The sequence below is a fragment of the Cavia porcellus genome, unplaced genomic scaffold (assembly GCF_034190915.1).
Source record: "Cavia porcellus strain 051 isolate PalLab524CR breed Dunkin Hartley unplaced genomic scaffold, mCavPor4.1 scaffold_3, whole genome shotgun sequence".
Classification (NCBI taxonomy): domain Eukaryota; kingdom Metazoa; phylum Chordata; class Mammalia; order Rodentia; family Caviidae; genus Cavia; species Cavia porcellus.
Genome location: NW_026947486.1, coordinates 118,466,038 through 118,538,126, shown reverse-complemented (window position 1 = coordinate 118,538,126; position 72,089 = coordinate 118,466,038). Strand labels below are relative to the sequence as shown.

At 44.5% G+C, this 72,089-nt stretch overlaps 1 protein-coding gene across 1 annotated transcript; it reads left to right on the top strand.

The window, feature by feature from the left end:
• The first annotated feature begins 49,743 nt into the window (after positions 1-49,743).
• On the top strand, positions 49,744-67,355 carry Gabre (gamma-aminobutyric acid type A receptor subunit epsilon). Its single transcript, XM_003461384.4, has 9 exons — positions 49,744-49,879; positions 53,456-53,889; positions 54,277-54,344; positions 58,466-58,686; positions 59,395-59,477; positions 60,801-60,938; positions 64,621-64,773; positions 64,916-65,115; positions 65,357-67,355. The coding sequence occupies exons 1-9, from the start codon at positions 49,824-49,826 to the stop codon at positions 65,711-65,713; spliced, it is 1,710 nt and encodes a 569-aa protein (XP_003461432.1). The 5' UTR covers positions 49,744-49,823; the 3' UTR covers positions 65,714-67,355.
• Positions 67,356-72,089: the final 4,734 nt, after the last annotated feature.

Here is a 72,089-nt window from a genome sequence, read left to right as displayed (position 1 = left end):
CCTAAATAGCTATAAATGTACTTGGGAAGGGGAAAAGGGAGAATAATACCACTATGATAATCTTAATAGATGCAGCAAAATGGTTGACAAAATCTATATCAATTTTCAGCAAATTAAAAATTAATGGGAGCTTATTCCATTCAAAGCTGCATATATGAAAGTTCTATAGTTATCTTTATGTATAATATGAAAGCCATTGTTTCCTCTCAAAGATTAAGGATAAAACAGAAATATGTACTCTTACCATTCTTATTTAACATAATTTTAATTGTGATAGCCAGTATAGTGAAGAAATATTATAAAGGATACAAATTTGAAAGAATGGAATAAAACTAAATGTAGTGACAATAGAAAGTAAAGTTACTAGAACTAATAAATGAATTTAGAAAACCTGGAGTATGCAATTTCATTGCACATAAATAAACAGCATTTTCATTTATTGTTAATGAATCATTGGACACTGAAATTGCAAAAAAAGCATTTAAAATAGGAACAAATTATGTAAAGTATTTAGGGATAAATTTAACAACATAAGAAATGTCTGTATGCTAAGGAAAAAACCATGAAGCACCAAGATGAGTAATTGAAATTGACCAAAGTAATTGGGAAGCTGTATCAAGTTCACATATTTGAGACTCAGTGTTGGTAAGATGTCAGTTCTCTCAAATTTATTCCTATTTGTTACACAATTCAAAAAAAGAGCAACAGGGTTTGCATTTTTTAAACAGAAAACTACAAGCTGGTTTTAGGAAAGAAACAAAGAAAAACAAACACCAACAAGAAAAGCCAAAATAATTTTGGAAAAGAAGGACACAGTTAGATGATTCACCCACTTGATTTCAAGACTTAATTTAAAATAATATAATTAACATACCGTGGTAGATCTTTTAAATTCTGAGAAACTTTTTGAAGAAGTAACAGTTATGCATTTATTGTGTTTCCGAGGACTTTGGACTACTCTCCCATTATAAATAAAAATTATGTAACTATCTTCAAAGTCCATAGTAGATGTCCAAATATTACAGAAAAATTAAACAAAAACTAAATAATTCACTCCTTCAAGTTCAGAAATAACTTGGAAAATCAAATATGAATCCTCTAAGTAAAATTGAAACCAGATCTAAACCACACGCTTCTTTCATAATACAAATTTTATCGGCTGTGCTGAGGATTGGGGTACACACATTTCACTTTGTACACAATTCTGAACACACGGGCTGAAAAATGTGAGAAGTCTTTTGTGTTTCTTTTTTGGACAGTCATTCTGGGACCTTCCAGTTCCAAATTTGGAAGCAAATTTTCCTGAAGAGATCAAAAATAAATGTCTTCAAATGCTGATAAACTTTTCCTAAGTCCCATCAATGCATAATTTAATGTCATATAAACTGCACACTGAAATTTTCAAACTTTCTTAGGACATTAACAAAATTATTAGGAAAACAAGACTACCATGACCAAAGATTCTACAGAATGACCTCTCTTCTGAAAGAGTGACAAGCATGCAGAGGTTTTCTTTAGGAAACAATTCTACTAACAATGGGGTGGGGGGATATGTTAAAATATTCAAGGCATATTAAGGACATGACCGTGACTCCAAATTACCATTTGGTGTGCTTTGCATTGTAGGATATGGAACTAACCCTATCTATGGAATCTTTTACTTCAGTTTAATTTTATTAGTAAATGCTTGCCACACATAATAATTACATTCACCTTGGGGAACAGGTACACATGCATACAGTGCCTGAGCCATAATTCAATATTCCACTATATTTTTTTGTCATACCAGAAAATAAGCAGCCAGCGAATGATTCGAAGTTTTAATAAATCATTTACAATTTTAAAATGAGATGAGGTGGGAGTCCCTGCTTTTTATAATGTTTCTAATGCTATTATGAAAAGTGCATTTACAAAGCTGCAGATGGAAAGAAGCCTCTGGCTGGAGCCCAAGGAGGAGAGGGAGCATGGAGGAGCCTCGCTGTGTGAGTCATCAAGGGCAGGGCTTCTGCTGCTGCTGTAGGAGCCTGCACCCTCCACTTCCCTTCCTCTGTTCTCTCTAGCTTTCTTGGGCAGCCGGTTCCAGTTCGGGCTGTTTTCCCATTTCTTTGCACTTTTTCGTCTAAAAACATGTATTCTTTCCTGCTCCCCCTTTTTGTTTCTTTGTGTTTTCACTGTGGCAAGACCAAGTTTATAAAGCAACAGTCTGGCCCATTTTTGGGGGCTCCTGCATTGTCGCTGACCTTTCCTTGGGCCACTGCACAGGTCACAGCCACTCCCCCAGCCTCCAATTTAGAAATTCATTCATGAGTATCTAGTAGCAGATTAGAAATAAATGAAAAAGAATAATCTGAAAGAGTCTGGAATAAATAGCTACATTAATGTGGGAAGCATGATGGGATTTACAGAAAGGAGCATAAGAGACATAGGAAAAACATGTCTTCAATTATGTCACAGTGGGTTCCAGCAGAACAAATATGGCATTGGGGCAAAAAGAAGCATAAAACCCGGCTCATTCCATTTCCTACAGCTGCCATTACAAATTAGCGCTAATAGAGTGTTTTACAACAACACATTTATTTTCTTGTGTTTCTGGAAGTCAGAAGTTAGAAATAAATCTTAAAGAAATAAAAATCAAGGTGATATCAGAACTGCTTCTTTCTGGAGATTTCAAGGGGAAAATATCTTCTTTAGTAAATATACATGTATACAGAGATTATCTATCTATCTATCTATCTATGGAATTGGTATATCAAGTGCCCTTTAATGTGCACGTATTATCAAGTTTTCCAGTTTTTTACTTAGATTACCCTGGCTTCATTGCTACCTGAGATTCAAAACCCCTCAAGGGGAGTTGATATCAGGAACTCACCTTTATGCATGACCATAGTCCTTTAGTGGTCCCTGGTTTTGTTTGTAGAGGGATCTTTTTAGGATTTTACTTTATTCAGACTCTGGGATTTGGTTCCCATTATTTTCACTCCAAGATATAATAGACTTGAAATTATACCACAAAGCTATTGTGATAAAATCAGCATGGTACTGGTACAAAAAAAAACAAACAAAAAAAAAAAAACAGACCTGAGGATCAGTGGACTAGATTAGAAGATGCAGACACAACTAAAGACACTCAGTTACCTTTTCTTTGACAAAGGGGCCAAACATGTTCACTAGAAGAAAGACAGCCTCTTTAATAAGTGATGCTGGAAAACTTGGATTTCCATATGCCAAAGACTAAAGCAAAGACCCATGCCTTTCACCATGCACTAAACTAAAGTAAAAAATGGATCAAAAATCAAAATATTAAAACAGAAACACTAAATCTATTAGAAGATTAATTAGGTAGAAATCTTGAAGACATAGAGGTAGAGAGAGAGTTCATGAACAAAACACAGACTGTATGGGAAATACTCGAAGAATCAACATACAGAATCTTATCATATTAAAAAATGTTTTACACATCAAAATAAATCACTATCAGAATGGGAAAAATAAACTTTGACTATCCCTCAGACAAAGGATTTTTATCCAGAACATATAAAGAATTGAAATATGTCAGACCCCCAAATTCAAAGGCACATTTCAAACATTGGCATCTGTGATGAACATGCAGTTCTCAGATGAAGAAATACAAATGGCAAATAAATATATGAAGAAATGTTCAACATCACTAATTATTTGAGAATGTAAATTAAAATAACACTGAGATTCCATCTTACTCCAGAAAAAATGGTTAGGATCAAGAAATCAATAACAAATGCTGGAGGGGCATTGGGGGAAAAGGAACCCTTCTCCACTGTTGGGGGGGGAGTGTAGGCTGGTGCAACCACTGTGGGAATCAGTGTGGCAATTCCCCAAAAAACTAGGATTGGAGGTTCTAGTCATTCCCCTTTTGGGTATTTTCCCAGAAGAACTAGAAGCATCCTACCCATGTGTATGTGTATATGTGTACCCGTGTTTATAGCAGCACAATTTGTAATAGCTAAATCTTGGAAACAAATCAAATGTCCATCATCTATGGAATGGATAAAAAAGATGTGGATTTTTATACAGCAGAGTACTACTCAGCCACAAAGAAGAATAAACCGGAGACATCTATAGGTAAATGAACGCAACTAGAGACCATACTCATAAGTGAAATAAATCAAACTCACATGTGTAAATATGTAATTTAAAAAATGTAAATAAGACTCAAAATGTACAATAGATATTGTGAAAATGAAAGAGAAAGAAAGTGTTCAAAAGGCAACTGTGATAGGGGAAGGGAAAAAGAGAAAAGGTTATGAATATGTGTGTGTGTGTGTGTGTGTGTGTGTGTGTAAATATATACAAGAGAGATAACTATCCTACTAATCTACTAATCTCTGTTCACAGAAAAGAACAATTTGTGTTATCATTGTCTGATTCATTTTTTGCCCAAATCTTGTAATATGAACTACTTTCAAGACAACAATATGGAATATATTAACTAGTGTTAATTTTGTATGTTTTGAAATTCTGTATCATTTTATCCTGTTTTGTTTTTAAAAGAAAACAAAATCTGGCAAAACAAAGCTGTAAGTCAAAACCAAGGATAGACATAGCACATGATGTAGAACAGACTACAAGGTTATCAACAATGGTTATCAACGTTGTCTCTTGTTTCCTTAAAAGGAATTGTCTATCTCATTAGATATTATAAAGTTGGACAAAACAGTGGAGAACAAGACCAATAAAACTAAGGCATTGTGAACATTACAGGACTTCCAAAGGAGTCAATAGTCAAACCAGAATGGGCATCTTAGTGAATCTTATTGCCTTCAAATTACTTGCCTATACCCTCAGACTTGCTACTATCGCACAGAATGGAACAGAGTCTAATCAGTCAAAACAAGATCGTGGGAGTATTACAGGACTTCAAAACAAGTTAATAGGAGATCGAAAAGAGTTACTATTATATATCCTAATTTTTTTAATTTTTCCCTTAATTAAAATAAACATAAGAAATAGCTAAATAATTTTTTTAAAGAATAGTAGTAAAGTAATAAGAACTAAGGAGTAATAAAATCCAAAATGTGTAAATTTTGTTGTAAAAAAGAGAGGGAGGAAAAAAAAAGAGCTCTAACGGATATAACAGCAAGTGTGTTTAGGGGTGTTAAACAGCTGACTATATTAATGTTTTTGGATCATTGAACACAGCTGTTTGCAGTCTCTCTGTTTGAATGTCTACTTTGTATTCTTTGATACTGTGATTTGAGCAACTATTTCCAAGATGATAAAATGTAATCTATTAACAGGTGATTTCTTACTGTTATGTTTTTTTTTGTAGTTCTGTATTATGTGTAACCTTACACTGCTTTGTTTTGTTTTGTGTTTTTCTCTTTTTCCTCTTAAAAAAAATCTGAGAAGAATCACGAATGTGGGGACTTTAAATACATGTTGGTAAAGAAATATTTTCCTTTGTTGCTTAACTTCTTTTTTTTTTCTACTTAGACCTGCTAAATTCCACCCTATGTTATTAGTTATTTTGTTTACAGTAAGGTTTAATACTTTAAAACAAGGGAGATGATATCTAAATAGCCTAGCCTATTGTTACTGGAGGCCTGTAGCCTTCTTTTTCTAAAAAGAGCAAATACATTGTAAAACATTAATAAGATATTACTACTAACCAACTTATAATCTCTCAGGTGCCAGTCATCCACAATTTCAGAGCCTTTAGGGAAAACTCAGTCTGGGTAGCTAAAGCCCTGGCTCTGGGCACAGTGGCATCACAAAGGGGCTCAGCTTCAACCAATGGAGATCCAAAGGAGAAAGGGTGGGAAGGATAGGGAAGTGGTTCCTGGAAGGTAGGTTTTTCTGTAGGATGGGGCTGTGAGAGCCAGAGAGCCAGTGCCTTGAGGATATTTGAGAGGTACACAGGAGACAGGGCAGCACTCGCCACAAGCGCTTCCCTCTTTTGGCTGGGCAGCCCATATGCACTGAGGACGAACTTACACTAACACAGACTTGGTGGTTGAATGAAATGGAGTTCTATGAAGTCCAAGGCCAAGCTTTTTGGTTTGGCAGTTGAAGCCAATTGCTACAAACCTTGAGTACAGCATTTCATTTGTGCAAAGGTACTTTCAAGTCATACTGAAAACCTTGGATGACTTACAGTGTAGCAGAAATAGAGCTGCCTTTTGGGCAGCAGCTGGGGAAACATTCCAGGAAATGCCCAAGTAGCACAAGCCACGTGGCCTGCTGCTGCCCAGAGCCTGGCCTCTCATCCTCGCCCCCCTGCAGAGGCTAGGCACTGGGGCAGGAGCTTCCCAGAGTCACACAGGCAGTAAACAAGGGCTAAATGGCAGAATAGAACACAGGCCTCTTGCTTTCTGGTTGAGGGCCAATTCACCTACACATTATTGCTTCTGCAGTATGGATCAAAAAGCATCTGGGCAGGACGCCAGTGGAGAGGGAGCCAGGAGCAACAGGCACCCATGATGCAAGGGAGGTGAGATGGTGGCCTGGGCCGTGAGTATCACCCAGGGAGAAAAGTGGATGGATGTGAGCCAAGGTTCGGACGCTGGAGCAGCCGATCTATTTGATGGCTGAGGTGTGAGCAGTAAGGAGAAGCAAAGGGGACTTGCAGTTTCGGTCTGCATTCACTGAAGGAGGGCATCATATTTTAGAGCACAGAAAACACCATTTGTGTAACGTACTGGGGTAAACAGAAGGGACAAAGGGCAACCTACCCCGCAGGACATGAGGGACGAATGTGCTGCGGTCAGCTGCCCGAGAGCTGGAGGGAAACTGCTGCAAGATGAGAGGAGCCCGCCTGAGGGGACTCAGCTTGGTGCAGGCTGCTGGGCCAGCGGACAGAGGGACAGAATCCGCAGTGTGGTGTCGGACTTGTGAAGTCCACAAGCTTGTGAGACATCCAAAATATGCATTTAGAGGCAAGGAGTCTGGACCTGGAGGACATGTATGGCCTATTGTAAGCTGTTTGATCTTGAGAAAGCAATGCCCTCTCTCTGGGTCTCAAGAAGCAGCGTTTTGCAGCCTATCAAGAACAGAAACTGTCATATGCTGAGCCAAATCCTAAAGTTGCTGCCAGGTAGGGAAATCTACTCTTACCCAGCTACTGTTTCCCAAGTGAGGGCCACGGTTCGGGGTGAGTACCCACAAGCCAGTGGTAGAAAAATTCAGGAAAAGGAGCTTTCTGAGTCGATTTAGAACACTAGAGCAAATTCCTCAGCCCGGAATATATAAACAATGGAAATGTATTTTTCACAGTTCTGGAAGCTGGGAAATCTGAGCTCAAGGCGCCAACAGGTTTGGAATCTCAGTGGAAGCCCATTTCTCACATTTGGTGTCTTTTCAATGGGGCCTCACATGGAGGAGCACAAACCAACCTCCCTGGGCTTTAATTGTAAGGATAGGAATCCCAATCACTTCTCAAAGACTCCCAGTCTTAATACTACAGCATTGAGGATGGGGTTTCAGTATAGAGGGACTCAGACATTCCAAGCATACTAGGATCAAGACCCCAGGGAGGCTGCTCTATTCCTGTACAGAAACTCTCCGTGGAGCAGCAGACAGCTCCCTTCCTTGGGGAGCTGTCTGCGACCAAGTTGTAGAAGGATGTCAGCAGCCAGAGAGAAGAACATGTTCTCCTGAGTAGACGATGACAAGGGCCACCAGCAAGAGAGAGTGACAACAGAGGCGGTGAAGAAGACAGGGTACTCGACAGTGGACAGTGTGCACCTGGCAGCTGGAGGGGTGACATTTGAGCCAAGACTCGAGGCTCATGTGAAGTGCTGGAGGCTGAGTGGAATGAGCCACCCGGGCGTTGCAGAGATCTGGGGCAGCATGCAGGCGTCATTGTGCTGAGGGGTGACACTAATGGCCACTTTCCTCCCCTGCTCCTTCTCTCCTACAAGGGCACAGCCCCTCGCACCCCTCCTGTCCCCTTTCTCTGATCCCAGGACTTCCTTGCCTGGCCCCAGGACTCCCAGAAGCTTAGGGGCTGCTATGCACCAAGCAGAAAGGGGCCTGGGCCTCAGGAGAAACTCAAGAGCCAGCTGCACGGAGGGCGGAGGCTGGGCCAGGCCCCTCTGCAGACAGGGCGGGGCGTGCTGCCTGCCTGTCTTTGCCCAGGCCTCCCATCAGCTGGTACTTCCATCTCCAGCTTACACTCAAGACCCTGTGCTCCAGGCTCCCTAAGGTGAGGGAGGTGCTAGCATGGGGCCCCTGGCAGCCCAACTCCTAGCTCCTGCTATGATCTCGATTGTGGCCATGACATCCCTGGGACCCAGGGACAGCTATCTACTGGGCCTTTCCATCAGGCCCTGGCCTGCCCCTGGCCTGGCCCACTGAGCATTGGGCTCGAGCCTTGCTCAGTCCCCTGCCACTCCACCTGTAGCCCGTGGACTGCAAGGGACCCGTAGGGTCACCAGAGAGTGCGTGGGAAACATAGGACCTCAGGGTGGCCCTAGAACCCCTGAGCGAATCTGCGTTTTAGCAAGATCCCAGGGGACGCCCGGGCCTTTGCAATGTGAGGTGCACTGTAAATCTTCTCTTTCCCTCTCAAGAATTTGTCAACCTAAGCTGATTCATTCTGAAAACCCTGAAGCTACCTCAGCATTAATATTTGGGAGCAAAGTGCGGGAAAGGACAAACGCCTCAGGCGGCATTGGCCCCCAGAGCAGATTCAGCCTGCAGCACATGTGTCATATGTGGCCGCAGGCTAAGCTTAGGAACTGTTACACCATGATGGACTAAGGCACACATGTGTGGCTATGGGTGAAAGCAAGCTGGCTGTCCCCTGACTGAGTGGCCTCGTGGTGCCTTTCCTAGTCACCGACCTCTCTCCTCTCTGTGGGAAGCCTCCTGGGCCACTGTGCCCCAGAGCTTGCCTCTACAGCTTCTATCTCACATAAGTCACCCTCCAGGTCTGCAGGGCAGGCCGGTCCCCCAGGCCAACTGCCGTCATCAGAGCAGCCAGCAAGATTGGAAAAATCCAAACCGCGGGCATCCTGAATTCAGGAGCTGGGACCCTGTTGGATCCAGTCGCTATGAGCTAAGGAGTATTGTCTCAGATGTTTTACTGACGCATGAGGTAAGCTCTGCGAGCCTAAGATGTCATACTGGGCGTGTCAGCTGCTGGATTTGGAACCAGGTTCTTTGCTATCCACAGTATCTGCCTATTGGGCGCTACAAGTGTTAGCCTCAGAAGCCCCTCCATAATGAGCTTGACTTTTTGTGCTCCCTGAAATTACAGGAAGGGTCAGGACTGCAGTTGGACCTTTCTAAGAGGAAGGCCCAAGGGGTTCAGTGGCTCCCACACATGAGGTAGACCTGGTCTTCTTCGTCTATGTACTCTACTTCTGGTAGCTGCTACAAAGATAATGAAACGTAGGGCTTTTCAAAACTGCATCAGTCACAAGGAGGCTTTCAAAGTGTTTCTTTCTCTTGATATTATCCCCACCCCAAATCTAATCTTTCAAATGCATTCTCTGTATATGGAATCAAGGAGGCTGGGGGAAGGACTTCTTTCTCCTTTTAAGGTCACTGCTGTTTATCACCTGTTGCCTTGGTAATTGCAAATTGTCACCTTCACATCATGGGTGCCTTGCAGAGATTAAAAATCCATCCAAAAACTATTAATTGGCCTGATCTAATAATGACTTAGTAAACAAATAGATTGGGTGTCTTAGGCTGTGATTAACCCACTGTTAATTGGCCCCCTGGCCTGGCCAAGTACAAAAGTTCCAACCTGTCCTCAGAAAGCTGCCAACACTGCTTCCTTTGGGTTCAGGTGGCCAGGAGCCAGGACTTTATCACAGAAGGAAGCCACAGGCACCGTCTCAATTCCAGCTACTTCCAGTGGAGGCCTTGCCTACAAGCCAGCCAAGGCCTCACATTCTGGAGACAGAAAAATTAAGATACTGACAGGGGGAAGGCTAGTCAGAGCATATGACCCATCAAGATGTCACTTTTCAGGAGTCAGGCAGAGGAGTTAACAGCTCCCCAGTGCATTGTTGAGTGGCAAGATCGAGAGAGGAGAGGGTCAGAATTTATGCCACATAGTGGGCCTGGTCCCCAAACCTGAGGAACCGCAGGGGATGGATGTATATAAACCATTTAAGCAAATCTTGGGGGGCAAAAGGAAGCACACCCTCTCTCTTCACTCTCTCTAAATGAGCTCCACTGCACCGTCAGCCCATTACCCTTCAAGCCAGGATTTCCAAGTTCCTATGTTCAGCCTTGAGGGCTCAGTCCAAACTCAGCAAGGGGGAACATATGTGAAGCCCACTCCAAATTTCTAACCACCTAGTGACACACGCAGACTCACCTCTGCAGCTCTCTACTTGCTCTGAGCCGCCAAAGCTGAGCAGTCAATTCTGTACCAACTAGAGATCTGCAACCTGAGGATTCATAAACAGTGAATCCTCAGCAGAAGAGAAAAACACCCTCAGCTCTGAGGAGCCCACATCTTTAAGAATCTCCTGGTCCCTGTCCTGTAGATAGTCCTTAGGGAAGGATTTTCACACCCACTGGCCATAAGAACTGATCTGGTACACAGATGCCCGCTACTTCCAGAAACAAACTGCCAAGTAACCCTGACGTTAGCTGTCCTAACCTCCCTCCCTCTACCCGAGCTGCTTGCCCTCTAGGGAGTGAGGTTCCTGCAGGTAAGGGCACTTTACTATCTCTGAAACATTATGGAAACCCAAATTACAGTACCAATTTCTATGGCAGAAGAGGACAGTCCAAGGGGAATTAGGTCTGGTCCTTTGGGAGCTCAAGAATGAAGATAGGAAATTACAATAGATGGGAATCCTGGGAAGGGGTCTAGACATAGAGAATAAGCAAGTGACTTGTGGTGGCAAGGCCAAAGGAGTTGCTAATTCCTCCCAGGGGATTGAGACAGGAGAGCTAAGAAACTGATCTTGAAGCTGGCCTTTGAGCACTGAGACAGACTGGCAAGAGCAAAGCCGTGGTGGCACGACACCAAAGCCATGCTCTGAGAATAGCCAGTGTCTTAAATGTCAGCAGCACAGCACAGAACATGGGTGGGAGCTGTGTGGCAGGAGATGAGCCTCACAGCTGAATATTCGTCTCTCTTATGCCTGCATTCTGGTAGTGCTACTCAACAAATAACCTCAAGACCCAGCTCATTAAAACAGCGGCTCACCACACGAGGGGGTAGGGATTTGGGCAGACCTTGGAGTGTTCACCTGGCATATGAGTTGGTCTAGAGGGATCGGAATGCCAGACAGCCTCACTCCCATGGCTGGGTTGCGCTTGGCTGGGATGGCTGGAAGACTACACTGAGCTGGCCTGTTAGTCAGGGTACACACCTGTGGCCTTACCCAATGTGACCATCTTGGGATGGTTGAACTTCTTTATGGGCAGGTTAGGACTTCAAGAAATCGTGTTCAGAATCTCACCCTGTACTTTATTGGCTGAAGGAGCTGCAGGCCCACTGAGACCCATGCCCACCAAGATTCACTCCAAAAGAGAGGAGTACTGAAGAATTTGCCCTACTTTACTTCCTCCAGAAGCATCAGTCAGCTGTGAAAGGGTTCAAGATTTTCCAAATTACTGCCTGTCTGTGCGGATCAGAAGTCTGGTGAAGCTGCTTATGGTGGTAAACACCAGTAGTCTCAGATCTCTGGGAGGCTGAGCAGGAGCATCACAAGGTCAGGCTCATCCTGGGCAACTTAGCAAAAATGAAAAAGGGTTGGGGACGTATCTCAGTGTGAAGGCCCTGGGTGCAGCACTCAGTACCATGCAAAAAATAGTCAAACTAGCTGAGTCAGAAGTCCGTTCCTTCTAAGGAGCCCGCTTTTAGAGGAAAGACTGTGAATCAAATTGCTCCCCACCCCAATCATATCTCACAGCATCTGACTTCCTGTTAGCCAGGAAAATAAATTGAAAGTGGTGACTAATTTTTATGGCACTGTCCATGAACTACTGGAAATAATACAGAAGAGATGGCGTGGCCCACTACAGGAGAAATGTCTTGCCCTGGGAAACTGACATTGACTCTGTAAAAACTGAGGGTGAGTCTACTTACTTCCCCTGCAGGCTTTATCTGTTTAGCAGTGATGATTTCTAATGCAGTGCAGGAGCACCGAAGGGAAGCCGTGGTGTACTGCATGGGTGTGCAATACAGAGGCTCTGGCGCTGTGATGCTTGCTCCCGCTCCAAGTGCTCGGGATTGGCTGTGCTGTTCGCATCCTCACCACTAATGCTGCAACTTCCCTGCCTCTCCCCTGCTGTCTCTCCCTGTGGTGCTCACCATTATGCCCTTCTGGCTCGCCTCAGAAAATACCCCTTCCCTACAGCACTTTCTTTCTTCCTTCCTTCCTTTCTTTCTTTCTTTCTTTCTTTCTTTCTTTCTTTCTTTCTTTCTTTCTTTCTTTTTCTTTCTTTCTTTCTTTCTTTCTCTTTCTTTCTTCCTTCCTTCCTTTTCTTTTCTCTCTCTCTCTCTCTCTCTCTCTCTCTCTCTCTCTCTCTCTCTCTCTCTCTTTGTCTCTTTTTCTCTCTCCTTCTTTTGTTGAGACAAGGTCTCATTATATATAGCCCAGGCTGGCCCTGAACTCATAGCAATCCTCTTGCCTTAGCTTCCCGAGTGTTGGAATGACAGGCATGCACCACCACCCCCGGCTACTATGATACTGTTATGTGCAATCTGAGATCAGTTTCTCACATCTTATGGCTTCTGGGGTCTACAGATGGCAATGCTCCTGACTGTGACCCCTCCATCTTCTTCTAAAACAAAACTAAACAAAAAAAGGAAGAAATTTTACTGATACACGTTCTAGGCCATTTAGGTATATCTGTCCTAACTTTTCTAATCAGTAAAGCTTTTTCTGATCTCCCATACCCCTTAGTACAGTCTATGAAGCACTAGGCAGCCGACTCAGAGTACCCTTCTGCATCCTAAGCTCCACCATCTTCCTGGATGCCATCAGCACCCATGTACATGGTTAATTCCTCCAAACTCTAACTTCCAAGTCCCCCAAATTCCTAATTTCCAAGTATTCTCTTTTCATTTCGTTGTACCACCCACTCTTGCAGTCACATCACAGATCGTGTCATCTCCTGTCATCGTCCACCTCCAGAATCAGTGTTTTAAGTGCCCCACTCTTTGGCCACAAAATCTTCTCCCTCTGCATTGTTGCTTGTCTTCTTCTCCCTGATTACTCTTCATCATCGGGGCCCCTTGGAAACCCCGCTTTGTCCGCCTTCCACTTCCTCTACCTGACCCCTTATCCTAATTGGGGTGCATGACAAATCAGTTCACTCACTCTCTTGCTAATAACTTGACTAAACTCTCTTGTTTCTAATTTTTCTTACCTCAACTCTGCTTGATCTGAAATATCTGTTTTCTCTGTGTCTGAACGTCAGCAGGTGAATGGTTCTGGAGAAGTTGTACTTAAGGGAAGCTGATTGCATGCTACTTGCATGATTAGCAACTGCAAACAGTCCTCACATTTCTCTGTTCAACTTTCCCTCAGTTTACCACAACAAATATCTCAGACCTTGTCTGCCACCTGCAAACCTCTGACTCTTTCCCAAACCTCCCTCACTCTCAGCATTGGATCTCACTTCTGACTTGACCCATCATGAAATAGAAACATCAGAAGTTGGCCTATGTTACAGCCACTAAACCCCAAAGCCTACCTACACCACAGTCCATATTCACGTGATCTGTTTGTGTTAGTGGATCACACTTGACCCCAGCCTCTCGTAGACTTACCCTACCAAGTTAACCCTTCCTTTTCTTGTACATTTACCTCTGCCCTGGAATTGGAGTAGTGATGGAGCTGGGTCTCTGATGAACAAACAGGCTGCCGTTTGCAACTGACTTTTGCTGGAAATAAATTCAGTGGTCCTTCATGAGGGACCAGGGAGTGATTTGTTTCTTTGTTGTTGGATTTTGAAAATGAGATAGGAATTCACTTTCTTGATGTGGAGGGTAAAAGTTGATTCCTTGGCCCATCTCATGATGTAAATGCACATAGCAGACAGTCATGAGTCTTGTGTCACAGGAGAGCCACCCTCAGGAAAGGAGGGAGATGCAGTGTTGTAGCACCGAGGGCAAGGCCATCAGTACTGCACGTCAGTGTGCTGTGCAGTCGTGGGTGTTGAGTTAGAGTTTCACACCAGTTCCTTTTTATTGCAATTGTACTGATATATAATTCACATACAGTGAAATTCTTCCCCTTACAGCACACAGTTTAGTGGATTTTCTTATATTCACAGAGTTGTGCCACTGTCGCTTCTGTCCACCTCCATAGCTCCCATTTATAGTCATCTCACATTGCCCCTTATCCTTAAACAACTGCCCGGCATGGATTTGCCTCTCTGGACACTTCATGTAAACAACATCACATAACACATAGCCTGTCTTACTATTAGCATTGTGCTTTCAAGATTTGTTTATGTTTTAGCATAGGTCAGTATTTCATTCCTTTTCGCTGTTAAATAATTTTCTCTTTGATAAATATATCCCATTTTGCTTATCTATTCATCAGCTAATGTACATTTAGGTAGCACTGTTAAGATTACTGGTGGAAACATTTTTATGTAGACCTCTTTTTGCATTTCTCTTGGGTACATAGCTAGGAGTGGACGTGCTGGTCACATGCCAAATGATGTTTATCTCTTTAACTGTCCAACTGCTTTTCTAAAGCAGCCACAACATGTGAGAGTCCCACTTGCACTATTCTAGGGCTCAGTTTCTTTGTATCCTTGCCATTGCACAGCGTGCGAGACAATATTTGTAAGTTAAAGGGATCCTCAAGTTACTACTGCCCTGACATAGGACAACTTGGGCTATGACCAGAATTTTAGTTTTAATTTACAACCAGTCTTGAGTTATGACTGGAGTGCCAGCCACTTGTGCTTCCAGATGGGCTCAGATACACATTTAACCGTTAAAGAATTCTGGAAGGAACATTACATCTTTTCGTGTGTGGCGTCCATTGATAAATCCTGGGCCAATGTTTCTCTAAGGACACGGAGCTCTGCCTTTGTACTGGAGAGAGACTTTGAAAGCTGTGGAGAGGGGCCTGAGCCTTGGACTGACAACTTGACTTATAACCAACCCTGAATGAGTTGCATTCATAAGCCAAAAGTCCGCTATAAAGATATGGCTCTAGAATATAAAATGAACTGCTAGAACTTTAAAAAGACAACTCATTGAGCTAAAAACACCTGAGGAACCTGTTTAGAAATTTCTCTAAAGATAATTTTCAGGTGGTTATCAAAGCATTTGAAAAAGTGCACAATATCAGTAGTTATAGGGAAATGCATATCAAAACTAAAATAAGACACCATCCACACACACACCCAGTAGAAAGACCGAAATCAAAATGATGTGCAGTTTATCTCATGTCACCCTCAAAAAGCAGATAAGTGCCTTAAAAACTTTCCTGCAAAGAAACAGGATTGAAGCTAATACTAACAATTCAAGCATAAAGGAATGACAAGAAAATGGCACCACTAGCACATCAAAGTGTCTGGGAACAAGCCCTTTGTAAGTTACATGACAAGATAATCAGATGTGACAAAAAAAAACCCTGCAAAACTTGAAATCATTACGACAATATGAAATGTGATATTTCATCAGAAATATTCACAATGAACTCTGCATTAAAAGTAAATTATGCCTTGAGAAATTAGCAAAATTGCAGGGTAACTCTATCAGGATTTATAAAATATTTATAAGTTTTACTTGGCTCATCTTTAGGTGATACATATTTAGAATTCAAACCGTAACTATGCTATGCATTATGCTAATAACAGAAAAATCTGGTAGTGCACTCATACTGTCAGTATATATACATAGTCACAAATTTGGGCTGGATGATCAAGAAATTTAACTGCTGGGATAATCAAAATCAAAAAAGTGCGAAGGTTATTGTTTTACAGTGCAAACCTAAATTTGTGTCCTTCCTAAAATATCTACTAGCTGCTTGGCTTTGAACAAGTTAGTCAGCCATTCTGTACATAGTTACTCATCTGAAAAGCAAAACTATGACTAACACCTACTTCACAGAATTATTGCAAGGATTAAACAGTATAAAGCACACTAGACAGTGCAGTGACTGCATGCATGGTGTGCGGTGCTGCTGCAGCTGCTTCTTCCTTGCAGCGGAGCACAGGAAGGGGTTGGAGCATCGTGCATTAACAAGCAAATTAAACATGAGGCTGCACTGATCTCCGCCCAGCTCCGCCCAGCCTGGTGGTCTTTTTGTTTTCATCTTCTCTAAAGCTCTCCCACCTTCCCTGCACCCACTGGCTCTGCTTCTCATGGCCACATGGCACTAATCAGATGATTTTATAACCAAAAGATCTTATTTCTAATAGAATTCAGCTTTCCTCCAGGTCAACACGCGCAAATCACAGCAGCTCTTAAAGTAACAATTGTTTTCCTCCTGCCATAAATGAACAAATGAACAATTGAATGAGTGAGCCATCTTCTCTTCGGCTGAAAGACCTCAGGGCCTCCTTTCCAATCAAATAAGCAGCACACTGTGCCCTCTCAAGTCCCCTGGGAGCTGCCCTTCGGTTCTGTCACTGCAGGCTAATTTGACTTTCTTAAACTCTTCACGTCACTCAGGGAGTCGGTGCCAGCCAGATGCAAGGAGTCTCAGAGCTGGCAATTGGCCTTGTTTAGCTTCCAGAGGAGAAAGCAGCTGGACTTAGTGACTCAAGCTGTTTCTCAGGATGACAGACGCAATTCTTCATGAAGAAGAACTGCACTTCTCTGGACTTTAGTCTGCAAAATGAGCAGTGGAGAATGTTGCACACCTCAAAGGAGTGTGCATTGTAGCCCTTAGAACAAGAGGGAGAGGGATACAGCTAAACTGTGTTGAATTCGATTATCCGAGAATAAATCAGACACAGGGAGGCTCAGCCACTTAAAACTGGCCGCCCATGGTGGTTATCCCTGGATGGGGAGATTGGAGTAGTTGTTATTTCTGTCTTTTGCCTTTTCACATTTTTCAAAACCTACATAATTTGCATGTGCCGATTTTCTAAGTAGTCACCATTTAATGTCAAGTGAAAAACTCAGGATGCAACTCTATTCAGCCTGATCTCACTTTTGCAGTGACACTGGCATACACATAGAAGAAAGTGCCTGGAGGGAAAGGAGTCCAAAAAACCGGTGTTTCTCTCTATGTGGTAGCACGGTGGAGATTTTATTTATTTGGTCTATACTTTCTTTTCTGTGTTGTGAATCTTAGACAATATGTGCAACTTTTAACCAAGAAAAAGAAAACATTTAAAAATTAAATCTGAAAGCCTCTGTTTTGCTACCAAAATGACAGCAAAATGAACCCCAGCCCTGCCCCTTACTCCTTACTCAGCAATAAGCCCAGAGCCAATGTCTTCTGTGACATCTCACTCGAGTAGCTGTGTCCCTCACAGGTCAGAGACCAGTGGGGCCTACCAGACCTTCGCCACAGGGCAAAGCCCATGCGGCCACAAGAGTTGAGCCATTCTAGGCTGAGGGCCAGCCCCGAGACCACTACCAACCATCCAGGTGGGCTTCTCCCTGGCAAGGGGCTAGCCCTGCAAACCTTGCATAGCTGTATCCACCAAAGAGGCAAGATTTTGTCATGCATCAATTCTAGGTAGCCTGCCACTCTGCTTGTTCACAGCAGCCCCTCAGCCCACCACTGCACTTCCTAGTTAAATCACAAAAGTAGGAGTGATCAAGAGAAAATTTCAGCATACTGTCCTTCCACATCAACTTCTTACAACTAGCTGTACTTAAATACTCTTCATTGTGCTTAATACTCTAAACAGGCTCCCTCCCCTGTACTCCCTGAGTCTTGGGTATCAGGTCATTTTTCTGTCTTGGGTATCAATAATTCTTCATTCATTGTTCTTTCCTATTGATACACATGCGTGTGCTCGTTTTCTCCAGATCAACAAAATTTTCTCTTGACCCCATTCCCCTGCCAGGTACTACTCCATGTTTTTGCTGTCTCTAGTGTCGTCTGTAGCCCCTGTCTGTCTAAAGCATCTCACCTCAAATATTTTCTCGAATGTTCTCCAGTCACCAGTCCTTGTTCCCACACCATAACAACACACACACACACGCACACACACACACACACACACACACACACACACACATCCTGTTGGAAATGCTCTTGCCAAGATCAATAATGACCTCCATATCACTAAATCTATTGATTGAATCTTAGTGTTTATCTTACATGACTTAGCAGTGGCATTTGTCACTGTTAATCACTGCCTCATCCTTGATACACTTTCTAACTCAGCTTCCAAGTTCTCGTGCAACCTTAGTTGTCCTACTGCCCTACTGATGGCTCCATTTCCTTGGCTCATTTCTCACTCTTCAGCATGAACTGCTGAGAAAATGCAGAAACTGCTTCTCCCACAGCCACGTGCACTGTGTTTCAGTCTCTCGGCCTTATGCATCATCTGTTACCACTGATTCTCACACTTACATTTGCAGCTCACTTTCTTTTTCACACTGGACACCTGTGTGTATAGTCACCTATTGAACATCAACACCTCAAGCTTTAACTGATGTCTCAAACCCAAGGTGCCCGAAACCGATTAACTTCCACTGCTCTTGATTAACTCTCAGTGTGCTCTGTCCACAGCCTTTCTCTCTTTCTTTCACATTCCGTACATGATCCTTGAGGAAATGTTGCTGCACATAACTTTAAAACATACCCAGAGTGCTATTGATTCCTAAACAGCTATGTTGCTACTACTGCAGTCCAAGCCTCCATAACCTCTCGTGGTACTGATGCACTGTCCTCCTGCCGAATGTACCCCTCTGGGTCCACTCTACCCGTCTAAGGTCTCTGCTCATCATAATGGTCAGACTGGCATTTAAGAAACTAAGTGCTAGCTTTCAGCTGTGATCAGGTTACCTGGTATTAAACAAGCAATCCAGTTATCAACAACCACAGAACTACATAGGATATCTGAGACAACTGTTTTCAGGCTTCAGAAAACAGGAAACACAAGACTGATACCTTAGATAAAGAAAGCTCACATGGAAAGCATTGGACTCACAAAACCCTCCTGCCTATAGCAACTTTTCCCATCACAGTGAGCTAGGATCAGGACCAAGACAAAGGCTAGCACTTCCACAGTGTGAGCAGGCAGGACACAGACATTAAGGGGCTTGGACCTGGCTGAAATCTGTGGAACCAGGTACTAAAGAGGGGGCATTTGCAAAGAGTACAGTACCCTGGAAACTCACATGAAGGACTCTCTATTAGTCCTCAGCTAGAGGTCGGGTTGCATATAATCAGGAAATTTCCTGATGGTCAGCAAGAAAATTACCTAGAGATCAAAACTAGAATGAAGATATCAGAGTGTGAACATTCTATTGGGCATTAGAGTCCTGCTTAGTTAGAAATGTGAGATCTCATTAATGTCTTACTAACAGCCAGGTGTTAACACACATGAGTGTGTAAGGGAGATGCAAAAAGGTTATGTGTAATGAGTGTGAAAACTCACAGCCTTTGAGTGATACCCACTCTAGCTCCTCCTAAACCAAATCTCAAAATAATCTTTGATAAATTTTGCAGGATAGGAAATGTTTGAAGGCTGAGTCCCAAGTTACAGAGTCATTTTAAATATCTTTGGTTTCCACAGATCTTCCTAAACAAGGCATGCCTATAACAGAAAGCCAAACAAGTTCAGTGTGACCAGCCAGGCAACCGGAACAAAATTAACTGTCTTCAAATGAAAATAATGGATTTTAAAGACCCTGCAGTGCATTGATGTCTCTTATACAATTAAAACTGATTGGATATGCAAAGAAACCGGGACATGTGACCCAGAGTGCAGAACACAGCCAGAGATTATCAAATGACAAACACATTCAAAGAATTAGAGGAAATATAATTTTAAGCAGCAAACAAGTAGAAAATCTCACTATGCAGTATTACTGGGGAAAATGGAAAGAAACAAATATTCGAAAACCGAAGAGTAACCATGAAGACAAATCAATAGAAATTATCCAATATAAAGAAATGAGAAAAGAAAATTATTAAAGAAAAAGAGACTCAAGGATCTTAGAGGACAGTGAGAAATCGTCTAAAACATGTAAGTTTAGTTTCATTATAAGACAATTGCTGTGAGGCAAAAGACTTTTCTCAAATATGTTATAAATAAGTAGGCAATTTTTCAGGAATACATAACAAGTGGATAGGTGAGTACAGAGACAGATATAAATATGAATGAATACAGCTGGAGATGTAGCTCAGTAATAGATTATTTCCCTATTGTCTGGATTGTGAGGTCCTGCATTCCATCTCTAGTTCCACCACAGATAAAAAGAGAGAAAGAGAGACAGAAAGACAGACAGAGGTACACAAGCGCATGTGTGTATGTATATGTAACACAAAAATATCAATATTTTTATACATACATATATAAAGAGAAAAAGCAGAGAGAGTTATTAAAAACATATCAGCCAAATCTCAAGTTAAAGAAATAATAGATCTTATACCTAATTGAAGATTGTAAAGTTACTCCCTTGGTGACCAATGAAGCAAGCAGATAAAATTCAGTGAAGTCTTGAACAGCATTTAAAAGCATTATGATTCTCTATTGCAGGCTGTATATTGATATTTATTTATTTATTTATTTATTTATTTATTTATTGTCTTTTTGAGACAGGGTCTCCCTATGCAGTTCAGGCTGGCCTTGAGCTCACTTTGTAACCCATGCTGGATCAAACTCGCAAGGATTCTCCTGCCTCAGCCTCCTGAGTGGTGGGATTAGAGGTGTGCACCTCCACGCCCAGAGTAGACATGCTTTTAGACAGAGGAATGAAACAATAAGAGTGTTTAAAAAGTACATGTTTGTAAGGAAGATGAAAAATCGCCTTTATCACAAATATGTTGTCCACAAGTAACTTAACTGCATTCAAAACACATTCTAAAGCAGCTTGCTCATGCACCAACAAAATCTACTTGAATTCAAAACTGAATTTAACAAAATGTCAATATACATGGTTAATATGCGGAGATTATATTTCTATATAGTAACAGCAAGCAATTAGAAATAAATATTAAGTATCTTCATCAGTAACATAAAATTATGTATCATTTAGGGTTAAACAGAAATGATGGTAAACTTCCACACTAAAAATACTCCTGAAGGAGTTTAAGATTATATAAACAGAAAGAAATGCCATACACCTGGATTGAAAGGCAGCATTATAAAGATGTTCATTACTCTAAATGTATCTCCACATTTAATGCTACTCCAAAAATTTTTCCAGTAGATTCTCTTTTTAACCAAAATTGCTTAGTTGATTTCAAAAGCTTTAGAAACTCTGTAGAAAATATTCATAAACCTGAGACAGGCAAAGATTTCTATTCCAAGATAAAAAAAAATCACTACCCATAGAAGGAGAAAAACGGTAGATTGTGACTGATCAAAATTAAAATCTTTTCACAAAGAAAAACAAAAGTTTGAAGCCTACATTAGTCAAGGGTAGTCAAGGGAGTGTATAAATGTCACAAGGATTGACGACACAGAGATCAACGGAACAGAATTAAGAGTCCAGAAATAGATCTAGACTTAAAGCAGTCATTTGATTTTCATGAAGGTTTCAAAGCAACTAAGAGAACAATAAAAAAAAAAAAAAAAAAACTTTTGAACACACAGTGCTGGAACAATGGATATTTATATTGGAAAAACATACCTGTACTCCTACCACACGGTATAAACCAACATTAATTCAAGATGCAATTATATAAAAACGTAAAAGCTAAATCCCAAGGCTTTTAATGAAAAATAAAAAACGTCTTGAGAACTGGAGATCGGCAAAGGTTTCTTAGGCAACGGAAGGCAATGACATAAGTGAAAGAATAAAATAGACTTAAAAAATTAATCCTTGCTCATACTAACACAACTTTAATAGAGTGAATGGCAAGTCAGAAGTTGGAAAAAGAATGTTCCCAGTAGGTGTGTGTGGAAAAAGCCTGTTTTCAGGATAAATACCTACAGGTATTTATAGGAAAAAGAGAAAAAAACTCACATTAAACACAGATAAAATACTTAAACAATCCACACCAGAAAAACATACGAATGGCCAAAAAGCACATGCAAAAGTATTCGACATTATTAGTTATCAGGGAAATGCACAATTAAACCAAAGGGAGCTGCTACAAATCCATATCAGAAAGGCGAAAATGAGAAATGACCAGGGAAGCAACTGGTGCCATTATACATTATGGCTGGAATATGAAATGCTAAGAACACTGTGGAAAGGGTCTAGAAGTGTCAATAGTTGTGTTTATAGTTATAAAGATATTCTTACCATATGACCCACGTATTTTAAGATGTGTACAGGAATGTTCATAGTGGGGATTTTACTGGTACATGTTTGTGATCCATAATGAATATAACTAATACCTTGGTTCACAAACACTTCTGTTTGCAAACAATTTGGTTGGCAAACAAATGTGTTCCGCAAAATTTTGCTTCCATTTGCAAACTCCACGTAGTGTGACAAATGGATCACAATCATCTTCCTCACACAAACCCTAGCCAGCCATTTTCCCCAAAATTGTAAGACAAATTAAATTTGTAAACCAAGGCACTACTGTAGGTTTATTGAGGGGAGGTGGTAGGTGTACTGACACAGTTGACTTCTCTTTTCCATCCACTTCTCCTCCCCTCCTATCCCCACATTCACCTTTGGTCATCCTTCCATTTGCAAAAGAGCTCTCTCCCTGTTTCCTGTTATCTAATTTTTATTTTACTGTGTAATTTATTTATAGTTTGAGTTTGTCATGTAAGACAAGCCATATGATATTTAAGTTTGGGTGTCTGGTTTAACATAAAAGCTTTTTCATAATTCTCAAAAATGGGCAAAAAGGAGACTGTAAGTTGATAAACTGGAGAATGGATAATTAAAATGCACTCTATCCATATAACAGAAACCTGTTTACTAATAAAAAGACACTATTGACAGAAACAAAAACATGAATAAGTCTCAAAAATACAGTAAAACAAAGTAATGACAACTAAGTAAAAGCATACCACAAAAATAAGCTGTGATTACATTTATATGAAGCTCTTGATCAAGCCACAGAATTAATCAGGAAAGATGTTAGCACATGTGTGTCTGTGAATGGTTAACACAAATATAAAAAAGTGCTCAAAATTGTTATTCATCAGAAAACCTCAAATTAAAGTTGCAATAAAATACCTCTATACACTATAAGAATGGTAAAATTAGAACATAAAAGATTGATAATACCAACCAAAACTCTCCTACACTGCTTGCAGGGCTGGACAATGGTTCAATATAGAGTAGCATATGTGTTTATGCCACACAGCTAGTTTGAATACATGGTAGAAAACAATCCCACAACCAATGAAACACAGAACATTAAAATGCCCAGAAATGTTGAGTATTTATCTCAGTGGCACAGCACTCACCTGTCAAGACAAGGTCTTGAGTTCAATTCCCAGTACAAAACAAACCAAAACACCCAGAAATAAATTTAATGTGTATGAAGTTTTAAAACAGATATGGCATTCCAATAATAAATACAATTTTATATTTTTATGTATCAGTGAAAGAAAATTTAATATGTATCAATTTGTAAAACAGTTGACAATTCTTTATTCATGTTTTCCATGGCCTGTAGATAATAAATCTATTAACAAATACATGAATTAACACATTGTGATAAATCTGTATACTGAAGTACTACTAAGCAGTAAAAAGGGATGAACCACAGATAGTCACAACACAGATGGTTTTCTTGCACATGTTATTTGGTAAATGGGGGCAGTTATAAATGTGTTCATGCCTTATGACAGCACTTATGCAAATTCTAAAATAGACTAAGCTAATGCACTATAAGGAGGTTTTGTGGAGCAATATGGTGATCTATATCTTGACTGTGCCTGTGATTAAAATTGCATGCATTTAAAAAATCTCAGACAACCATGGGTCAGTTAAAGCAGCTGCACCTCATTGTGTGTAAAAAGCACCTAAAAATTCCTACACCAGAGCATGACACTCCTTTGTCAGACCGTGACTCACCATTTTCTCTGACTGTAAAAGCTAAAATCCCTCCAACGGCCTAAAAGTTCCTTCCACTGCATCGGCCTCTCTGACCTCAAACCTCGATCCACTTGGCCCCCCTCACTTCACTTTTGACACAGCTGGATCTGTGCTTTTCCTGGACTACATCAAGCACGTGATCCTTGTAAGGGCTTCACACTGACTCTCCCTCGGTGTGGACGCTCCCAACCTGACTCACCCTTGTCTCGTTGTAGTAGTGGTTGCTACTTCTTAGATGATGTCCTAGTTGATCACCTGGTCAAAATTTAATTTGCACACAGACACACACGCACATTCCCGTCATTCACAGCACGCCCTGCCACCTTCACTTCTTTGCCTTTTCACCTTAGCTTCGCGGCTGCTTTGAAATAGTGCATATTTTACGTGTCACGTTGTCAATCACTGGTGGCATCCCTGTGACAATGTGAGGCTCACACCATCACCGTTTTGTTTTTTTCCATGTTTTTCTCATGGCTGAGGTGCCAAAGCCTACTAAAATGCTTGAAACATACCAGGTTCTCAGAAAAATGTGTTGATTAAGCCATAATTCTCAGGCTGACATGAGGCTCTCTCTTTGCGGGGCACTGTGAGAGGGGACACCTGGCAAATGTTCTTACAGATTTGTTATGTGTGGCAGCATCTGGCTTTCTGTGTGACGTATAGCAGGTCCCAGCCACTCTGCAGGCTTTTCCCACAGTAAAATGAACATTTTTCATGAGGACGGAGGGGAAAGCTTTTTCACTCCCCAGAATGTGGGGAGACTTTGGGGAGCTGAGTCCTACTTGGAACCTATCTTTAAGTTCAATACCTTGAAACTCAGAGTTGGACCATAAATTTGAGAAAGATGATTGTTAGACAGTGTTCCTCAGTCTCGGGGCTAGGAAGGACCCTGCTCACTGGGATGAACACTTTGGGGTTTAATCACACTTCTCATTCTTAGGAAAAGAGCCTGGGCCGGGCTGTGAGCTCTGGTGGAGTAAGGGATGGTGTGGCAGATGGTGCCCTGTTCAGAGAGTGCAATCTGGCAAATGGAAGTGGATAGAGCTTTGCAGCAGGCCTCGAATGGCAGGAGGGGGACCAGTAGTCTGGTGGCAAAGGGGCATTCTCCCGAGAGTTGGCCTTTGCTCCACAGTTCTCACCTCCAAGAGCACCTCGAAACCTCCTCTTCCCTTCTCACAGCCTTATACAGTTGGAGGAAATGACAAAGCCTGTGAAAGACCTTTGGATGTTGCACAGTGTCAGAGGCACTGTGCTTCTCCATGGACCAGGGTAGGTAGAATTCGAGCGAAGAAGGTATTACATAAGCTAGAATCTGAAGATTGGGCTTTGAAAAAGAGCTTGGGCATTCAGGCTTGAAGCCTTGGGTAGAGCCATGTTCCTTTACCAAGTGCAAGTTTTCTCATCTGTAAAATGGGATTCTCACAGCAGCACACCAGGCCTACATTAAGCTTACTGTGACAGTTAAATGAATATGCATCTGGGAGGCATTTGAGCAACTTCAAAGATCTGTACCAGTCTCTGAGGCTACTGTTGGTGGATTATTTCAGACAAACACTGATTCTGGACTAGCTAACCAAGCAGAGTAACTGGGTATGTTTAGCAGCAGGAATAACAGCCTTACGCCTCACTTGACTCTGGCAGAGGCCAGTGTCTGGTTCTCTTGAGCCACCTGCAGCAAAATCCTCTTCTCCAGGTCTAATGTACCAAATATCCAAAGCAGGGCCCAGGAGTCTGCATTTTTAACAATCTCCAGTACTTCCCTCTACAGAGATTTTACTAAAGAAAGCACTGGTTTCTACAGGGGTTGACCTGTCACACAGATCGTTTTGTTGCACTGCTAATGATAAACTATCTGATTACTCCCCATTTGTTTGCCAGATGACAGATTTAGGTGAAAGTATTCACAACTATTCGCCAATGTTTCTGAGTCACCTGTATGATCTTTATCACACATCTCTTTAGAAAGTCACAGTTGATGAGCAAGTACAGCCTTTGGAATTCGTTAAGTTCCTACTGGGAGTGGTCAAAGACAAAAAAGTCTTTGTTTTTTTTTTTTTTTTTGTCTTTAAAAATCTAGTGCCAGCTAACACTTCCCACATGTACAGGCTTAATGTCAATGTGGCCGGGGGACCAGGAGGGTTGTTACTTCCTAGAGGGCTGGTGAGAGTTACTAGGTATGGTGCTATTATTAAATTTTTGTAGATGCAGAATGGCCAGCAATTTTGACTCAGATGGTTAGCAGAATAGAGTCAAACTCATTCTCATATGTGGCTCCTTGGTAGAGGCCCCAACTGGCTGGATGTAGCTCCAGGGTTTTTACTTAGCAACTCTTCAAAGCTTGCCAACAAGAAAAAAAAAAATCAATGGAAGGAAACTTTTTGCACAAAATCTATAGACATAACAAATAACTTCCATCAAGTCAGATTTTGTGTTTGGGTCTGATCAAGTGCAGTAAATAGACAAGAGCCTAGTTAACACTCTCATCCCAGCCACACCGATGGCTTGTTCGGTAATAGACACATCATTTGCGCTCTCTGGAAATTAGTGTTGCTGTTGTTACACCAACAGGTCTGGAGTCTTCAGGTGAGTAGTGAAATTCTCAGATTCCTTTGGAGCTGCTGAATCAGGAGCATGCCTGTTCTGGCCTCCAGAGGCAGGTTTCTAAAGAGATTGAGTAACCCTCTTAAGTTGACCTCATTTGCCCCCAAAAAAGCTCACTAGTACTTGTTTGGTTTCTCTTCTATCTCCCCAAATGTCCTGATATAAAGTGTGATTTTCTTGAAAATACAAAACAGTCTAAAGAATTTGGAGCTAGCCTTTGCCCTTGGGCATTCCTACCACCAAGGAGCTCTTTCTGCATAAGTGAAGAAGGTGTTCCCTCTTAAAGGGCTGCTCCAACCTGAATCTAGACTGTAGAGGATACAAATTTTAGCAGCCCTGGGACACAACGGACCTGGGAGCCTGTCTAACGTGTCTGGGGTGTTTGACAAGTGCTATAATACCAGAGCTGGGCCTGGGTCCATTCCAGTTCCTTTTGTTTTTTTCTCCCTGAAGCTCTCCTACAAAAGTAACTTCCTTTGAAGGACAATGCCTTAGCTACTTTTCTGGTTGCCGAGATAAAATACTTGACACCCAAACTCAAAGGAGGAAAATCTTATTGCAGTTCACAGCTTATAGGTATATTAGTCTGTAATCAGCTGGCTTCAAAGCAGGGTGGCATGGCAGAGAGGCATCATGGAGGAGTAACAGTCCATGGTGTGGCAGGCAGAAGGCATTTGCAGCAAGCCTGCCTTCCTTCTGCCCTTTTATATTCTATGCAAGGTGTAAGCCTATTGATTGCTGCCTCTCACGCCCAGGGACTTCTATTATCCACAACCTTAATCCACATTCACACACCCTGATCCAGCCACCTTAGAAACTCTCCACCTGTGACTGTGTCAAGCTTTGGGGAGACATGAGCCATAACAAATAACTACCAGTTACTGGCATGACAGGAAGTACCATATGTAGACAATTTAGAGTGAGGCCAGATAGCAATGTGATGATCATAAATCTTGAGATAATTGCTGACTTCTTCCTAGGGTTTTGTTAAATGTAAACTTCAAAATTTCAGATTTTCAGTTGATGAGAGAACACAAAAATTGAAGAGCTCCAACCTCTTGTATGAGCTACTTTGAACCTAAGTTACTACCAAAAAGACTAATAATAGAACAAGTAAAGGTAAGGGAGTATACAAATATGTATGCGTATTTTCCTTTCAATTAACAGTCTCCAAGTCCATGTTGTATCTTTCCTCTCACCTAGACATGTCATCTTTTATATGATTTAATGCCACTGCTACCACAAAAAGGATTTCTGCCTGCAAGAATGGAAAAGAACACATCCACTATCTCAATGCCTCACCAAGAAGGAGACCATATTGTATCTGCTGGTAATTTATTGGCAAGGATACTTATACATTCAGAAAATGGGGGAAAATGTGTTCTCTCATAGTGTTATTCTAATGGAAGAATCAGGACATAAGTTTCTGTGGGGAATAAACAGTGTTCATTACAACTGATCTGTCTGTTCAACTCAATACATGAGTTCACCCTTCTTTACAAGCGGAAAGGTCAATCTCCACAGCGAAAACAACCCACTGCCTCATCCAGCTCCTAAAATCTCCATTCCCTAAAATCTCCAGTTGACACACTGGAGAACATATCTTTTATGGTGGCTGATTTAAGATTTAGCCAATCAAGAAACCTGGAACAATGAGAATCTCGTAGAGCAGGATTGTTGTTCGTGCATCTGTGTAACAGCTTTAGGGAGGCATAACTTACATATCACACATTCACCCATCTAAAGTTCACAATTCAATATTTTTAATATATTTGGGGACTTATGCAAGCATTGCTACAGTGAATTTAGAGAATATTATTACCCCTAAAAGAAACCTGTAACCTTTATGTATCATCTGTCCTTAGTCTCACCATTCCATCCAACCCTAGGCAATCTCTATCTACTTTCTTTTTCTGCATGTTAATTATTTTAGATATTTCTCATACATGATATCATATGCCTTTTGTGATTAGCTTCTTTCACATTAGTATGATATTCTCAAGGTTCATGTACATGGTAGTATATAATTGTTTATTGAGTTTAAGGCTGAATAATATTCCATTATATAAAATAGCACATTGCTCATTCATTTTTCAATTGATGGGAATTTGGATGGTTGTAATTTCATTAGTCATAAATTTTCCTCAGCAACATGTAAATATGTTTATGGATTAGAAAACTCATTATTATAACAACAGTAACTCAAAATTGATTTATAGATGTAATACAATTTCAAATCAGATTTCTTGCAGGTATGTTTATGTGTAAATTGACAATATGATATATATATATATGTGTGTGTGTGTGTGTGTGTGTGTGTTTGTGTGTGTGCAAAACTATCACTAACAGGTATTCAATGTGTTATCAAGCTCTAATGATTCATACAATATTATCAAATAGGGAGACCAGAAATAAATCTATATCAACACTGTTATTTGATTTATGACAATGGTGTCATTACAGTGCTGGATTAATTTGATATCAATTTGGAAAAAATGAATCGATGTCTATATAAACCAATTATGTATATTTTTTGGTACTGGGAATCAAACTCAGGACCTTTCAACTGCCAGGCAGGCGCTGTGCCATTGAGCTAAATCTCCAGCCCTATAAAAGAATTCTAGAAGGTAACATATGTGAATGAGAGAAATAAACTAGTTCTGGAGTTATAAATCTAAAAGCAAAAGATAAAAGTGCTAAAGTTCTCAGAAAAATATGTGGAAGCATATTTTCATAGCATTAGGATAAGAAAGTTATTTTAAAGGCTGTAAAACTCCATAGAGAATGAAGATTTTATATTTGATAATGAGTTCCTATATAGAATATGCAAAAAACTTTTCAAAATCAATCACAAAATGTAAGATACCTAAGACAAAATAGGCAAAACACAAATTAATGAAAAAGAAGATATTCAAGAAAAGAGCCTCTCTGAGAGAAACGGCTCGATGCTAGAATTTACTATCATGGAGAAGACTGGACGAAAGGAGAGAGATTCTCACAACCCAGGGAGAAACTAAGGAAAAAGAAAAACAAAAAAATAGAAAAGAAAAACGTGGACAGAGAGCTGGAGCCAGACATGCTTTCACCGGAGCCGGCCTGACTCACAGTCACAGCACTCTCTCTAGAGCTGGTCTGACTCCTGGTTGTGGTATTGTCTCCAGAGGTGCAGTCACACTGAAGTAGGGGGTTGGTGAGCCCAATGGAGAATAGAACCAGCATGGAGACCTGCACTAACCCATGGTGAGTTCATGGAATTTGGCCTTCCCACTGGAGGGGGTGACCAACAGGACAACATATTGGAATTGGGCAGGACGGGCCTGAGAAAGAGACAGCAGTGACTTCAGTTAGCTGCTCCCTGCCCAGAGCAGTTTGGTGGGATCTACTTGGACTGGGTCATGCACCTGGCCAGGACCCAATAGCCAGGGACAAAATTGTCCCTGAAGTTGTCCCAAACCAGTTTCTGACTATGTGGCACACACTAACTGTGGTGAAGGCCCCTGCTCATTGACTGGCTCGGAGGGGAGGGGCCAACCTACACTGTCCCTGCTTGCATCTATCTCAGTGTCCAACAGCAAACTGGAGAGGGCAGCAATCCCTAGCCAGCACTCTTCAGAGTAACCATAACCAATATGGAAAGGGGCTGGGAACTCCACCATACATCTGTATGGAAGAAACCAAAAATATGACAAGAGAAAGAAACAAGAAAAAGTCTCTAGCCCCAAACCCAGGGAATATGAGTGCAGGAGAGGTAAATACAGAAGAGATTGAGGGCAGCAAACATGCAATATTGGACATAGCATCAGCTGACGTAAAGAAATGTCTTCATGACATTGTAGACTAACTCAAAACTTAAATATTAATACAAGTAAAGCAAGGTATAAGGAGATTAATAAAAGAAATGCTAAGCATCTCTCAAGAAGACACAGATTGAAGAATGGAGGAACACAGTAAAAGGACAGAAATCTTCAATGAAGAATATAAAGAAAACCTAGAATACATGAAACAGATTCAGAATATTACCAGGAAATTAAAAACTCCATTGAAAATTGCCTGAAAGAAACTAAAGATAGACTATCAAAACTTGAAGACAGATTTGCAATGTGTGATCATGAAAGGAAAGACCTCTTAAAAATAACAAGGAAACAGGCAGTAACAATACAAAGGCTAGAAGATGACAAGAGAATCTATAACTTAAGAATAAAAAATGTGAGTGAAGAAGCAGGGGTAAACACAAATGATATACAAAGGCTATTAACAGAAATAATTAAGGAAAACTTCCCAAGTATAGGAAAAGGAAATGATATTCAGATGTATGAAGCATACAGAACTCCAGCCACCTACAACCAAAACAGAGCTATACCCAGACATATAATAATCAAGATCCCAGAAATTCATCAAAGCAGAATATTAAAAGCCACCAGAGTATAGAAACAGATCATCTATAAAGGAAAACCCATCAAAATCCACAACAGACTTCTCCACACAAACCATCAAATCAAGATGAGCTTAGAGCAACGTATTCCAAGCCCTGAAAGAAAATAACCTCCAACCCAAACTGATGTACTCTGAAAAACTCTCTCAAAATTAATGGAGAAATAAAATGCTTCCATGTCAAAGAGGAACTGTGGGGGTTTGTGACAACCAATCCAGCCCTACAAAAAATACTTAAAGACATTCAAGAGAGAGAGAGAGAGAAAAAAAAATCACCAGGATTGCAGGAACAGTGGCAGAGAGGCCTCAATGAACAGGGCAGACAGTGGAAGGAAGGAGAAAAGTAGACAACCAATGGCAGAAAAATAGCATAGCAGAGACGAGGCAGAGAAGACTGGCTATAATCTCTAATACAGATAGCCTTGAGACACTAATGAAAAGAAATACAGAGTAGATTTGGAGATAGAGTCCATTGGGATGCTCTGAATAGGAAATATAATCTACCTGAAAGAGGGTTTATGGACTGAAAGTCAAACATGACAAAACAATGCTCTCTGGTATAGGGAACCAGAAAGGAATAGGGACGGCTCGTCCAGCAGATGCAGATGGGTTGGAAAGACATGATAATTTGTGCAGTGGGGAACTATTCAGCTATAAGGAAGGAAAATCTTGAGGCTTTTGTAAGTAAAAAAATACAGCTTAAGATCAAGTTCAGGAGTAAAAAGGTTTAGAATCACTTACGTAAATATCAGGTTTCCCCCAAATCTAAAGACTAAAGGAGTTAGTAGGACCCAAAATGTACAATACACCCTGTGCAAGTGAAAGGAGAGGAATTGTCTAAAAAAAGGAAGGAAGAGGACATTGTATCTATTGTGTATCAGGATTTAAAATCCACATTATTCGCATCAGTCTGTTTAGCTTGATTATATTCTGTTCCAGTCTGTCTACTTGTACTAGATTTGAGGGCACAGACAGCTATTCCAAAAATAGCAGGATAAACTATGGTAACCATCCTTAATTTCCTACGAACTCAATCTGAATCGCTGTATTACTTGCACTGTCTTATTATGACTGATCTTATTTAAATCTGGTATGTAAGATCGTTGTATTGTCTTGACTTATTTTATTCAAATCTGTTGTGATTGATAGTATCAAGTCGGAGAGTATAGGCAAATACTCTGAAGATGACAAGATTCACTAGGATACCCACTCTGGTTTGGCCATTATCTACTTTTGAAATCTTATAATGCCTCCAATGTTTTGTTTTTATTAATATTGTTATATACGGCTATGTTCAATTATACTATGCCTGATGATATAGACAATTCTATTGAGGATAACAAGAGACATCGTAGTAGACAATGTAGATCACCTTGTATAGTGGTTTTATATGTCTTTTTTGTGTGTTTTTCTAGGAATTTGTTGTATTTTGTCTTGTCTTATTTTGTTTTTCCCTCTAAAACAGAAAAGATAGATATACATGTAGAGACTCATGCATGCATGCATGCATAGAACTTCTAAACGGTTTATAAGAACTGATTATATAATGCACAATGAACTGAGCAACTACTTTGACTAAAAAGAAAAACTAAGGTACCCAGTACTGATTCTGTAGCATCATGATGTGAAATCCAGCCATACTATTATTCTTTGTTCAGAGTGATTTTAGTCTGTTTTGTTCTGTTTAATTTCAACACACCTGAAGGTGTGGACAGCTATTTTGAACAGAATGAGAGACACTATGACAGCCATTGTTGACTTCCCTATTGTGTTGTCTTAAAGACCTAAAATGCATTCATCAATCTGTTCTGATCAGTCTTATACTATGTTGTTTTGTATGAATTCACTGTATGTGATGATATGGACAATTATTTGGAAGAAAACAAGAGACAATATGATAGATAGTGAAGATCTCCAGTTATCTTGCTTTGAAATCTGTGTCTCTTACATTGATTTTTATGTTCTGTTTTGTTATATTTACTTTTACACTATTTAAAATAAAATTTTAAAAAGAAGATATTCAAATGTCCTGCCTCCCTATGTGCATATGCAAAATACAAAAGTATGAAAAGGTACTCTAAGTCTTCACTGAAAGATAAGTTAATCTCATGATTTGAAACTACTGCACTACCAATGCAGTGGTTAACCCAGATAATACAAAGTGTTAATAAGGATGTGGAGCCACAGGATGTCTTTTGTACATTCCTGCAAGGACAGAGTTCGGTGCAGCCATTGCAGAAGACTGACTGAATATACATAGATTCTTTGACCCGGCAATTCTAGTTCTTGAAATATAACTGGAAGAAATATACATACAGATAACCATGTGGAAGAATTTTCAGAACAGATTTATTCATAGTAACTCCTTTAATTGGAAACAATGCAAATGCCCAGTAAAAATACAGTTAATTTTAAAAGTATATTTGTAAGGTGTGATATGATGCAATATAAAACAAGTAACTACCGGTACACATACCATGGAAGAAACTCCATAAACCTTCTGGTAATCAACAAAAGCCAGACACAAAAGAGTACACACTCAATATATTTCATTTATATGAAAATCAATACAACAGTTACTTGGTGGTGGCAGAAGTCATTATTGTGTGGACATGAGCAAGAGAGGTCCTCTAGAAAGTTGCTAGAGGTCATCCTCAAGAGATGAGTGTCGATGACAGGGATGTCTCACTAAGCTGTATTCAGAGGTTATGTTCTACATTTCCTCAGTGGAAGATTTCCCTGACAATTTTTTAAAACTGAAAACTTGATAGGTGTGCGTACATTCGCTTTCAGTTTTTCACTGTGCTTATAGACACAGTCCTTAAGTGTGCCTTACAGCTCCCTTCGTTTAATTTTCTTTCGGTACCAGGACTCGAACTCACCATAGTCTAATGTTTGCCCATCTCCTGTCCCTTCAATTTGCCAAGCATCCCCTAACATTCTATTATGGAACTAGAGTATACCAGTATTGTACTCGCAATTATTTTACCTAAGTAACTTCTTTTCCTAAACCGGGGCCTCACAACTCTGGAAGGCCCCTTTTCCCTTCCTTCTCTGATTGTAGGTCAAAGAAATTCTTGTCAGGGATCACTTCTTTTTATTACTCATCTAAAAGCTTACAGGAACAGCCAACACAAAGCTTTCTCTTTGCAATTACTTTCTCTAGAGCTATAATCTTAGTGGGCATTAGATTGCATTAACAGTTATTTCAGATGACAGTTTTACCATGCTTTGCCATGACATTAAAAGAGTTACTAGCTTTCAAGTTCATAATATCAATATCTTTGTCCCTGCCAACCATCTACCATGAGTTTAGTGTAATAGTGCCCTAATTCAAGATACAATCCCATTCCAGTTAGGCTAAAGCAAAGCTGTTAAAACTGAGACCCAGCAAGATAACAAGGCAGTCTATTTCTCTCCCACTTAACAGGCTTGATGTGAAAAACCGTGCTTGGCAAGTGGGTCTTCTTCTTCAAAGTCACTGAGGAACCCAGGTTCCTTTCAGTCGTTGCTTGGATATTCATTACGATATTAATACCCACTACCAAATTAAGTATGAGTGGCCACAATAAAAGTATTCCAGCTGGTGGGAAGGGAGACAAGAGCAGGGCGGTCTTGAGGTTCAGGACAGGAAGCGATCTATATCACTGTCGCTTATATTCCATTAGGGATATGGTCACATGACATTGTAGAACTGTGAAAGATTCTGAGGAGTGTGGTTTAGGTGGACAGATGTGTGGCCGGGGATATTTTTATAAATATAAAAGAAAAGGAAATAAGATTCAATTGCATTTTGCTTTCTCCACACACTAGAAGCTAGTCTGAACTTTTCGCTAGTGTTAATACTAAATTTATAGGTATCTGAGCACGCAGTTCCCCAGGCTTTTACCATACCAGACTGCCCAAACCACATGATGAGGCAGGTGAGATGTGAATTTGGAGATTCCAAAGATACAGCAGTAGAACAAAGCCCACAAAAGAATCTGCTTAACAAGTTGCAAGCACAAGTTTAGTACTTTAAACTCCTCAATCCAAGAACCTGTAATTTTTTATTATTTTTCATGTTATCTTTTCTCCCTTTAAAAAAATCATCTGCTATACTGTCCTTAGCTCATTTCACACCCTTTTTTGCTTGGCTTACCATCCCTATCATTCTTAGGTTTGGCTGCAGGGTTTTGTTTTTTTTTTTTTTTTTTTTTTTTTTTTTGTCTTACCAGCGTGGTGCTGTGTTTCCAAAGGAAATTTCCTGGGCAGAGCCAGACCTAGATATTGTCCATACTTTCTATGCTCTCTCAATATTCACATCCACAAACTGTTTAGGTGGCCACCACAGCATCTCAAAATTTCCTTCTCCATATAGTGGTCAGACAGTTATTTTTAAAGGTAAATCATAGCTGGGTGTGTCAGTATACACCTATAATCCCAGAATTCTGGGAAGCTGAGGCAGGAAGATTGCAAATTTGAGCTCAGTTTAATGACAATTTAGTGGCTTAATGAAACCCTATCTTAAAACAGAAATAAAAAGGCTGGGAATGTAGCTCACTGTGAAGGACTATGGGCTTAATCTCTAGTACCACCAAACAAATAAACAAACAAAACGTTAAATCTTGTGTTAGTTTGCTAGGTCTGCCATAACCAAATGCCATATGCAGGGTAACCTAAACAACAGATATATTTTTTCTTATAATTGGAGAGTCTGTAAGTCCAAGATCAAGGTGTCTGCAGGCTTAGGTTCTTCTGAGTCTGCTGTCCCTGGATAGTAGATGGCTGCCTTTTCCCTGTATCTTCACGTGGTCTTCCCTCTGTGTCTGTCTGTGCCTTACTCCATTCCTTTGTGAAGGGCCTCAGTGACACTGCTCAGACAACTTCACCAAAGGAGGGGGGAACCATTTGCCAAGTGTGCTTGGACCCTAATGATCTCATTTCCTGGAATTAGCTCTTTGACGACCGTATCTCCACAGATAATCAGTCACATCCTATGAAAAGGGAGTGAGGACTTCAATATATGAAATTTGGGAGAATCCTATCCATCTCATAATGCCATTAATATGCTCAAAATCTCTTTAGTGGTCTCCTATCACATTGAGTGGAAACCAGCATCCTTCCACTGGCAGCACAGACATTTCTGCTTCTGGTTCCTCTCACCTTGCTAATGAGTTCTCCTGGCACCTTCCCCCCAGCCTACTCTGCTTAGCCACACTGCATACATTCAGCCTCCTCAACATCTGTGTATTTCTCCTACTTCCTGTAATGTTTTGCCCTCAGATATCCATACGGCTTATTCCCTCCCTTCCGTTCCTTTATCAGTCTTGACATCCTATTAAACATAATGGCCTGTACCCTAAGTACTACATCACCCTCCTACCCAGTTCATTTACCTTCCTGTCATTCTCCATCTTCTCATGTAAACTGTCTCCTCCCACAGAACGAACGCTTCATGAAGCCAAGAACCTTTTGTGATTTGCTTACTTCTGTACCCCAGACTCCAGATGAATCCCTGACTTTGGTAAGGGCTTGGAAAATATTTACTGAAATAATGAATAAGCTTTGCATAATAAGGAGAGAGAGAGAGAGAGAGAGAGAGAGAGAGAGAGAGAGAGAGAGAGAGAGATAATGTGGCAGAGAAAAACCTTCAGAGCCATTGAAATTGTGACCATCAAGCCCAAATTCCACATTGCAAGCACTTTTCTATCAGAAACCAATCCCTCAGGGTTTCACACTGAGCCTACAGGCTTTAGTTTACCTAAAATTCTGAGCATATGTATCTAAATTCCAATCTCAAATGGCTGAGAAATATCCAGAGAAAGTGGATTTATGCAAGACGTGCTGTCAATCATGAGAAGTGGCAGTTGACAGATTAACAGCAAAGGAAAGGAAGAGACCCTATAAAAAGAGATATACAGACTCAAAAAGTGCATTCATCTGGGGCCATTTTCCATAAAATTTAAGAGACAACATCTAAGTAGCGACTGAAAAACAAATTAATAGTCAAAGACAGAATGTAAAATTTCCAAGAAGTACCGGGAGTCATTAGAAAGAGGTTACTTCTGATGTGCGTCTGGTTTGCTAAGGTAGAGAAATGTGCTGCATCTGGGGGATGTGTTTCCTTTCTAATACAGCTTAAACAGCACCATTTAAACCCCGGGTGCTAGAAGCAGTGAACTCCCTAGACTCTCTCATGAATACCTATTACTCCACAGGCTGAAACAGGTTAGGTAAGAAGCAGTTCTGCTTTTCACCACCTTCTCTGATTATCCAAAGACCTAGCTTCCCACTTCCCTGCAGCAGGAGCCAACATTCTCATGGCCTTCTTTGCTAGCCTCCCAGCTCCAATGCACCCCAACTGGAGGACAGTTGCTTGTTATATTTTCCTAGCTGCCTATCCACAAGACTCATCAGGAGAATTGTCCTCCAATCCACAAAGATCTTATTTCTGTTTAAAATGCCCTGCGAATTTTCACTGAGTTGTTTGCCAATCAAGCAAAAACAACCATTCCCCTATGACCTACTAGGTAAACAAACAACCCAAAAAATAGGCCTGAGAAAGGATGAGGAAATGAGGCTGAATTCATTCCTCCACTGTTAACACTTTCCAGGCACTGGGGCTCTGAAACCAAAGCCCCAGGGGCCTAGCCCAAGGTCAAAGTTCAAGCTCCAAAACAGGGAGGCCCAGTGTGTGTGGGGAAAGTCAACATCAAAGAATTCTGCAAGGGTCACTTTGCGAAGTTGTGATCCACACACTATAAGGCAGAACCAATGAGTTCAGGCAGAAGGCAGAAGAGTAGATATAGGTGGGGAAGAGAGCCGAGGAAGGCAAACTTCCAGCATCCTCAGGACCAGGAGCCCAGACAAGGTGGACAGGACAGTGGAATAACCAGTCTCATCTACGGATCATAATTCTGCAGGTCCAGCTGCATTGGTTCATGTCTGCTTGCACAAAAGCCCCAGGATTCCTTTCTCTGCCCAGATCTCTGCTTCCTCTCAATGAAGGATCTAAGCAATCCCCATTCCTTCCACTTCTATGTTTGCTCAGCAGATATTTTTGTCCAAGGAGCAGCAGGACATGTATATGTGTGACATTCAGCACTGGAGGACCTGCATTCTAGCCCCAGCTCTGCTACTTCCTGGCTGTGTATTAAGCAAGTCAACTAAATTCTTTGGGAAATGAGTAGCCTTAGTTGGCAAGTGGGAAAATACTGTCTACCTCAAAAAGGTAAGGGTGAAATAAAATCATGAAGATGAGGGGGCTTTGCAAAACTTGTCATTCTCTATGAAATTATCCAGAATGTTAATAGGTCAGTCAAGATTTCTGTCCTAAACTCCAGCCCTATCATTACACTATCTCCTGGAAATTTCCACGTGGACTCACGGTCAACAGAACTCAAACTGCAAAAACCTCTACTGCTATCACATGGCTTCTTGTCTCTTCTGAAAAGTACATCTCAGTGAAGGGCACCAGAGGTATGTAGGGGCTGAGCAAGAAAGCTAAAGGTGCCCAGTGGCTGAACACCCCCTTGCCACTCACATTCAATCTGTCACCAGCCACCAGATTGCAATGAATACCCAGTGGGCTTTCAGCCCTTTCTCTTCTCCCCCTGTGCACTAACCTAGGTGAGATCCTCAGTATTTCTGTCTTGGAATACTTCAATAGAATCCTAAGAGATCCAGTGGACTCTGGTCTCCAATCAGTACTTGCCACCACCGCCACAGCCAAATGAACCATCCAAACACACAAATCTGACCATGTCAAACTCTTCTCCTCCTATTTCCTTTGAGGGCCCTTTACATACCTACCAGGGGGGGGAAAAAAAAAAAACAGTCTCAGAACCTGGCAGAAGTAATACACACCAGCTTCATTCACTTCCTGCCTGATCCTTTTAAGTAGCCAGTGTGTCCACCGTTCTTGACCATAACTCTCCTGCACATGCCATGTCTTCCCCAACTGTCTTCCCATTTTCCCACTCTGCTCTACTGTAAACCGTATTATGGAGTCAGGATCTTCCTGGGGACCCCTTGTCTGTTTGACATCAGTACTCCACTAGATCACTTTCTTTAGCTGTCAGTGATTACTTGCTCCAACACAGACTTACACAGAAGGCAAAGGGCTAGCCAGACGGACGGGGTGGTGCATGCCTGTAATCCCACCACTTTGGGAGGCTGAGGCAGGCTTGCAAGTTGAAGCCCAGCCTGTAAAACTTAGCAACACAGTGAGACCCTGTCTGAAAATTTATAAAACATTTTAAAAGAGCTGATGATAAAGCTTAGTGGGAAGGTCCTGAGTTAAATACCTGGTATTAGAAGGTGGAAGAAAAGGAGGAGAAGAGGAGGAGAAAGAGAAAATTCTGATTTTGAAATCTTCATAATAGGGAGCCCACACAGCCAGTGGACAGAAAGGGGCAGTGTCATTATCATGTGACATTAGGCTCGCTTCTCCAAAGTTTGTTACCCAGGAAAAGAACTAAGTACACTGCTGGTGATGAGATGGTCCCTGACAACACTGCTGAGCGGCTGAATTCTCCTGCCCAGCAGCCTGCACGTGTCGGCACTTCCTGTTGGAAACACTTCGTTGTCTGAGTGAGTGTAAGGATTTCATTATTTGCAGCAAAAAGTGGTGCAAACCATCCAACCCAGTAGCTGACAAGCAGTAACGCACCTTAGTGTACAAGGGAATTATCAGCTTTCTCACATCAACAAACAAGCCAAAATAGAAAATGAGCTTCGGAAGAGGAAAGTAATTTTCCATTTAAAGAATATCTTAAAATGCTATGAGTAATTGCATTAATTGGAGCAGAATTAATAACTATTGTAGTTCAGCTTATCAGATGAATAAACTCTGCCCCTTGTAGTTTTGTCATTACGCTGCTGGGAACGAGGAAAGCAGATGATCCCGTGCAGTTAGAGCCTTATGCAGACTCAATGAAACAGGTCCCGAGTGAAGCCCTAAGGGCCTTTGAGGAAATGATAGGGGCCTTAGTGTTGGCTGTGGGTTGCTCGGATGAGCATGATATCTCTAGACACGCAGCCATGGTTACTAGGAAGCATCAGAAGCAGTAGGGTACCGCGTCACCTGCTTATGTTGCTTGTGAAACTGAATAATGAACCCGTGGCATGGAGAGCTGCGTGGCAGGGGTGGCAGACCATGACTCCCTGTGTGCACTGAGCACACGAGTACTGGCGACAGGCTAATTTCAAGTTCAAATACCTGGCCTGACCAATTCAGAGCTGAAAAGGATGGGGAAATTTGATTCCCCCTCTACTTCCTGCCAGAAAATCCTTCACCTTCCACATCAAAGTACTTCTTTTTAAAATGATCTTACCTAGGAGTGACCCAGGTGGCCTGTGTAGAAGACTGGAAAAGAGACTCCCGAGCAAGTAAAGGCTAAGGCTAACCTCTCTGAAGCCCTCACAGCCCCTTCCTACGGCCCAACCTATTAGGAGAGGGAAACCTTCCATGTTGTGGTTTTTCTGTCAAATTTGCTGGTAGAAACAGTAAGTGAGGGGCTGGGGGTTTAGCTCAGCGGCATAAGCGCCTGCCTTGCAAGCAGGCAGTTGTGAGTTTGATCCCCGGTACCAATAAAAAGGAAAAAGACAAAAAAAAAAAAAAAAAAAAAAAAAGAAAGAAAAGAAAAGAAAAAAGAAACAGTAAGTGTCCAACTCCAGCCCCACACTGGGACCTTTCCATTTCATCACAGGGCACACTGTGCTAACAATTTTGAGACTGAGGCCCAGTCATGATAGTACTGACTACATGTTGGGCCCCAGAGAACTGCTCTTTCAGAGGTCTTTTGCCAGGGAAGCCACATGCTTCCTTGGGGAGTTCGTTCACCCACTCAGTTCTTTGGAACAAATCCCTGTCCGTACAGAGCAGGTTCCGGTAGAGCATAGATCCATGGCAGAGGACCCGAGCCAGCCTGGTCCTTCTCACTGTCGGTGCTTACCACAGCTGGGCCCAGCAGGCTTGAGAAGCCCACAGCTGATTTCCCATGGCTTTGGGAGGAGAATGCTTTGCATTACACAGCTTAAATTGCACCAGGGGACAAGGGAAACACCAGCAAATGACTCCATCCTTTCCCCCTTCATGTTTAAGGCAAGGGAGTGGGGTTAGTGAGGGCGGGCAAAGAAAACACAGACTTCAGTGGAGCAGCCAAGCACTGGGAGACCTCCATGTGCGTCGGGAGACCACCGTGCTCCCAGTCATGGGTGATGTATCTCTCGGTTTCCATGAGGCGTTTTGGGAAAGTTATTCATGCAACTGTGCTGAAGAAGTCCAGGTCCTCAGAGTTACTCCAGCACTGAAGCCCTGTGCTCTGGACTTCAGGCCTAGAAAACAGGTAAACCAGTAAACCATGGAGAATATTTGGTGCAAAGTCCTGCAGCTCTGAAGGATGAGTCACCTGCTTTTACCACCACTGAAATAAACAGTGATGGCTTGGCAGCCTCTGGAATATTAATAGCCTTGTCATTTTACCTTCCTCTCCTCCCTTTATTCTACACTGGAATCAGAGGGGGCAAAAGTGGCTTTAGCTGCTGCACAGGGAATTCAAGAGGAATCCAAGATGTCTCCTGTCCTCTGGCCAGTTTGACAGCGCCCACCCCCAGTCATTCTTCTTTAGTCATTTGAGAGCATGCTACCAATTTTAACTCCTCTGTGGCACTTCATACCAGAAATGCTGAGATATGGTTCCTTACCTGTGCACTGTCTGTTTCCCTGCGTAAGAAAGTAAACTCCATGCAGCCAGGCACTTCGGCCTGACCACTGTCTGCTAAAAAGGAGAGCACACGGGGTAGATGCTGGCAAGGGCTGCACGCACAAAGGTGAGCCTGGGGGTGTTTCAGAGCTCTGACCCACTCCTCCTGAGCCGGAGCCCTCTGACAAACCTGAGGCTCCCAGATTCACCTTAGTCAGTAAGGGGTTAAAAAGGAGCAAAATCCTGGCGAGTTCAAGACATTTGCGTCCTCAGGCCATGTCTCCACACTGTCCATAAAATGGGAAATATCTGTTGGTTTCTCCTCCAGGAGGGTCAGCAATGGCCCAGCTGCAAAGAAGATATGGCCACTGTTCCCTCCTTCGCACGTGAGCTACCAGGCGAGCCCTCGGCCTTTCCCAGCTGCCTGTACTCAGGAAGGGGCTGAGTTTCTTCCTTTCAGTTTTTATTTTTCAGCAGCCCATGTGTGCAGTCTATAAATGACCACGTTCATTTCAAGAGTTTTACCTGTGCATCACACATCTTAATCCTTACTCCTCCCCGTCCCCCTCTCTCCCCACCCCCTCCATCTCTTGCAAAAGATCTCTCTCCCTGTTTCCTATAAGCTATCTTTATTTTGTTCTTTATTGATATTTTTGGGTTTCTTGTATAACAGAAACCACGTGATCTTTTACCTCATGCATCTCACTTGACATCACAGTCTCAAGGTGCATCCATTTTTACAAATGACTCAAGCTTATCCTTTTTTGTGGGAGGGTAGTACTCCACTGTGTGTAAGTGGCAAATTCTCTTGACCCACTCAACTGTTTTTGGACATAGAGGCCTCTTCCAAGATTGAGCTATTATGAGTTGTGCTGCTATAAACAGGGTGTGCATGGATCACTGTAATGCGATGTTAATGCTTTCAGGATGATACCTAGAAGGGGAATAGCTGGGTCAAACAGGTAAGGGGGAAAGATTATATCTGGAAGTCCATTTGGCTACAGATCTAAATAGAGCCCCCACTGACTCCATCAAATGGTGCGGAGGCAGTGTCTGTACTTTGGTACAGTGTCTATACTTGTACCCTGTATCTTCTTTGTAAATTACCCTGAGTTGGGAGGGAAGGAGATAGAGGTATAGCTAATTATCTCCCTCAGACTGCACTCAGACCCAGCACTCCCAGCCATGACCCTCTAGTGTGCTCTCTAATACACCTGCCCCTGTCCTGGCTCTGTCCTTGCTTCAGCAGCCTCCATAGCACCCTGATCATGCCTGCAACCCTCCACACCTTCCCAGGCTCCCACTGGCCAGCCAGCACCCTGCTGTAGGAGACAAGTGCCTCTACTCTCCTGCCTCATCTCTGAATCACACCCCACCGCTACATCCTAGTGCAACTGTAACTCCCCTCCATCCAAAGGACTCTGCTCTGGATCAGCCAGGCGCTTGTCATTCATCCAACCTGCACAGCACAGTCAGGCACCAGCTCGGGGCTGCTCCAAGTTCGATTTTCCCACATTAAATGACCCTTAGCATGTGGAGGTACGGTCAGCAGCTTCTCTCAGGCTGCTCTAAAGACTAGCTCTCATCTCCTCTTGCCCACCTGATGCCATCACGCCAGGGTCCCCATCAGCATGCACATTCTGGTAACCACTCCCTTACAACCTTCAGGGTCTCCCTCCTCATCTACTGACTGCCACAATTTGCCACTGTCCTCTGGGACAAAACTCTAGGCACCATCTCTATGCCTCATCTCCAATTTCTAGTCTCTTTTAACTCACTTAAGTTGATCATTTGCATCTCCTCTCCACCCTTTCCCCCAACATGTACACATGCAGTTGCACACACACACACACACACACACACACACATACAGACACGTGTGTGTGTGTGTGTGTGTGTGTGTGTGTCTGTGTGTGTCTGTGCCTGCCATAGAAGCTTTTCTTCTCAAGGCTTTAATGACTGATACATTGCCAAACAGTTGGTGAGTACTTAGCCTTAGCTACCTCTGTTCTCTTGTTGACCCCTCATGCTTTCCTTTCTCTGGCCTACTGTTCCACAACAGCGTGTGCCAAGCCCACCAGTGACTTTCCTGCTCATTAAGCCAATCGAAAGCATTAGTACACATCTTCTTGACATGAGGTTGGAATTGCTGGTCTCTGAGATACATCCTCCCAGGGTTCAAGTTTAGGCTTTCTTCTGTTTCCCTCTGGGTCACTGCACCCAGTGCCCCTGCCACTGGACAAGGTCTAAGGAGGTCTCCAAAGTGCAGATGGGAACCCTGACCCACCCCACTCATGGGCAAGTTACTGGTATACTGGCTTCTATCACAGGAAAAGAATTTTCAGTATGCATCAGTAACAGGCCCAAAGAATTTATTAGGCAGAATTTTATAAGCATGGTAGCCATTGATGTTTTCCTATCATTTTGACTTAAAAGCCAATAATGCTTTTATTCTTGGTTTTGATTGGTTTTATTGTGTTTTCAATTATTTGACTTCAATATGTATGAAGATATGCACAGCTATTTTGAAGAAAACAAGAAACATTATGACAGCCATTATTGATTTCCTAGTGTCTGGTCTTGAAAGCCCTTAAGGCTCTAGGTTCTTGTGTTTTGATTGCTTTTATACTATTTTTATGTGTATTAACTTACTGTGTGTGAAGGTATGAACAATATTTTTAAACAGGAGACATTATGGTAGCCACTGTTGATTTCTTGCTGTCTTTTTCTGAAATCCTGTGCTATTTGCATCATTTTATCCTGCTCTGCTTTGCTCTGTTTTATTTTGCTTTGTTTTGTTTTATTCTCTTTAAAATAATATCTAAAAAATACATATACTCAAAGAAATGGAGTGTGGATCTTTAAAAAGAGAGAGACATATAAAGACCTCCTGAGTATATTTATGGGGATTTGGAGGTGAAGGTCTTTGGAATTTGTGACACTTTGGAAAGAGTGTATTCAATTTATAGACAAAAGGGAACTGGGAATTCATAGGTGACATCCACCACAGGTGACAAAGCAACAATCCATCCCAAAGGGAAAACCTCACTTTGCAGGCAAAAATGATGTTCCATTCCGAGGTGAAAAAAGATCCATTTACGAATTTATGAGCAAAAGGGAGTGGCTGAGGCTTATCGTGTTTTTAAAGATCTTAGGAAGTTTGGAACTGGGTTCTCATCCTGAAGCTGCAGTTGGTGTTAAAAGTACAATTTCAAAATTCCTTTCCCTTGTCTCCTTTTTGCCCATCTTTATCTGTCCTATCCTACCTCACCCTGGCTTTGAATATCACCCTTGTGCTGGTGACCTTCACTGTCCATCTCAGCCACGCCTCTCTCTTCCCTTGCAGACTTCCCAGATTCTCTGAGATCTAGAGTCCTGCTCTGTCCACACTATTTCTACCTTCTTGGAACATGTGCCCTTGCTCTACAGTGGACATCTGGGCTGAGACATTGCTCTCTGGTCAGATACTCCTGTGCTGCCATTTAGCTATCATTAGCTAATAATAGTCATCATAAGAATGAAAGGTATTATTTTGAGTACTTACTATGTGCCAGAAGCCAAAAAAATGCTTTTAATTGCCTGTGCTGTTGAATGCCACATGACATGGAAGCATTACACTCCCTGTCTTCACGTGGATGACACGGTGGGGTGGTCATCTAACTCACAGCTATTGTGAGTCTGAGTTTTCAATTCTGCCTTGTCTGCAGGGTGGCACAAGGCCCTGAGCACTCCCACCTGCTGCCTCTGCTTGCAATGCCACTCTCTCTGCCTGAAGCCTGACTGGCCCCTGTCTGCCCTGTCACCCACCTCAGCAACACACAGACTTTCTGACCAGCAGCTCTGATTGTATCACTCAACAACACACACAGCACCACACATGAGGAGTGATGTGCTGAGGGTAGTTGTTCAATTTGATAACTCACAACAGAGGAAGTGATTGTTCCCTGCTATTCTGTTCAATCGGTAGCTCGGCTTAGTTATGGAAATATGACTGCTACATTGAGGTTGTTTGTTTGTTTGTTTCCATCCAGCTTTAATATCAGGTTAAAGAGTAACATGTCCAAGGTACAAATAGCCGGCAAGTAGGAAGTGAGCTCCCCATGCGCACCCACACATACATATGGGACACATGACTGGATAATGAACGTGAATGTTCACTTCTAATGGAACAGTAGATTGTAAAGTGCAGAATGTGGTGAACTTTCTCCAGGCAGTAACTAGAAATTCTAGTTACTGCCTTCCTTATTTTTGTTCTGCCACCCTGGTCACCTGCAAAGGTCCTGTGAACAACTGTGGTGGACTGGCAACTGGTGAGCAGCTTGTAACACCCAGCTGAATGGAGGCAGCGTGGTGCTGGTGAGGAGGGCCCACCTGAGGACTGTTGCCAACATGAAAGGAGACCTGCAGAGGAAGAAGCAGTGTTGTTGTTGTTGTTTGGTGCTGTTGGCTCTCCCGTTGCCGTGGGCTCTCCTGGAGGAGTCTGTCGAGCTTCTTTCCTGATGTAAGAACTCAGGTGTTCTCATTGTCAAAGGACTCAGGATCTTGTGGTCGCTGAGAATGGCTGCGGTTCACTTTGGGGAGCTCTGTCCTTACTTTGAGCCTCGCTTCCCGGCTCCGGAGGGGAAGGTGTGTGCTGCTCAATCTCCAGGAGAAGCTCTTCACACTGCCTTCCTGCTATGAACTTGGCTGTTATTGTTGGAGGTACTTGGAACCTCATTGTCACTGAGGATGGCTTTGGTGGGGGTGAGGTACTTTGGTGGGGGTGAAGCTCTGGTCCTTACTTTGAGCGTTGCTTCATGGCTCCAGTGCAGACCCCTCAGCCTGCTGGCACAGATCCTTCACCCCGCTGGCACAGACTTTCTAGCTTCCAGTGCTGACCTTTGGGCCTTCCCAGGGCAGATCCGTGAAACACACTTGCATGAGACATTACCATGGGTTCTAGGTTCCCATTTGGACCCATTGAGGACATTGCCATGGGCTCCAGGTCTCCAGCTGGACTCATGCAGGATGTTGCCATGGGATCTGGGCCCTCAGCTGGATTTTTTTTAGATGTATTCAGTATGGACAGATTTCCTGCACTTTTCATGTTTGACTCTTTGGGTGACTGCTACAAAATAGTGCTGTAAATTATGTGTCCTCTATTAAGTCATTTTCCTTGCAAGCCCTGCCTACAGCCGCAGCCCTCTTCTCCTTGGCCTCCTCCCACATGTCCTAGAATATGGCACTGGTCCTGTCAATTCGATGTCCCAGAGACTCTCTCCTGGAGTTCTTCCAGTCTCTCCTGCTCCACTGTGTGGCTCTGGAAACACAGTTCTGACGTGCAATGTCCCTGGCCAATGCTCTTCCAAAGCATCCCTGTGGCCCACAAGATGGTATGTGGCCTCACGTTCCAGCTCCATCTCCAACAGTGCTCTTCCGGCAATTCCCTCCTTGACCTTCCATGTCTGTTTTCAATATTGTGGGAGTGCCCATCTCTGAGCTTCTGCCCCCTGCAAGCCTCTCCTCTTACCCCCAGGAGCCCAGGTCCAGGGGAAGTGTCTTCCCAGAAGCTCTGTGGCCCTCCTGACTTGTTGTACCTTGTATTAGTGGTTCCCAAGACAAGTTCCCTCTCCTTAAAAAACACAGCGCCAAGACCATCTAAGTCTGGACTGCACGGCCCTCCATCCCTGAACACAAAGCCCGGTACAGATGAATGTGCAGCAAACGCTGGGAGAACTATGAAACAGGAATAATATTCGGCAGCTCCTTGAGTGTGCAGCGACCCTACAGATGAGATTTACAAGGAAGACTGCAAAATGCGATTAATCTCAACCTGCGGGGGAGGGGAAGGTGCCCGGGATGCTCTGATGAGGGAGCTGTAGGCACCAGCCTGTTTTGGCTGCCTGGGATTGAGTCTGTCATTCAGGGAATGTAATCAGAGCCCATTGGTTCTTGGGCACTAGCCTTGACCCTGGGGAATATGAGCAAATCGGATGAGCCTCTGTCTCCTAGAGCTCTAATGACAGTGGTGGGTGTGTGTGTGTGCACGCGCACATACACACATTGTAGACACTTGGCATCTAAGCCTGGCCACATTGCACACCATTACCCCTTCCGCAGCAGTGTGGTGCAAGCCAGTGGCGGGTGGCTAGATGGGCAGCCTTCTGTTTCTGGTGGGCAGTAGGTGCAGGAAGGCCCTGTGCTTCCTACGCCCTGCTCTATGCCATGACTCCCTGGAGTGAGACAGACATGTGACAGCATTTTCAGGGCTCAGGAAAATGAAAAAACACAGGGGCTCCTTGTTCCACAAATATTAATAAATGGGAGACGGGCAGGGCAAGTGAGGGAGACTAGAGGAAGGTGTTAAAAAAGAATTCAGATGTGTTATGTACACGTATGGACTCCCCGAGAGGGAAATAATAATTGTGTACTATGGACAGGTACCAATAAAATAAATCATTAAAACTAAACATTTAGAGAGGCTGTCAAATTTGGTTAACTTGTAGGTGATGACTGAGAAAAACATAATGAAAAATTCAAGAGGGGGCTACCCACTCAGGACCCCTCCTGGAAATGCAGGAGTTCTTCTTCTGTTATTTCCAGTAAAACTCCTCTAAAGCACCAAAAAGAAAGAAAGAAATTCGAGAGGGCAACAGCCTACACAAGTCTGCCATCACTTCCTCTCTCCTGCACCACACTCTGTGGGGAGGCCCAGGCCCTGGTGGGCCCAGGAGAACCAAGACCCATGTGGCCGCACACAAGACAGTAACAAATGCTTGCTGGGTGCCCAGGATTTCTGCGAGTTTGAAGGATGCACTGGAAAAAGACAGCTGTCTTCCACGCATGTGCCCGTGTGCCCACGTTCACCTGGGCCAGGGGCACCGAGCTGCATGGAGGAGACTCACTGTAATGGAGCTCACGAAGTCCCCGAGAAAATCAGCAGTCAGAGAGCAGTGCTGAGAAGATGACAAAGCAGAGTGAAGCCAGCCAGCGCCAGTGGGGAGGGTGTGGAGAGCACGTATTAGATCAGTGGCCAGCAAAGCCTCCCCAAGTGCGTCATAGGGGCCGATATACACAGCTATTTCTCCAGCAACAGGTAGGGAGGCCGCAGGTGCGGCCAGCAAATCTCCGCAGCGCCTTCCCCTCTGGCTTGAGCCAGGAGGTCCAGGCCAGGAAGACCAGATCCAAGGGTGCTGGAGACTCTGGACAGGTCCCCGCGGGAGGACAGCACTGGCCCTCCTGACTTACTCTGACTCTGGGCCTCCTGGGTTCTGGAGTCACCTACAGCCTTAATTTTTTTTCAAGAAAGATGCCCCTGCCCCAGACTTGTAGCCTCCAGCCCAGAGGTTCCCTCTGACGCCCGGGCCCCTGAGCTGAAGCTGATGAACCCTCTACATGGGCAGAGGCTCTTCTGTTGGGGGCCCTCACTCTCTCCTAAATACACTTGGGAAATGGGTCCGTGGACTAGCTCCAGGCAGCACTTCCTGCAGAGACTCCAGGATCTCTCCTTCAGCCCTGGTGCCAAGGAGGTGTTGGGCTGCCCAGCTTCCAGTAGGGCTGTGGGGTGAGAGCAGGGATCAAGGAGGAGAAGTGGGGTGCAACAGGTGGTAGGGAAGGATCCTGGGGCGGGCGGAGAGCACGGTGCGCCCGCCGCCTGCCCGCCCGTTGGCTGCTGGGGGTCGCAGTGGAGGCCCAGTCCCCGCAGCCCCCGCCACCAGCTCGGCCCTGGCCGCCCTCTCTCCACCGCAGCGCCGGCCGCCTCTCCCCGCTCTGGCCCCTCCTCCGCCCCCCGGCCCCCGCCCCCGGCTGTCTGGCTGCGCCGCAGTGGTGGTGGCGCAGGGCGGGGGGCCTTGGAGACAGGGCTGCCTCCTCCCCCTCCCGCTTGCCGCAGCGCTCGCGTCGTCTGAGATTTCCATCGAGGCTGGGGGGGCGGACCCGGGGCGGGGCGAGGGGAGGAGCGAAAGTTGGGGCGCAGCAAAAACGGCCACCGCGCGCCGCGAGCAGCCAGACCGCGCGCCGCGACCTCCACGCGGGTGGTCGCGCCGGTCCCCTTCGCGATGTTGCCCAAAGTTCTCTTAGTCCTCCTGAACATATTTCTCATCATCCACTCGAGGTGAGTGCCCACTGCGGGACCCAGGAAGCCCCAAGCCGCCAGGACCCCCGTAGCCCCGCGCCCCTCGAGGGGCGCTCTCGCTGCGCCCCGGTCCTCCCGCGTCCCGTCGACGCGTGCCGGCCTCGACCGAGGTCTCTCTGGGTTGGGCATCTGGGACCCCTGAGGGGCAGCCCGGTAGGGAAAGCGGGAACTCTGTCCCCAGAACACTCCGTCCCCGACTCGGACCCCAAGCACTGCGGCTCAAGGGAACGCGCGCTCCTCCCTCACGAAGTCTTGTGCACCAAAAGGGGAGGCGGGCACCCCAGTTACCAGGCATGATGGGATCGCGCTCCTGGGGTCGGGGGCAGCCCGAGGGAGGTGGCCCGCGAGCAGGGGAGAGCCGAAGTGCGCAGCAAATGTTTGAGCATTGCCTGCCTAAGTGCGTGCTCTTTTGCTCACGGTTTTTTTTTTTTTATTCCCCCCCCCCCCGTGCAAGCTGCCAGGCAACTCTGACTTTCCTTGCCTCGCATCCCGCCACTGCGCTTGGTGCTGGTGCCAGGCAAAGCCTTGGTTTAATCTTAGGGTTCCCGCCTCAGTCATCCAGCACTCTCCATTGCAGTCACCCCGCCCCCCGCCTTCCTGCCCGCTGGGTCTTGGGCTGCCCTGGCTGGAGGCCTGGAATGCTTTCTTCCCTTGAGGTCTGTGGTTTGGGTCCTGGATTCCGATCCTCTTCCCTTTTTCGGTTTCTCTGTGGCAGCCAGTTTCCCTTGCACCATCTCTGGGCCTGGGACATTGCTAGAAAGGTTATTCCCGAGGTTGCTGGCTTTTTAGGATGAGAGATGACTGCTTTTTTTATTTTATTATTTTTTTTTTGAGGTGGTTTCCTGCTGGGTGCGAACTGTCACAAGTTCCTAAGTGTGGAGCTTTCTGGAAGTTTCCATGGTGCAGGGCTTGTGTCTTGCTTATCTGTTTGAAGAACAGTGCCTGGCTCCCCACAACACACACCCTAGGTGGCTTTAGCCCCTGGATGGTGAGACAGTTTGCCCCCCAACCCCAGTGATTTCCTGGTGCTTAAGAGTGGCCTTGGCAAATGTTTCTGAATGCTTCTAGGAATTTCCAGTCCTCTACATCCCCTAGGTGGGATCTGGGCTAGTTGAGTGACCTAACATGGTAACTGGTGGGGGCAAGGATGGCTGGGGGGGGGTGCAGAAGGAGGAGGGAGGCCAGGGAGGAAAACAACATGGAGGTGGACCTGCCCATCCAGCTGGGGGGTTGGGGACTGCAGCCAGTGATGCACACAGTAAGCATGGCAACCTGTGATGTCAAGAGGGAGGTGACTGGGGGGGGGTTGCTGGGCCTTATTCAACCAAGAAACCTCACCTTGGTCCAAGCTTAGCCTGCCCTTGGGGCACAGCCCTTCCCACATCTGAGTCTCAGTTTTTCCATCTATAAACTGAAAAGAAGGGCCGATTTAGGGGGGAAAAACTAAGCATATATCCAGGGCCATTTCTCAGTTCCCCCTCCTCTTCTCCAGCCAGCATGGTGGTGGGGGGGTTGGGTAGAGATTCAGCTCTACTCTGGGCGGGGGGCTAGGGACGCTGAAAAGCCCCATGGAAAATTCCACTAATCCAGTGTAGGAGTGTGTTTCAAGTGTTCCTTCTTCGTAGCTGGCTGGGGGAAGGTGCACATTATCAGGTGCCCCTTAGCCTCAAGGATGAGGTTGTCTGTCTGTTTGCTTTAACTGAGAAAAGCTCACTGTAAGAGCAAAACCTCAGAGAGCCTGATACCATACCACTGTCCTTGCAGCAGGGCTTCGGTGACCCCAGTGCAATCATGTCTGTTTGCCTCTGCAGTTCAAAACCTGGGGGTGGCGTTCTTGTTCATGGTTTATCAGACTTCTGGAAGCTTCGCTATGAGCCATGTTCCCAGCCACCATTTTGAGAGGTCTCAGGCCTCCATTTTCCCTCCCTGTCTCTGTGCCTCCCTCCCTCTCAGAGAGTGCTGGCCCTTTTCTCTTCAAAGGACTGAGGGATTAGCCTCTGGTCCAGGAGACCCCCAAAGCCTCAGGAGAGAAGACATCTGGGTATGGCTTTGCAAAGCAGAAACTGCGTTTCCCAAGCCCAGTTCTCTCCCAGCCTACAGTGGGAATTGGCCCTGACATGTCACATCTGTATGCCAGTGAAGTGACTCTAAGAGCCCGAGATATAGCAGAAAAATGTATTTTGCTGCCCAAGTTGGCAGCCCCTTGGTCCGCAGTACATAGGTCATGCTTAGGTCTCCTGCTCTGTTTACCCGATTTGGGGAAGACGTTACCTGATGGCTTTTAGAAAATGATTTTTTTTGGAAATGTAACGTACAATATGAAATCACATACGTGAACAGCTCAGTAGATTTTCACAAAGTAATCATGCTCATGTAACCAACACCTAGATCAGGAAAGAGAACATTAGAAGCCCCCCTCCCCAACACACACATGCACACACACATGCACCTAGCCAGCTGTACCTTCCCTGTATCCAAAGGAAGGAAAACACTTCTACCATTAATTTGCATTGCTGGCTTTAAAAAAAAAGCTTTCAATTACATTTTTTTCAAAGATATAAATATTTAGGCATAATATATTTGTACCACAACTATCCAGTCAGTGCTCAGAACTCTCCTGGTGGCTTATAAATGATATTTTTGGTATTTATATAATTTGATTTTGAAAAAATCAGGATCCAAATAAGATTTGTGTATTAGCACATGGAAATTTTTATTCCTTAAATGTTTTTTATCGATTTAAAACCTTTACATAGATGAGTGTTCAAATCGTAAGTGTACAGGTGAGGAACAGTCGGAAAAGGACCAAGGGGCCTAAACAAGGTAGGGTAAAGGGCCAGAATGTGACAGGCACCTCAGAAGTCCCTGGTATCCCTTCATCTTTGCCTCCCAGAGAAGCAGCACTAACCTGAGAGGGGGAGGACAGACGTTAGCAGGTGGCTCTTTTGAAATGATCAGTATTATTATTATTGTTGTTGTTGCTGTTATTGACCTGGTGCCTGGCCATGGCACTCAAGATGAATTCCTGTCGGGCATGCATTTCCCAATTTTTTTTCAGTGCTGAGACATAGATCTGCCTCTTTGGCATTCCTTCCTCCCCTCGTGCCCTCAACGCAACAAGTATTACAAGCCTCACAAAACTGCAGAATGTTTCTCCTTCCGTGGGGCCTGTCTCAGCGAGGCTGCTCTGGTGCTGAGGAGGCCCTAGGGGGGCCCAGGCCAGCGAGAGGTGCAGAGCGCCACGGCTCATACAAGAATGCCCTCTGACTTTATTTTACATTAAGCTGTCTTTGAAAATGTAGTTGTTCTGTTTATTGTTGTTGGTGTTGACTTTTTTTATTTGAATAAAGAGGAGTAGCATAGAAAGTCCCCAAAGAACAGAAGCATTTTAAAAAAATTAACCCGTGTAATCTGTTAGTGCCTCATAATTTACTATTACCAGTTTCTAATTAAGCCTTGCGTTGCAAATACGTTGATTTGTCTGTCCCCAGAGGTGCCAGCGGTGACCTCTGTGGAGTGGAGGGCAGAGCCTGACTTTTTTGTTGTTATTTCTAGGGCGCTGTTACCCCAAACTGAAGTGGAAGATGAAGCATCTGGCCACGATGACGTTGTTAATGACCCCCAGCCTCAGCCCCTGCCCCAGCCCCAGCCCCTGGCCCAGCCTCAGCCCCTGCCCCAGGCTCAGCCCCTGGGCAGGAAACTTCTCTCTGAAATAATAAATTCCGCCACTGCCCCTGTGGGTGCTGCTACCACGGCTCTCATGGTTGCTAATACCACTGCCCCTGTGATTGCAGCCACCACGGCCCTTGTGGTTGCTAACACCACTGCCCTTGTGGTTGCTAACACCACTGCCCCTGTGGTTGCTGCCACCACTGCCATCACAACTGCTCCAGGGGCTCCACGCAAAGGCAGCAAACTGCCAGAAGCCACTCGCATCCTGGACACAATCCTGAATAACTATGACCACAAGTTGCGCCCTGGCATTGGTGGTGAGTATCAGGCCCCAGTTCTAAAAGAAGAGTGGGAGGGGGGAGGGAAGGGGGAGGGTGACGGGCTCAGGTGTGGGGGAATGGGTGGGCAGTAGGAATCCAAATGTCTGCTGCTGAGCTGTCAGGAAATGCATATGAACTCCAATCCTTAGCTGTGCCACAAATGTTGGTGAAGACTTTTCCATTCCCTCACCCTGTTTTCCCAACTCTCAAACCAGATGCCTGACCTGCAAGATGTGTGTTTGGGCCTTCACAGGGCAGGCGCTGACTCTTGCCATAAAAGAGCAGACGAGGAGCTCTGATTGCCTCTCATCCCTCCTTTCTACCCGCGCACCACCCTGAGCCCCTGCTGACACTCAATCTTCTCTCTTTTTGTTTCCCTTCCAGTGAGGCCCACCGTGGTGAAGGTGGAGGTCTCCGTCAATAGCCTCGGCCCCATTTCCATCATGGACATGGTGAGTACTGACTTTTGATTATACTGTTTCCTGGCCCAGGGTGGACCTGTGGGAGCCTGTGCTTTGTAATCAGGGTTTCTCAAACAACTCTGGGGGTGGAGGTGGGGGGTGGGGAGGCTTTGGTTTGGTTTGGGAAGGGACGGGGAGATTTGAGGCTGGAAAAGGTAAGTCTCTTGCTGCCTGAAGAGGACCTTTGGAGTTTTGACTACATTGTCCAGTCCTTCCTTCAAAACAAAAATAAAGCTACGTGAAACACCATGGTGGAATGACTCTTTTCTGATAATTATTTGTGTGATCTTAAGTCTGCAGTTTCTGGTTGTTGCTCTGTGATTGTTTCTCTGATTGTGTCTTAGTGCCTTCCTCCTCAGGTACTTTTACCCTCACTGTCACCAGTCAGTGTTCACACACAGAGCTCTCTGCTTACCCAGCCCTTCCGCTGGAGATGCAGCTCAGCGCCCCCGTCCAGCTCCGAGCTTTTTCACATGCTCTGATCAGTACTCAGATGGGAGTGTTGCCAGACCACCTTGAGCCTCTGAGCTGAGCTTTGTTCGAGCAAGTTCCTAGTCGAGGTGACACTGCTCTGTTTTCTTCCTATCATGAACTTTTTCCCTACAGAGTCCACCTCAAAAGACATTTTGTTCATGGCAACTGCCCCAATGTCCACAGCTATGAATGTCACCCTTCTTACACCACACTGCATTCTGGGGACTGGCATCTTTCTACCTTATATCTAGCTGGTTTTCCCCTACCTCAATTCATAGCAGGTACTTCCTCTGTGTCTACCCTGCTCTGTCCACCAAGGATTCAGTGTAAGTTAGCTGACCAAATGAAAAAGTCACCTATATCTGCAGAGCCTGACAGTGAGCCAGGGTTTTGGCAACCAGGGGCATTGTAGCTACGGGCCTAGCTTGGCCAAGGTAGACATAATTCTCACCTGCCCACCAGTACCCACCAAACACCTTGTAGGTGGGTGAAATGTGGCTTTCTGATGGGCCTTGCAAGGGTAAGTGACCCTGAGGGAAGATGCAGGTATCTGCCTCTCCACAGTGCAGATCACTGGTTAAAGCTGTGGGAGGCCCCCCTGTGCTTGTGTGGCTTGCTTTCCACTGGTACACTTGATGAGGAGGGGGAACAGGTTTCTGTTAGTCAGGCACAGAATGCGTCATTGCTCGATGCATATGAGTCTCCTGGGATTCTCGTGGTAGGCTGGGTGGCAACTCAGGCTGCCATTAAGGGTCCTTTTTAGTTTCAAGGGACTGGAACTTCCCCACTGAGTCCCAGCATCAGTTACAGCCATTGCAGCTGTCAGAGGACAGTTTGAGCCCCTTCCAGGCAATCGGGTGTGTAGCATGCAGACCTTGTCCTCAGAAAAGGACACCAAGGCCCAAGACATGTGGGTTTTAATCAGCTGTCCTGCCCGTCTCCTCATTGAACTCGAAAGCACCCGGTCTGAGTTTAAAAAGCGGTGTTGACACTGGGATCGACAGCCAGTCTCGGCATCACCAGGTGCTCGTGCTGTTTCTGACTGTAGTTACTGTTGCAGGTGACTCAAAGCAAGCCACTTCCTCACTACTGAATCTCTAGTTTCAGTGGAGCTGAAGGATGTGTTCTGGACATGCCTAGCTCCTTTGTCAAACCAGGAAAACAGTGGACCATTAGCTCTAAAAGTTGATATGTAAAGAATTTACAGCTGGTATTGTGTTACCTGCAAAGGAAGTGCTGTTCTGAAACACTTCATAGCAGACCATGAACACAGTGTGGGGTGGAGGGAAGGCTTCCCACCAGCTGTCTAGCTGCCCACATGGCCCGTGCGTGGACTAAGGAGGCTGTTGGCCCAGCTGGGCTCTCCAGCTGTTTGGCAATGTGGGAACAATCTGAGGGCCCTTTGTTAAAGGCAGGCGAGGTGCAGCCAGTTAGAGTGAGCCCCAGGACTCCTGTGCAGATGGTCGGCAGGCTCTTGAGTCCTCGTCTCTTTCTTCAGGCCTCAGTTTCCTACCTTTAGAATAAAAGAGGTAGATGAGCCCTAACGTGTTGTGCCGGGGTGTAGCCCTGCTACACGCAGTGTACTGCAGTCTGTCTTTCTCCTTTGAGTATCAGTGGGGCGCGTTTCCGGCTTCTTGTGCTTCTTCCTATTAAACACCCGTCCTGATGTTTGACACTTTGTAGGATAGACAATATCTAGAGAGCAGATAATCATGAATATGTTTATGCACATGCACACACACACACACACACACACACACACACACACACACACACATCCAGAGGTTATGGGTACTTGTTTAAAAGGCAAAAGAGAACAAATCAGAAAAACAATTCTCCTTGTTTAAAAAGCATGAGACTAGATAGACATTTCTCTGGTGACTCAAAGTACTTCATTTTTTAATAGAATTCTGAGGAATGAAGGGTTGAGGTTAATTAACATTGGCGCCCCCCAAATAAGAAACTTGGCTGTATATAATCAAAGTTGTGTATGCTTATAAATTTTTTCAAATGATTTAGAGCTGGGATCACTGATTTGCCAGGGCAGTGTGGGGCTGAAAGCGTACCAACTTCGCAGGAGAAGCACCATAGCCTGCAGAGTGTGAAGAGGTGATGAGTGCAGCCTGTGCAACTGTCACTGTCACCTGCCCCTTTGGAACCAATTCAAGGGCACCTGTGGTTTTCTGTAGTGTCATTGAGTATTGGCTGGATGTTTTGTAGTCTGCTTTACTTTGACACAATTCCGATTGTATGTTCACAAGTGTGGATGTGGTGTGGCATTTTTAGTGATCAAGTCCTATGTTGTTTCTTAGCTTGGCTATCAAATGTTCTCTTATTAAAAGTAAACGTGAAGAAAAAAACAAACTTGTTGCTTTGAAGCATGCACTGATGAAGAGTCTCAGAAGCTAGAATATCAGAGCTGATGGGACTTTTAAAGATCACCAGATCTCACCTACCTTACTGTTATACTGATGTGGAGCTTCCAGATACCTAGAAATCATTGGCATCCTTGGCTCTAGATACAAAGGATGATCAAAATCTATGGTGAATGCTCACATTCAGTAAGACACATTACCATGAGTCCTCCCCCAGTGCTCCCCTACGTTGAGCACACTTACTGTATCATCCTGGCTACTTTGTGGAACAGCTCTACAAGTTCTCGTTTGTGAATATCTTTATGAGATGAGATAAAAAAAATACAGGAAACACCACTCCTAAGTGTCATCCAGTGGAAAGGGAAACTTGCAAAACTATTAATGTGTCCTCCACCTTCATCACTGGCTCTGGCACATGCAACTTCTGGCTCTTCCCTAAAGTCAAGATGACCACGAAAGGTCAAAGTTTTGACTCACTTGAAGACATGCAGGCAGCCATGAACATATGCAGAAAAGACTTCCAAAACTGTTTCACAATGTGGCAAGGATGATAGCATACGTGTTCAGATGAGGAGGAGGACTTTGAGGGGAGCTAATGCCGTCGTGTTTTGTATTGTCATATTTGCCATTGTTTTGAGTAATGCACTCTTTTACAAATGGTGGGATCACTCCGAGATATGTGGTTGTTCCTGCAGAGCAAACAGCACAAAGTGAGTTGTAGTGCCCCAAGCTAAATCTGTAGGGGTCTGTGGACCCTTGGAAGCATGTGAGTTCACACTTTGGCCCAGAGAGTCACAGACGAGTAGCCTATCAGTTGGCTCTGCAATCCTTGCAGATCTGTTGGTAAAACAAATGGTTGGGTTGAACAAACTGAAAGCTTTGTGTCATGAATGTCCATTCTAAGAAAGGGACATGATTCAAGCAGACATGATTCTAGTTATTAGGTGCCTTTCTTTGATTGAGATTTGCTGCATGAGAATGGTGTCAGTGCTGCACAGCATGCGGGCCTTGCTCCCTTTGCTGTGGAAATCAGGAGAGCTGGCAGTCTTCTCTGCTGGGATCCCTGGGCTTGAGTCCGTTGCTGACATTGGACGAGTCTCTGGGTAGAGAGAAGGGATCTCACGTGTCCTTATTTCGTATTCCATGTGTTCTGCCACATTGCCTTTAGGATTGAAGGTTAGGAGGTGGCAAATGATCTATTTGTCTATGAGTGTCCTTCACCTTCTCAGCCACGAGTGTCTGGTTTTCTGTCCTTTCAACCAGGAGTACACCATCGACCTCATCTTCTATCAGAGTTGGTACGACGAGCGCCTTCGTTACAATAGCACCTTTGACAGCCTTGTTCTGAATGGTGATATGGTGAGCCAGTTGTGGATCCCGGACACCTTCTTCAGGAATTCGAAGAAGGCCGTGGAGCATACGATCACCCTGCCCAACCAGATGGTCCGCATCTACAATGATGGCAGGGTGCTGTACACAATTAGGTACGGCAACTCTCTGGGGTCTCACCTCTTGGGATGTTCCCTCCCTTTCGGGAATCTAGCCAAAGACATTGCCCAGAGACCTTATCCCGAATAGCTTTCCTAAAAGAGGACCTATCTAGTTTTCTTGGACCATGAGTTTAGCCTCTTGTAAACACATACAGACAGACCTCAAAAAATAAAATTCTGTTTAAAGCCACAGACCAGGATTGCGGCAGAGCTAGGACTGCTTCCCAGTTACTTGGCTGCTGGTGTGGTCCAGAGCTCCTTCAACTAGAATGCACCAGTATGACTGCATTGCCTGGACAGCTCCATCCTGAGTGGACAGTGGATGTAAAGGCACGTCCACGTGGTGGAGTTGTCAAGGTGGAGCAGCAACACAGCAGTTGGAACCTAAGAGCAGGGGAAGGTGCTATATTGGGGTGAGGGGCTGGTGGGAGCTGGTAGAGGGTGGGGAGGTATTTGCAGGTCTTAGAAACTGGACTGGGCAAGAAACAAAGACCATCTCAGTTAGTTTGTATAATTTTCTGATGATGGGGCCCAAAGTCGTTAAACACTTTCAAGCTGCACTACTTCTCTTTTTGTCTCTCTTTTGAGCTTTTTGTCTTAAGTTCTGCTGTTGCCATGTGGTGGTGATGGTCCGTAGGTCAAAGCTGGACGGATACCTAAATGCTCAGAGCCAGCCTAATGGGGCTCCTCTCTCCCTTCCAGGATGACCATTGATGCGAGATGTTCACTCCACATGCTCAAATTTCCAATGGATTCTCACTCTTGCCCTCTGTCTTTCTCTAGCTGTGAGTACCTTCTTAGGTTTCAGGGAACCCAGATATATGTGGGGCCCCTTCTTTTTCTCATCTTTGCCTTTTAGTTTTTCCGCTTCTGCTTTTCTCCTAAGCTGGTGCCAAGATCGATCGTGCCAAGCTTCCATCCTCCATCGCCATGCTCAGCTCCTTCCCTGTGCTGCTCCACTTCCTCCTTCTTCCTTGCACCCACCTTAAGTGAGCTGCTGCTTCTGAGCTATAGCTCTAGTGTGTCTGCTTCTCTCCCCTCTGCCGCCACTACCTCGGTGTAGGCCTTTGCCACCTTCCCCCTGGACTCTTGTAACATCTTCGCTTTGAAGTGGAACGCGTCCTAAATGGAATCTGCTGCCTCCTCCCAACCCCTGCTTCCCAGACAAACGTGTTGCTTCTGCGTCCTCATCTGTCTCACTGAAGCCAAGAACCTTGATGCTTCCCTGTGTTCCCAGCCTGCATCTAATGAGCCAACACGTCCTGTTGGTGCTCCCCGCCCAATTCTCTATCTACCCTTCCTCTGTTTCTATTTCTCTGTATTCTGACTGCCTCAGCTTTGACTCCTGCCTTCATCCATTTTATTGTGCTTCGATTGCCACGCTAGCCTCTCATAGCTGGCCAGCTTGCCAACCTGCTGGGCTTGCCTAAGAACCAGAGTGACCCTGCTGATGCATTGTCTAGGCCAGGTCACTTCTTCATTCGCAGTCCTTCTTTACTCTCGCGGATCAATTCCAGATTCCTTAAAATGAGCCTCAAGGCACTTCATGAACTGGCCCCTGCTCCCCTCTCCCACCAATTCATGTCTGTGAGCCTGCCATTCTGAAAGTTTGCCATTTCGGCAGTAAACCAGGCATTTCACCTTTCAGTGCTGCTCCTCGCCCCTTCAACATCATCCACATGGAACTGTTTACTTGACTTTCAAGTCAAGAGGTGTCACCTGCTCTATAAAGTCTTCTCTGAGTGTGTTCTCCAGTGATCTTCCCTTCTCTGTTTCCTCGCTTCTGTATGCATAGAGGTTTCCTAGAGCAACTCCAAAAGTCCCAGCTGTGTGCTACTCATTGTCGTGCTCAGTAAAGCACGGATGCTTGAGGCCGGGCTCATGCCTTGCTCATCTCTGCATTTGCAGCCCAGGGCCTGGTACTGAGGACTGCTCGGTAAATGCACTTACTGAGTGAACCTCCACAACCAGATAACGGAGGCTGAGTCCCACAGCTGGAGAGGCCAGAGTCAGGACTCCAAGGGTTGCTCAGGCTGACTCCATGCTGGAGAGGACATCAGCCGGGCTTCCCAGTCTCATTCGACCCTGCTTTCCTGGTTGCTTTCCAGTTTCCTATCCTGAGAGTGAGATGATCTACAAGTGGGCTGATTTCAACCTTGAAATGAATGAGAAGAACACCTGGAAGCTCTTGCAGTTCGACTTCACTGGCGTGAGCAACAAAACTGAAATTGTCAAGACCCCAGCTGGTAAGTGAGCCATGCGAGTCAGGCCTGGGCAGGGGCGGGGAGGTGGTGGGGATACGCGGAGTTGGCCATCTGTATGGATGCTGTGCAATCACACCATCGGGACAAGGCTCTGATCTTGTAAATGCTAAGCACTTACAACTGTTTGCAGAGGAAACTGAGACTTTGCAACTATGTCTCAGTCTCATCTGCAAAGAAGTAAGTGCTTTGCCAAGCCCCTTGAGAGGATAGGTAAGTAGACAAAGTTTTGTCGCCGTTCGATTTTGCAATGAGCTTTTCATGCAAACCCTCTAGTTTTAAGGTCTTTGTTACAACACTGACCTACATGGATGGCTGGGGAATGGAGTTCATGGGAGATGGCCATCTCCAGAACAAGGCAGTGTTGGTTGGAAGGGAAGTAAGTTCCGTCTTAAGGGGAATGGAGGCTGGAGTTCTAGTGGCAGCTGGGGTACTGACGGAGGTTACCTAAGCTACAGTGGCTGCAACACTGACAGTTATCTTAAAGCCGCAGCTCTGAAAATGCATGCATTGCTGCCCAAGAATTCATGGTGGCTTTAGCATCGACATGGTTGCCACTGGTTTTGTGATCTTACCTCCAACAAGGATGAAAGGGGAGGACCCTGGATCTCTTAACTTTCAGCTCCCAATTAGATGTGAGCTTCTTTGCTTGTGTTTCTAGGTGATCTGAATGAGGAGCCAAGGGACCTTCCCAGGGTTGCTCCCAGAGCATCCCTGGAAACCCTCTTCACATGTACTGACCGAGTTCAGGGCAGTGGAGGCACCGCCCTCGTCGTTTCCAGAATGTGGATACAATGAGTCACCCAGACCACCATTTGTCATGGGAGGCATATTGCTTTGCTTTTGGGTGGTTAGACAGAAATTTGACTTTTGCTTCACTTGCTGAGTTAGTCGCTAGATAAAAGACCACTCATGCTCACCTGGCTGGAGCTTTGCTTGCACAGTACTAAACAGGGGGCAAGGGCTGCTTTCCAAATGCTCTCCTCTTTCCTGGGGCTTCCAGAGAAGCAACTCTACCTTTATCAAGATCATGGCTCTTCTGCCAGCTAACCATGGGCCTGTCTCTTAGCTTTCTGCATCTCAGTTTCTCCAGATAGGTGGACACTCATCATCAAAAGCAGCAGACGAGACAAGGCCCAGGGGCTTTTAAGTCACTAGTGGTTCCGTTTAGTAGATGTTTGTGCATTGTTTCAAAATGGTGCCCTAGTGACTACAAAGCCCCATGGCCAGCATCTTCACCAGATCAATGACAATAGGTAAGCACCAGGTCTTCTTTCTCATGCTGGACACTTGTGGATCCTGAGTCATGGTTTTCCGGGGTCAATGTGATCTTCAGGGTTATTCGCAAACCTTTCCAGTCAGCTCCTCCTCTCTATCTGGAGCTGACCTACATGCCCACATCTTAATGGTTCAAAACGTGGTTCTAGCTTGCTACTCTGCTCACCTTGGGCCTTGAACCAGAAGGCATTTGCTTCCAGAGGTTTCAGGAAGTCTACCTCCACCCTCAGTGAGAGAATCATCCTCTATCGACAGCTTTGGAACTTCCATGGGCTCTCACAGCAGTCAGTTGTTGACTGTCTTGCAGGTGTTTTCTTTCTTCTCTAGACATCTGTGCCCATCAGTAAACTCACTGTACTTATCCAAAAACAGGGCTCTGGAACATCTCCGCGTTGGACCTCCATTTTCCTGGACCTAGGTCGTGTTCCAGTATATTCCCCAGAGCCCTAGTTCATTTTCTTCCCTTGTTCTTCAAAGCCTTGGGTCCACTCATCCTTCTACTTTGAGTCCTCTGGACTTTTTACTTTCTTTCCACTCACAGCACAGTGACCAACCATGATCGGGGCAAAGCAGGTAAGAGTGAGACCAAAAAGCATCGTTAGTATTTTTGTTTTTATTGTTATTTTTGTTTCTGTTTTTTGCTCTGGCTCCTCAGCCCCACATATCTTTGTTTACCCATGTTTTTCCATTCTACAAGAAGAATGTGTGTTAGGATTCTTCTCATGGCTTTCAGAAACAAGTTTTTATCTTTTGATAGGTGGATCTGCTTCTTCTTTGGCCAAGATAAAATTAAAATAGAGAAATCCAATAAAATAATAAACTTTCTTTTGACAAACACATATAAACAGCAGCTTACAGGACCCAGGAGTGGCTATGGCTAATTAGCAGACTCTAAAATGGTAATCAAGACCCTGTGGCAAGAGACTAGGAACTTGATCAACACATCCTGCCGCATCCCTAGAGGCAGTGTGACCCCAAAGCTACTACTTGGGAACCAGATTTCCCACTGATCCCAGGCCACTTCTTTGCCCCTTTTTCCAGAAGAATCTGAGAAGTGTTGCTCTCTGAGTGTCAGTACTGTCGAGGTGAGTAGGCATGGCTACTCTCCTTCACCTCTGGCACACCCAGACCTTGCACGGACAGTTTAGTGTTCTGGTCTGCTTTCCACACCTGTTGCGGACAGCAGCAAGAGTCACCGAGTGTCCACTGGTTTCCAGATTACTCCAGGCTGGGATGGGCCTGAATGAGCCCTGTCTTCAAGAGAAATCAAAGCCCACCTGCTTCAAGGCCAAAGAATTCTGTGGGGTCACTGAAGTGACCGTATGGTACACTTCACAAGTGATCCAGGACTAGAGCTCTTGCAAATACATCGTGAGGTTGCTAGTGAAGGTGGAGGTTCTGTATTACCCTAGACCTAGGTCGTGGGTCTCCACAGCCCTAGTTCATTTTTCTCCCTTGATCTTCAAAGCCTTGGCTCCACTCATCCTTCTAATCCATTTTGACTCAGAGAAAAGCCTAAAGCATTCATGGAGGCAAGATGGCACACTGAGTGTTTGGGCAGATGTATCAAAGCAGAGGCAGCCCAAAGAGCACAGCAGAAGATGACAACTGAAGATGCGAGTGGTCCTCAGGTCCTGTAGGAGCCATTGCTATCTAGGGTGACAGCAAGAGTAGGGACACATGCCCAAAGGAATGTGAAGACTTGTCTCTCTTGTCAGATTTGACACCTAGAGGGTTGACTGAAATATTCATGTTCAGATAAAATTTTCTGTTTTTCTGAAAAATCCATTTGCATTAAGGATGTTAGACTAGGAAAGTGGGGTCCAGGGTTTGAATATTAGTGTAAATATTCAGGCTATCTCAGAGAATCTGAGAACCAATGAGATTAGCTTTGGGTAAGGTTGTGCATATGTGTGTGTGTATGTGTATGTAAGACATCAGTTGGGTCCCGGTCACGGTGGGCCTTTCGTGTCAGAGCTCAGAGTTGATTCTGTAGCTCACTGTGGAGCAGGGAGCCCCTGGAAGCTTAGGAAGAAAAGAGTACTTGTTGGGGCCCCTGCATGGTGCAGCCAGAGCCCATGTGCGCTCTCCAGTCACAGCACGTGCCGCCAGATAACAAGAGGCCTAATTGACTTTTTTACTTGCATTGGACTCTCCTGCCACCCTGAAAAGAGCTCTTGGGGTGGGACAGTGAACTGAAGAGGAAGTGATGAATCTGGCCTCGGCGTAGCTCTTAGCTAGCTTCCCACTGTCCTTCCTCTGGGCTGCTTCCAGGCCTGTGTATCTTGCACTGAAACAATGTGCCTCTGTCCTAGAAGCAGTAGGATTCTTACTTACTTGTATCATCCTGCCATATGTCATACGATTTTTTTTTTTTAATGTTTTCCAGGTGACTTCATGGTTATGACGTTTTTCTTCAATGTGAGTAGGCGGTTTGGCTACATTGCCATTCAAAACTACGTCCCCTCTTCTGTGACTACGATGTTATCCTGGGTTTCCTTTTGGATCCAGAGAGACTCTGCTCCAGCTAGGACCTCTTTAGGTAAGAGGGCAAAGTGGGCACATACACGGACATGCAGGTGACTTGGCTTGATCAGGGCAGGGGCTTATCTTGTTACTGTGTCTTGTAAGCACTGCAGCACGTGGCTCAGGGCTCAGCCCAAGTCTACTCTTTGTTCTTTTAGGGATCACCTCTGTACTCACCATGACTACTTTGGGCACCTTCTCGCGGAAGAACTTCCCACGGGTCTCCTACATCACAGTGTTGGACTTCTACATTGCCATCTGCTTCGTCTTCTGCTTCTGCGCTTTGATGGAATTCGCCGTTCTCAACTTCCTGACCTACAACCGAATGAAGGCCCACGCTTCTCCGAAACTCCGCCATGTAAGAGTTGGGATGGGAGTGGTGGCATGTAGAGGCTTGGTGGCAAGGACAGTGAGGTTATGGCACATGGGTGGCCAGCTACCTGACGGTTGGGGAGTTACCAGGAGTGATGGGGGAAACCAGTTTGATGTGATGGGTGGCCTGCTGGAGTGCCAGGGACAGAGTTTGCAGGAAGCACTAAGTCTGTAGGTGTGGCTGGCCCTTATTTGACTCTTGGTTTTTCTTTCCTTGTTCATTACAGCCTCCCATTAGTGGTGCCCGCGCCCGTGCCCTGGCCCGTGCCCGCGCTCGCCAGCAGGAAGAGGTGTTTGTGTGTGAGATCGTCACTGAAGGAAGTGATGGGGAGGAACACGTGTCTTGCTCTGTCCAGCCACTCCCTAACCCAGAAGACGTCGAGGCCCCCAGTGGAAGGTTCTCTGGATGCTTCAAGCATGTCAGGAAGTATTTCTGCATGGGCCCTGACTGCGATGGCCCTACCTGGAATAAGGGACGCCTTCGCATCCACCTCTTCCGCCTGGATAACTACTCGCGCATTGTTTTCCCAGTGTCCTTCCTCCTCTTCAATGTGATCTACTGGCTTGTTTGCCTTAACCTGTAGGTGCCAGTAGGTACCTTGTGGGGCGGGCTCCCCAGTTCCCCGGGAGGTCCTAAGCCCCTTGCCAAGGGAGTTGGGGGACAACGGCAGCAGCAGGAGCATCTAGAGTGTTTTCCCTCCCCTGTTCCCCAAATACAAGCCTGCAAAGAGTTTGTCTTTGGTGCCCCTCTCCCCACAAGTCCCTTCAGTGAGTCTCCTTAGCACTCCCTTTCAAAGACCCTCACCCACCTCTCTGTTCTTTGAGGGGCGTTCGTGATGCTCAGTGTTCAAGATCGCAGGCTTTTTAAAATCAGCTCCCTGAAACCCTGGCCATCTCAGAGCGGATTAGCTCACTCCCAGCCGTGCTGACAATCACTGCCTTTTTCCAGAAACCCAATACTGCCTTTGTGGTGCTACAGGCCCTGCTCAGGCCTCAGCCTCAAAGTGCATAGACCAGCTATTTTCCTTATTCTGACACCTCCTTAAAGGGCTAGACAAGAATACAGGAGGACCCCATCCCATTTTATTTATTTCCTCTTTCCCTGCCCTCCCTCCCCACACAGATAGACAGGCACTGGAATTCTCTCTTTAGGAGGAAGGGAGCCAGCAAGTGGGTCTTTTGGGACAGTATCCCTCCCTCTGCTGCTGTGACACCTCCTGCTCCCTCCCTGCTTCCATCTGCGCCGATTCAATGCCTTGCATCCAGTGGGAATCTGTCTATTTTGGTGTGTGGTGATAGTTATTACCCCTGCTTTTTATGCCCCTTCTTCCTCTTCCTTGACCCCTGTGACTCTTTCTGTAACTTCCCCAGTGACTTTCCCAGCCCTGTCCAGGTGCTAGGCTTTGGTATTTCCCTGGGACCAAGAAACGAAAGAAACTCTGCTTTGCAGTGGGCATTACCCACCATTATTTGGTGCCCACCTTGGGCACAGTTGGAGTTTGACAGCTTCCTTGGCCCCCGGATCCATGAGCCAGTCCACTATTATCCTCGGGGCGTTCACAATTACACCCAATCAATTGAATTCCCTTAAATTTGTACAGCACTTTACCTCTGGAGAAGGACTTTGGACAAAACGTTTCTATTTGGAGTCTCATTATAGCCCTGTGATGTCCTCAGGGCAGGATTCTTGTCCCCATTAAGCAGATGGGAACCCTGAGGCACAGATTTCTATGGGACTGTAGACCTCACTGGAAGCCATCAGGAGCCCACTGTCATCTTTTCGACCACATGACAGGGCTAGGCAGCTCTGATCACAATTTGATTCTTCTGCTTCTACTGGCACCACAGATTGGCAGGCTCTTCATCACTGACCTGCCCAATTCCTGGGCCTGAGATGCTCAGGCTGCCCCCAAGATGGACCTTCTCCTGGCTCTAGTCACCCAGTGAGACAAATTTGGATCATCGCCCCAATGCTTGTATATGCTAAATGAAATCTGTGTCTGTATTTTAAGGTGGGTGGGTAGGGTGGGGATCCATCTGCTTTCTGTCACCATCATCTGAAAAGGGGAATATATAAATAAAGCAATCAGCAAAGCATTCAAGGTGTGGCTCATTTCTTTGGCGCTCGTGTTTGTTCCTGGTTCAGGTTTTCAGCCTTTTTCTGTTTCCCTGTCACATATATGACTCCCAGACATGCGCGACCTGCCAGCATGCACCAAGGACCCTTCTCTCAGTAATGAGGAAGGGAAAGACAGGATCTGGGTGTGTGGCCCCCTTTCCAGATTTCCTGACTTGCTCTTGTGCCCAGTCCGGGGCTCAGCTTCCTTTGCCCTTCACCCTAGCCCCCACCTTGTCAGGGCACCACTGGGTTCAAACTACCCTCTCCCCCTCCCCAGAAAGAGGTTGATACTGAAGCACAAAAAAAGGGGAGACTGGTCTCCTGTAATAAAACCAGCCGGTAGTGGATTTCCGGAAATCCCAATACCCTCCCTTGCCATGCAGCAAGCCTAGACACCTTGGTTGCTTTACTCAAAAAAGAATGCACGAAGTATAGGCCTTGGGATCCTGTGGCACTTCCAACTCCAACGAAAAGCAATAACAACCACCAAAGAGGGGGCAAAAGTAGTGTTGGGACCACTGACGTCTTTGTCATAAAGTCCTCAAAATGACACTTAAACTTTATTTCCCTATAAGAAACTCACATCTGTACCATGTACTGTGATGCCCTAACCTACAGAAAATTATAAGTGACCATGTTAGAACAAAGGAAATAGTTTCTTGGTTTTACTTCCATGCAAACGATACAGGAGAAAACATGGCAGCCTGAGCCCTGAGCAAAGCAGCTGTGCATGTATGTACATGCGCTCATGTTGCTTTTTTGTTTTTAGACTGTCTCAAAAAGTCATGTTGCATTTTGAAACATAGGAGCAGTACACTGTAACAAAGCTTCAAATACAGAAAATCCGTACTGCTTATAAATCTTGAAAACTTCATATAATCACTGCTTTAAAAATGAGGACATTGAAACCATAGTTGGGTGCATATGTGAAAAATAAAATTAATGGCCTGGGCTTGGTGACGCATGCCTGTAATCCTAACACTCAGAAGATTGAGGCTGGAGATACACAGTGAGTTCAAGGCCAGCCTGGACTGTACGGTGAAACTCTTGTCTGAAAAACAAACAAAAACAAACAAAAGAAAAACACTACACACTAAAGCCAGTGGGTACAGCCTACAGTGTAAGCATTTTAATTACTAAATACAAAGGGGGAGTTAAGCCTCAGAAACTAGAAATTGGAAAAAGAATAAAACTTTGCCCCTTAGAAAAGTTTTGGAGAACAAGCAATCTAATAATTATAAATTATTTATATAATAGTATAGATAATACAATAATAACCAACATCTTTAAAACAATGAACAAACCCAAGTACCTACTTCTTTTCACATCCAAATTACAGATGTATGAAAGATTTGAAAAGGTTTTTTTTTTTTTTTTAAAGAAAACCTGAAAGGTGCTCCCAACAAAATTCAGCTGAATGTGTTTATATTGGGGGGGATGGGAAGTACCCTGCTAAGCATGAGGTAAGACACCAGAAACTACAAAGTTAAACAACGCATCCATGTTGAGAAATGATAATTTAAATAAAAACAAACACTTTAGCAAAACAGTGTTACAGGTCAGTGTTTCTGGGAACACTCTGATGTAGAATAGAATGCGAAATGTGCATTGGGGGGTCCTCTTAGATCAGCACCATTGGGGGAAGTGCTGAGAACAGACTCAGTGGACAATCAGTGAGGCTACACTGCAGAATCACATGGTGATTCCGGAAAGGACTGCATGGTCCGTTCTGGTCACCACTTAGGGCAGAGGGTCAGGGCCTTCGAGCCCCTGCCTGGATGTGAGCATGTATTTGGGGAGACATGAGTGGGGTGTGTCTTAGAGAGCCTGGTTGAGGGTTGTCAGCCTCCAATGGTCTTAGCAGCTAGAGAAGTAAGATCCATGCTAAAAGGGCACTGGTGGGCAAGCATCTCTGTAGTGGTCCCACAGCGACTTCTGTAGTTCACTGCTCACCTTGCTCAGGCTTATGTGCTTCATTTGAATAAATTCCAGACCAATTCTTCCATGATTTATTTCCCTGAGAAAGATTTATAAGACTGGAGAGACAGACCACATACCTCCCACTAGAGCTGGTCTTGAGACTTAACCAATAGTCATCATCTCCATTCTCCAGTACTCACTAAAGGTTTCCACCCACTCTCAGCTAGTATCTCTGCTGGTCTAGCTGGCTTTCCTTGTGAATGGACTGAATCTTCCCTTCTGGAAGCAACTGAGCCCTTGGGCCCTATATGGTCTTCTTAGAGCATGGCTGGCGGATTTGCTCATCATTTTTATGGGATAACTAAGTGGATCACCTTCTCCTAGCCCAGATCTAAGCACAGCATGAGTACTAAGTATTAACAGAGCTGACAAAGGCTGGACTCTTGTAGTTAGGGGTTGTGCAGAAAACAGAATCAGGACATGGATTTTATAATATTATTTTTATAATGGTCACTGGGAGTTAACACAAGAAGATGCAGGAAATTATCCACAACATCAAAGACATAAAATATTTAGTCAAGGGCCTCAGTCCCACAGCAATGTCCCACTTGAGTCCAGGTGAAAACCCAGAGCTCATGACAATGCCTCTCACGAGTCCATCTGGAGGTCCAAAGCCCACAAGAAGTACTCATGCCAGTCTCTTTTACGGATCCATGCCAGGAAGGCCCAAAGGTCAGCAGTGGAAGCCAGAAATTTCATGCCAGTGGGGTGAAGGAGCTGTGCTGGTGGGATGAGGGTTCTATGTTGGAGGCAAGAAGCCACACTCACAACAAAGACCAAGGGCTGTCCTGAAAGGCACCACAGCCATCCTTAGCAACACGGAGGCCCCAAGCTCCTCTGACAAGCACAGTCAGGTACATGCCAGGAAGCCAGTGCGATGAGTTCATCCTGGAGACCAAGCAGCACATGTCTTCCCCTCCGGAGCCAGGAAGCAATGCTTGATGTGAGGACCAGAGCTTCTCCAGAACTAACAGCTCAAACAGCAACTCATAGGAGAACCCACCTTGTTGTAGGAGAATGCAACAATGCATTAGCAACTCAACACTCTTCTCCTTCTCCACCTATTTATGCTGGCAACTTTCCTCAGGTGGAGCATCTTTGCTCAGTGTCATGCTGATGTAATCCAGCTGATGTTAAGTTGACCACCAGTTCTTAATCCATAAAAACTCTCTCAACAAGCAATCTGCAACAGAGCCCTCACAGGCCTGGCTGAGACTTCGCAGCCAGATGCACTCTGTAGGCTGAGAGTCTTCCTCCCACTCCTCCTCACCTCCCCGTCAGGTGTCAGATCTCCTCCTGCACCAAATTTCATTCACTTGCTCCTGCTCCTTGCTTGTTTCTCTTTCAAAGTCATTTCCCCCAATAAATCTCTTGCTCTTCTAATCTCATCTTGGCACCTGATTCTCAGATGACCTAACTGACACCGCAGACACCAAGAGTAGTAACTAGAAAGCATGTAGTACATGTGGCTTCTAAAACCGAATGACTCACTGGAAAGGAACAAGTGTGGTTTGTAAGGTGCAGACCTTTCCTGACACACTTTGACTGGGACCAAATCCTAAAGAGTCCATGGTTACCGCCTGGACAAAACATCCCCAGTGAAGGAAATCCTGTTGTTGAGTCAGGCATTTGGAGGCTGTGGGGAGAACACTGTTTACAAAGAGAGTAGAGCTGGCCAGCTGTTATTGATTTGTACTTATCTCCTGGAGTGAGTTAAAGAGAAACTGAGGACCATCAACAGCAGTTAAAGGTTTGTGGGAGAGTTAAAGGGCCTTTTTGGAAACTTGCAAAGAGGACTTTATCTCCCCCAGTGGAAGAGCAGCTGTAGATGAAAAGCAAAAATGTTCGACTTTCAAATTTCTAGAGATGAGCAGAATATTTTGCCAGGACTTTTTAGGTTAAAATAGTGGGTTTGCTTGGGAAAACCAGGGACTCTCAAGCACTGAATGGAATAATCTGGAAGGGTTCTATCAAGGGTTGAGCCTTGGTGACCTCTCTAGAACTTCAGAGCCGGCAGAAGTGTCTCCTCTCCTACTAAAAGTGAGCATTTGGGCAGTACTGGAAGATTCTTGAAAGACATTCATCAAGGGAGCCAGTGTTCTCTTTGGAAGCTACCAATCTTCCAGTCCTGGAAGCTAAGCCAATAACTACAGTTAAACCCAGGCATACCTAGGAAAGTCCTAGGTCTGATGAAAGAGGAAAAATGTTACACCCTGGACAAGTTACAAAATTAACTGGCATATTGCAGAAGTCAGTGGGATACTGAGACTCGGTTTTGAGGATGCGCTATTAAAAGGGTGGGAACATTAAATTTAGAACCAGAAATTCCTGGACATGGGGACAATTTCTCAAAACATGAGACTTAATCCTTGCAAGAAGCCTACACCAAGTGATTCCTTGAATCCTAGAGAAAGTGATGAACAACACTGAATGAAGTAGGAACACTTGAGTTGCACTGGCAGATGCTAAAGGCAAGGATTCAAAGGCTGAGGGAAATGGGCCCTTTACAAAGGAGAGGTTAGTTCTATCCAGTAGATGAGTTCAGAGACTCACACACAGAGAGTTAGTCTCCAAAGTGGACCCATAGTACATGCAATTCTCCAAGGCCATGTGGAACACATTGGTTAGAGAGTCATCGGCATCACTGTAAAGCTCAGTAGTGGTTCTCTGCAAGACAGTGCCAAGCGAAGCAGAGGTGTATATTGAATAACAAAAATACCATAGATTGAGGGGCTTAGAAACAACAAATTTATTTCCTACAATTGTGAAAAACAGAACGTCAACGGTCAAGTCAGTATCTGGAGAGGGCTTGCTTCTGGTTCGTAGATGTCACGCTTCTACATTTTCAGACAGCTAAACGG

Excerpts from the sequence above, each read along its gene's own strand:
- Gabre (XM_003461384.4), top strand. The coding sequence starts at position 49,824 with ATGTTGCCCAAAGTTCTCTTAGTCCTCCTGAACATATTTCTCATCATC. Across the intron at positions 58,687-59,394 it reads AGGGTGCTGTACACAATTAG|GATGACCATTGATGCGAGAT; the intron begins GTACGGCAACTC and ends TCTCCCTTCCAG. Across the intron at positions 60,939-64,620 it reads AATTGTCAAGACCCCAGCTG|GTGACTTCATGGTTATGACG; the intron begins GTAAGTGAGCCA and ends AATGTTTTCCAG.